The sequence below is a fragment of the Molossus molossus genome, unplaced genomic scaffold (assembly GCF_014108415.1).
Source record: "Molossus molossus isolate mMolMol1 unplaced genomic scaffold, mMolMol1.p scaffold_m16_p_35, whole genome shotgun sequence".
Lineage (NCBI taxonomy): Eukaryota > Metazoa > Chordata > Mammalia > Chiroptera > Molossidae > Molossus > Molossus molossus.
Genome location: NW_023425372.1, coordinates 179,754 through 246,147, shown reverse-complemented (window position 1 = coordinate 246,147; position 66,394 = coordinate 179,754). Strand labels below are relative to the sequence as shown.

Here is a 66,394-nt window from a genome sequence, read left to right as displayed (position 1 = left end):
GGGACGCCCCGAGTGCGCCCCGAGTGCGCCCCGCGCCCGCCCCGCCGGTGGGCGCCCGGTCCTGGCCCGCGGCCACGCCGGCAGCCCGGGGGAGGCGGGTTGCGCAGAGCACTTTCCCGCGCGCACCCCTCCGTTCCGCCCTCACGAGTTCCTCCCACGACAGGGCTGATGCCCGGGCAGGTGCCGGTCCCGAGAGGCGGGCCCACGGCGGCGGCCGGCCCTCCCGACCGCGCCTCGTTCGGGTCACTTCAGAGGGACCTGTGGGTGCGGCGGTGAGAGCGGGGCTGCGCGCCCAGGGTCTGGTGCGGTTCCGCCAAGGTCACGTCCTGATTCGAAGGTTCGATCCCCGCGGGGAGGCCGCCCATCCGTGTCTCTCTCCTTGTTTTCACTCTGAAAGCCGATGGGAAAACCTCCTGGGGTGAGGTTTTCAAGGAGGAGGACCTGTGGGCAGCATGTGCCCTGCATGTCCACTGACCGGAAGTGTAAACATGTTTATTGATTTTTAGAGACAGAGGACAGAAGACAGAGAAACATCAATTTGTTGTTCCACTTTTTAAAAAATTTTTTAAAAATTGAATTTAGAGAGAGGAAGAGAGAGAAACACCGATGAGAGAGAACATCAGTTGGCCACCTCCTGCAGGCCCCCCACTGGGGATCAGGCCCACAACCTGGGCATGTGCCCTGACTGGGAATCCAACCAGCGACCTCCTGGTGCGGGTGGCCTCAGCCACGGAGCCGCACCGGCCAGGCTGTTGCTCCACTTTTTGATGCATTTGTGGTTGGTTCTCGGATGTGCTGTAACCGGGGATCAAACCCAAAACCTTGGTGTATCAGGATGATGCTCTAACCAGCTGATCTACCCCTGGGCCCGGGCCCTGAAACTTCCCTTCCGTCCAGTCAGGCTGCTGTTTTCTCAGCACGGGGATGGGCTTTTAGATCGAGAAGTATGTGTTCGTTTTCTTTGCGAATGACCAGAGGGCCCTCCGTGCGGTGCCCAGCAGTGGGAGACAAAGGAAGGTCAGCTCTCCTGAAAGCCTGCAGGACCACCCACCCCACACCCCCTCCAGCCGCAGCGGCCCGACTCCTGCGGGTGGCCGGGCAAGCCTTCCTGTTGGGGAGCCTGTGTGCATGGTTGTTCCGCCAGCACCTAACCCTGGCCAACTGACCACGACATTCCACCCACCTACCTGTATGCGTGACTGTTGAGAATCACTATGACCTGAAGACGTTTCTTTATTGAAACCAGTTATTTTGTTTTATTTTTTAAATTTTCACTGAAGGCCCTGGCCGGTTTGGCTCAGCGGTTAGAGCGTCGGCCTGCGGTCCAGAGAGACCCGGGTTCGGTTCCCGCTAAGGGCACGTACTTCGGTTGTACTTTGTCCCCGGCCCTGGTTGGTCGTGCGGGTGGCAGCCAGTCGATGTGTCCCTTTATGTCGATGTTTCTCTCTCTCTCTCCCTTCCTCTCTCTCCCTCCCACTCTATCTGTACAAAAAATGGAAAAATATCCTCGGGTGAGGATAAAAAAAAAAAAAATTTTCACTGAAGGATTTTTTCCCCATTTATCTTCAGATAGAATGGCAAGGAGAGAGAGAGAGACATCGATTGGTTGCCTTCCACACGACCCCGACCCGGGCCAGACACCAAACCACAACCCTCAACTCTTTGGTCCTCCAGCCGACACTCGAACTGCTAAGCCAAACCGGCCAGGGCTGAAACCAGTGTTTCTAAGGAAAAATAAGGTTTTGAAATAACACATAGTTCCATTTAAATTTTCACCCAGTTTCTCATTACATTGCGGAATTGTTTTTCCCAGTTATTTAGCTCTTTGGCTCCAGTGAGGTTTCAGAATGGAAAAAGAATTGCACTGACTCAGTTGGTTTGAGGTGTAATTCTCGTAGTGACACGCACAGTCCAGTTTGACCAGCTTTGACATGCAGCCAGCTGTGTGACCTGCAACCTGTTGTGCTAGAAGACATTCCTGTCATCCCTGAGGGTCCCCTTGTGTTGTGGGCTGAATGTTGTTTGTGCCCTGGCCCTGTGTGGGGTGGAGGTGGGGCCTCTGGGAGGTGGGCCCTGATCTGAGGGGGGAGGCCCCTGTCCTGGCTCACACCCTGGAGAGGTCACACGACACGCAGTGTGGGGATGCCATCTGGAAGGGGCCTCACAGACTCGAACCTCCAGGCCCTAGTCTTCGACCTCTGCCCCCCGCCCCCAACTGTGAGAAACAGGTGTGGTCTGTGCTGACTTATGGCCACCAGAGCTGACAGACACCTCAGAAGCCTTTCCAGACCCGCCCCCAGGGGCAAGCTCTCCGGTGCCGCTCCTTGAGCTGCCTGCCTGAAGCCTCCTAACTGAGCCGCACGTCTGATGTCTGCGACTGATGTCTGCCCTTCGTGTGCCGCCCGGGCTGGCAGCGCCGGGGTTTTCTCGGGCTTGGCCCGTGACTCAGGCTCTGTGAGGGTTCTCGTTTCTTCTGCAGTCACCTGGGGTTGGGCTGCCCCGGGGGCCTCTGGGGGGCAGAGTGGATTTCATTTGCATTTCCTTGAGTTCACTGAGCCTCGTGAGCACTTCATTGCTTCTTGCCTGTTCTGTATCTCTTTTCTGAGGGATCTGGTCAGGCCTTCTCCCTTTTCTGAATTACTGAGCTGTGAGTCCTGTCTCTGGACATGGGGCTCTCCAGGTACACATGTCGCCCCCCATTCTTGGACGTGCCTGGAATGTCTCACTGATGGTCTGCAGCATTGTTCAATTAACTTGAAAAAGCTGCAGACAGCCCGGTGTTCCTGAAGGGGAACACCTTCCTTAACCCTGGCACACAGGTCAAAACGCCGACGCAGCTGGGACCGACTGCTGCCTGAGCCCCAGATGGCGCTGCCCGCGGCCCGTTCCCGTACCCCCCTCTGCCTGGCCACCCTGCCATAGCCTCTCCCTTGTCCCTTCCGGGCTGTGACAGCGTCCCAGCCTCTCCTGTGTTTTCGTGACTGTTTTGAGGAGACTGCTCCGGTGTTTTGTAGAGCACCCTTCATGTTAGGTTTGTCTCGTGTGTACTTGTGCTGAGACTGGGGTTGTGGATTTTTTTGGGGAACACCTCAGAGGTGTTCATATTGGGGTCACCTGACATCCACACAACTTTGCAGGGGATGTTGTCCTGGTTCCCCTGGGTCAGGTGGGTCGCCGCTGTCTCCTCTATCCTGTCCTGTCCCTCCTGCTCCTCCCGTCACTGAGGCAGCCCCTCGGGGGTGGGGGGCCCACCACCCCGTGTGTTCTGCACGGAGGCCTCTCTCCCCCTGACGCTGTCCTTGTGGACTCGGGGTGTCCCAGTGGCTGCTCGCTGTGCCCCGGCCTCGGCTCCTGTGTCCCTGGGACATGCCACCGTCCCAGGTTTCTAAGTGCTGAACTGAAATGGTGTTTTGTGACTTGGTTGAGTTGGGGGTGCCTCTTACCAGAGAGTGAGCAGAGGACCCCGAATTCTGGACCTTTCCATGAGACAGGGAAAGGTTGTCTCTAGATTGATGGGCTTGGGCGTGAATCACACACCCTGTGGGAGAGTCAGTGCGTGAGTGACATCAGTCTGCTGTGTAAAGAAAGGGATTTCACCACAGAGAGGAGGAGGGCCCTCAGGGAGAGGCAAGAACGAGGGTGGGAGGGGTGCTTAACACGCCTGCAAGGAGGCTGCTCTGCCTCTGCTCTCGTCAGCCCTGGACTGAGCTGGTGCCAGCAGATGACAGGCAGACCCCCAGCGACCCTGAGGTCGCTTGCTCAGGACTGTCACTCTGCTCATCACCCTGCCCCGCCCCGGGATGCTCTTCCTCACGACCCTGGCCTGAGCCCTTCGTCCCTCGCCCCCTGCCCAGATATGCTGTCCGCAGCCCCACCCGGGAGGGAGGCGAGGGCAGTTCCCGGGGGTTGCTGCTGTGGTGCTGTCTCCAGGGACCTGCAGCTCCCTGCACGTCTGCCTGGCAGCTGGTCCTGCCAACGCAGGTGTTTCCAGAAGTGACTTTTATATGAGAAAATGCATCTCACTGTGTTTCGGACATACTGTGGTTATGGTCACCACCCTGCAAGTTAGCAGAAATTTGCTAAAGTTGGTCTAACCACCAGGTCAGGAGGTGCAGGTCTGGCTATGCCAGGGACAAGGAGTCGCCCGAACCCCAGGGACGTGCAGCTCTGGGCTTCAGTGCTGGGTCTTCAGGTGCCCAGTGCAGCCCCAGGCTCTGTGCTCAGGGTCTCAGTGCTGGGTCTTCAGGTGCCCAGTGCAGCCCCAGGCTCTGTGCTCAGGGTCTCAGTGCTGGGGCGTCAGGTGCCCAGTGCAGCCGCAGGCTCTGTGCTCAGGGTCTCAGTGCTGGGTCTTCAGGTGCCCAGTGCAGCCCCAGGCTCTGTGCTCAGGGTCTCAGTGCTGGGTCTTCACGTGCCCAGTGCAGCCTCAGGCTCTGTGCTCAGGGTCTCAGTGCTGGGGCTTCAGGTGCCCAGTGCAGCCCCAGGCTCTGTGCTCAGGGTCTCAGTGCTGGGGCGTCAGGTGCCCAGTGCAGCCTCAGGCTCTGTGCTCAGGGTCTCAGTGCTGGGTCTTCAGGTGCCCAGTGCAGCCCCAGGCTCTGTGCTCAGGGTCTCAGTGCTGGGTCTTCACGTGCCCAGTGCAGCCTCAGGCTCTGTGCTCAGGGTCTCAGTGCTGGGTCTTCAGGTGCCCAGTGCAGCCCCAGGCTCTGTGCTCAGGGTCTCAGTGCTGGGGCGTCAGGTGCCCAGTGCAGCCTCAGGCTCTGTGCTCAGGGTCTCAGTGCTGGGTCTTCAGGTGCCCAGTGCAGCCCCAGGCTCTGTGCTCAGGGTCTCAGTGCTGGGTCTTCAGGTGCCCAGTGCAGCCCCAGGCTCTGTGCTCAGGGTCTCAGTGCTGGGTCTTCAGGTGCCCAGTGCAGCCCCAGGCTCCTGTGCTCAGGGTCTCAGTGCTGGGTCTTCAGGTGCCCAGTGCAGCCCCAGGCTCTGTGCTCAGGGTCTCAGTGCTGGGTCTTCAGGTGCCCAGTGCAGCCCAGGCTCTGTGCTCAGGGTCTCAGTGCTGGGTCTTCATGTGCCCAGTGCAGCCCCAGGCTCTGTGCTCAGGGTCTCAGTGCTGGGTCTCAGGTGCCAGTGCAGCCCCAGGCTCTGTGCTCAGGGTCTCAGTGCTGGGTCTTCAGGTGCCAGTGCAGCCCCAGGCTCTGTGCTCAGGGTCTCAGTGCTGGGGCTACAGGTGCCCAGTGCAGCCCCAGGCTCTGTGCTCAGGGTCTCAGTGCTGGGTCTTCAGGTGCCCAGTGCAGCCCCAGGCCTCTGTGCTCAGGTCTCAGTGCTGGGTCTTCACGTGCCCAGTGCAGCCCCAGGCTCTGTGCTCAGGGTCTCAGTGCTGGGTCTTCATGTGCCCAGTGCAGCCCCAGGCTCTGTGCTCAGGGTCTCAGTGCTGGGTCTTCAGGTGCCCAGTGCAGCCCCAGGCTCTGTGCTCAGGGTCTCAGTGCTGGGTCTTCAGGTGCCCAGTGCAGCCCCAGGCTCTGTGCTCAGGGTCTCAGTGCTGGGGTCTTCATGTGCCCAGTGCAGCCCCAGGCTCTGTGCTCAGGGTCTCTGTGCTGGGTCTTCAGGTGCCCAGTGCAGCCCCAGGCTCTGTGCTCAGGGTCTCAGTGCTGGGTCTTCATGTGCCCAGTGCAGCCTCAGGCTCTGTGCTCAGGGTCTCAGTGCTGGGGCTACAGGTGCCCAGTGCAGCCCCAGGCTCTGTGCTCAGGGTCTCAGTGCTGGGTCTTCAGGTGCCCAGTGCAGCCTCAGGCTCTGTGCTCAGGGTCTCAGTGCTGGGTCTTCAGGTGCCCAGTGCAGCCTCAGGCTCTGTGCTCAGGGTCTCAGTGCTGGGTTTTCAGGTGCCCAGTGCAGCCCCAGGCTCTGTGCTCAGGGTCTCAGTGCTGGGTCTTCAGGTGCCCAGTGCAGCCTCAGGCTCTGTGCTCTGGCTAATCCTGCTCATGGCTTTAGAGGCTGCCTTTGCACCCCAGCGATGGCCTCACTCTTCTGAAGAAAGTGTGGTGATCAGCAAGACCTGTGAGACCAAGGGTCCCTGACGCCTGTGTCCGCCCCAGAGGTCCATGTGGGTGGAGATGCTCGGGTGGGTCAGGGTTCTACTAGGACAGAATGCAGTGAGGGATGGCTGAGCCCCATCTGAGCTCACGTTCAAGGAGAGCTCATCTTGACCTTCTGCTCCCTCCCTCTGGGAAGCTCTTGTGGGGAGGGAGTCATCCAGAGCCCAGATCAGACGGGCTGACCACAGTCCCTCTGGTCCCTCTGCTGGGGTGCTCCCGACGGGAGGTCCAGTGGGACCCAGAGCACCAGCGGCCTCAGCCCTTGCCTGGTTTGGCTGTGCGGTGACTGGCAGTCGGCCTCACCTAGCACCTTGGTTTGCAGGCCTTGGACCAGCGGGATTGGGCCATGAGACTCCTGACAGGCAGCCGTCCTGACCGCTGAGCTGCAGACGGTGAGGAGCTGGATGTCTGCAGCTCACGTCCTGCAGGACCAGAGCGGGTCCTCGGCCCCCCGCCGCCTGTGGCCGCACAGCGCCCCTCTCTGTTGCAGACCCTGCCCTCTGGACATGGCGCTCCAGCGTGCCATCCTCCTGGCCGGCCTCCTGGTGGAAGTTGCTGGCAAATCCTCAGAAAGTGCAGTAGGTGCAGCCTGGGTGCCAGGAAGCAAAGTCAGAGCCTCCTGTTCCAGCCCCTCCCCCACGGGGTCCCATGTCAACCTCCAGGGTCCTGCCTGAGCCAGCTGGGGGCCTGGAAGCTGACTGCTGTTTCCCCCTAGGACCAGCAGTCCGCGTGCTGTGTGGACGTCGTGGGCGTCAACACCACCTGCCCAGGCACCAGCCTGTGTGGCCCAGGTAAGCACCTTGGCCTGAGCTGACCGCAGCCAGCCTTGGGGCGGCACCCTCAAGCTCGCCATACCCTGCGAGGGCTGGAGGCACCCTCCTGGCCTGGCCACCTCCTCCTGAGTGGGGGCAGGACCCTGTGAGGAGACTGGTCCTGAGCAGTGGGAGGCAGGACACTGACTGCGCCCAGGGGTCCCCGGGGCCTGAGAACTCCCTGACATGCAAACTTACCAGGAGAAGCACGCGGACACGTGTCCACGTGTGATGGACATGCAGCCGTGAGGAGAGGGAGGGCCACAGCTTTTTTTTTGCACCTGAGCTGAGACTCACTTTTACGTCGAAGAGGCTTGTTTTGGAGTGGCATTCCAATCTCCTTCCATCCCCCCTTTGACAATGGGAAGCCGCATTGGTCGCCGTAGAGGCACGCGCAGAAAGGAGCCGACCTGTGCCTGTCCACACGCACGGAGCCTCCTGGGTGCCTCGTGTCGGGGGCAGTCGGCGAGGGTGAGAGGCTCTGCCAGGGAGACAGGCAGACAGGCTGGTGGTCGGAGCAGGTGCAAATCCAGTTCTGTGTCCAGAGAGCAGTCAGCTGAGACCATGTCTAGGTGTTGGGCTCACAGCACCTTTAGGTGGTGCGAGGACAGCAGCGCAGTGTCTGATGAAGGTCCTGGGGGTCCTTGTGACCTTTCCGAGCGGCTCGCACAGCGGCAGGCGTAAAGATCGTCCACGCACGGCTGGTCGAGGGTTTCAGGGTGTCAGCCTGTGTTGGCCTCAGGCAGGAGCAGTTCTAGTTCTTGGTGGTCCCTCTTGGAGGTGGGAGGGAATTGGGAGCATCAGCTTGGAGGGTCGTGGGCAGACCTTGGGGTGGACCCGAAGAATTCGGTCTAGTCTGGCTCACAGGCAGGCAGGCCTGAGCCAGCGCAGGGCCAGGACCCATATCGCCAGGTGCCTCACGGCTTCCTCCTGAGTGGAACTTCTCTGTGGTCCCCCTGCTCCCAAAGGCCATCGCCGTGATAAGGCTGGTTTGCTCCTACAGCGAGTCTAGCCTCTCCCGGGCTGACCACGTCCGTAAGCGGGACTGGAGTTGCGATGACGCGTAGGTCCCTTTACGTCGTTTGGCTGGATCTTCTCACACAGAATCTCAGATTGGACTCTAGAAGCCAGGAGAAGGACCCACCATCAGACTTCGCTGGCAAAATCTGTAGATCGGGGTGAATCCTCTGTCCTCAATCTGTAGATTGGGGTGACTCCTCTGTCCTCAAGGTCCCCAAATACCTGGAGGTTCCTGACCTTGCTAGGAAGTGACCGCGCTCACCCAGTGAGGCAGGCGCGGGTGGTTCTCAGAGGGTCCTCTTGGCTCCCGAGACAACCTCAGCTCCCTAAGTGTGTCTGGGCTCAGGTCCTGCTCTCCCTCTGCTGCGTGGCGTCCCTGCGCACAGTGTGGCCGGGGCTTCTCGGGAGTCACTGCTGGCGCTGGGCCCGTGCCCAGGCCCCCGGAGCGACTGGGAGTAGATGCGTGTGCTCCCCGCAGCCGCCCCCTGGGAGGGCCAGGCGAAGGAACAGAACGTAGGCTCTCGAAGAGAAACCCTGTTTTCACGAGCACCTGCCCAGCACGCATCACTCCAGGCTCTGCCATCACTCAGAACCACGGCAGAAAGGCCTTCCTCTTACACTGACCCGTCCGTGCAGATCACACGTCTGTGCAGGTCCCCGGACACGGCCCACAGCCGGGCATGTCTGCTCCGCCTCTGCGCTCAGGGTTGAGATGTTAAGAACTAACCATGGCGTCAGCCACTGGCCGGGAGGGCTGGGGTGAATGTGGGTAGGGTGCTGGGACCCTGAGGAAGGGTCAGGGCAACAGAGCGAAGGTCATGCCTGGCCGAGTGCAGCTGTCCAGGCCCTGGAGGAGGTGGTGTGAGCCCGAGCGGTCGAGGCCGTGGTGGGGGGAGGCCCTGTCCCGAGTGTGAGTCCACACAGCGCCTGTCTGCTTCGGATTTCCATCCCGGCCGCCCTGGTGCCACCCTGACTCCCAGACCAGTCAATTAGCGTTCCGGAACGAACACCGACTGACACACTGACGTGCAGACAGACGGCCAGCTGAGGCCTCTCTCGCTGCACAGGCTGCGTCAGGCGCCGGAACGAGGACGGGAGCGCCAGCTGCGTGCAGTGCAGGAACGGGACCGCCCACAGCTCCGAGTGCAGAGGCCGTAGGTCGCCTGCCTCCCCTGCCCCCCACGCCCACCTGGCCTGCCTCACATCTTACAGCTCCTGGTGCTGGAGGGGCGGGTGGGAGTTGCCTTTCTTGTCCTGGGGGGCGTGGGGGCACCTGGAGCCCTTCCTCCCGAGTCTGTGTCAGGAAGCAGTGGGCTGAGAGCGGCTCTGACTGCACGGCCATGGCCACCACTCCCCGTGGGCTGTCCTGGCCCATGGGTCCTCGGGGTTCCCTGCGTGTGGTCCCACGGGTCCTCGGGGTCCCCTGCATGTAGCCCGCACTGACAGGCATGCTCTCCACAGTCGCTGGCCAGGGCGCACAGTCCCCCGTGAACAGGAGCACAGGGGCGCCTGGGCGGCCGAATCTCGGTGAGTGTCCTGGCGCACAGACCAGAGCAGGGCCTCTGCGCCGGCCGTGGGGCAGGGGCGTCGTCAGCGCCATCCCCGGTGCAGACCCGCCCGTGGTGCTGCCGTAGCAGGGCTGCTGAGCATCCGGAGCCCCTGGGCTGGTCAGTGGGTGGGGCCTCCCGCGTGCCCTGACAGTCCCAGCAGGTGGGAGCCTCGAGTGATCCCTGTGCTTCACTCCCAGCCCACCGGGCCCTCAGTCCATGGTGCCCGGGACGTGTGGTTCTCAGAGGTCAGGACCCCCTAGGCCCCTGCCCTGTCCCCAAAGGCTCTTCTAGGAGGTGGGCTCGGAGGCCTGCAGACACGCACACCGGACAAAGGCCCCTCACCTCCTGGGCCCCCAGGACGGACTCAGGACCCACCTCCCGGACACTCTGTCCCCAGCCTGCTCTTGTCTGAGATGCCCCCTGACGCCGCTGCGGTTGGCCGTGACAGTCCTGGGAGACGAGGGTCCTGTCCTCTGACCCTGCTTCTTGAGGCACCTGGACTGAAGGCTCAGGCTTCCCACGTCTCAGGACCAGAAGGAGGTGCCCTGCACTGGCCTGGCCATGGAGGCCGGCGGCACCAAGCAGCCGTGTGGGGCAGGGGCCACCCCCATCGAGCCGGGCTGGGCAGCGCGGGGTTGGCGGAGGCACCTGCCCACTTAGCTGGGCGTCCACCGTCCTCTCCACTCCCATGTGGCCTCCGCTTGTCCTCAGGAAGTGCCCCCAGCAGGCAGGTCCCTGCCCAGCCAGTGCCAGCCCCGGGCCCGGGGTGTGCAGCAGACTGAAGCCTGCCCTGTCCTGCAGGGGGCCCGCGCGTGGCAGCCTCCCTCTTCCTGGGGACCTTCTTCGCCAGCTCCGGCCTCATCCTCACGGTGGCTGGTTTCTTCTACCTCAAGCGCACCAGCAAACTGCCCCGGCTCTGCTGCGGTAGAAACAAAGGTATTTCCTCGTGTGCCACGGCGAGACCCCCCGGCCAGAGCTCTGCCGGCAGCCCCTGCCGAGGCCACGGTGCTGCCTGGGCCCAGAGCAGAGGCTGCATCGGCGTCCGGCTGTGGAGACGCCTGGACAGCAGCCAGAGGCCGGGAGTGGAGGGGCTGTGGGTTCCTGGGGTGCTCCTGGCAGACCTGGTGGGGCCTTGCAGGGAGGGCACTGGCGTGACCGCCCCTGGGCCGTCGTGGCGGGTCCCGGTCTTGGCTGCCTGCCCACAGCTGCCCTCTGACCACGTCCTCTCCTGGCCAGGCTGGTGGGAGCCCACCCAGCTCGCGTCCCCCGAGGACACAGGTGTTGCTCCTGCTGTGCCCTCAGGTGTCTGGCTGGTGGGCGGCCGCAGGCCTGACTCCTCAGCGGACAGTGCCAGTGGGCGAGTGGCCGGAGCCCCGCCTGCCAGAGGCCTTGGCTGGGGACCCCTCGGCTGGCCTCATGACACCCGCCTACTACCCTGAGCTGGCGCTGGACGCCTCGGGGTGTTAGAGCTGCCTGGTCCCAAGTCTGCTGGCCCTCTGCCTGGCGGAAGGCGCTGGGTCAGCTATGAGGCCCGGCCTGTGCAGTGCGGGGGCCACGTGCTGGCTTTGCTCAGCCAGGCGGCCAGGGTCCAGAGGGAGGCCAAGGCGGCTGGGAGTGTGGTGACCTCCCGGGGGAGGGGCGGAGGCCGGGCAGGTGGGGCTCCGCGGTGCAGCCTGGAGGCCTAGAGAGACGTACTGGACACTGCTCTGTGCCGTGTTCAGGGTGGGGAGGTGGGGCCTGGGCAGGGCAGCTCGCCTGGGGCTTGGGGGCTACCACCCCGAGTGTGAGTGCGGGTGGGAAATGTGGCCGGGCTTCACCCCAGGTGAGGCCCTGGGGCAGGGGTGTGGGAGGAACCTCTGCAGCGCCTGCAGGGGACCCCTTGCTCTCCCCGCAGCCCCGGCCCTGCAGCCTGGCGAAGCCGTAAGTAGCCTGGGGGGCTGAGCACCCTCGTCCCGCGCCCGTGTCTGTGCCTCGTCCGCGGTCTCACTGTCCTCTCCTTTCAAGGCCGCGATGGTCCCCCCGCCACCGTCCTCAGGTACGTCGCCTCTTGCGGTCCCTTGCCCGCCCTAGTCCCTCGTCTCTGGGCGAAAATTTCAAAACGCCAGACTTGTCTGCAGGAGCAGCTTCCCTCTGGGGGTCAGCAGGGACAGCGGGGGTCTTGGGCTGGTGGCATCTGCCCCACACTCTCCATCCCTGGCAGCTTGGGGCACCAGCCCCCCTTCATCAGCCATGTCTTTCCTGCCTTGTCCTTTCATTTCTGAGATGCGTCTGTCTTGAGGGGAGCAGGACTCCCAGCCTGGGGTCTGGGTCACCCTTGCTGGGCCCTCCGCCAAGTCCCAGCTCTGTCTGAGCAGCGGGAGCCAGGAGCAGGTCAGCTGGGCATAGAGCCTTCCAGGGCCTTCTGAGGGCTGGTGCTTTGATTTCACCGGGTCAGGGGGCCCTGCCTCAGCTGCTGCAGCTGGTGCCATGGCACAGAGGCCGCAGGGCGCTCACCTGGCCCCTCCCCAGCCCACTCCCACTACTGTGCGGGGGACTGGAGCAGGGACAGGAGAGGACGTCTCTCTTCTCTCGGGACGGATGTTGCTTGGTCAAGGCTAGACCTGCATGTTCCCTGAAACACTTGCTGTGGTCTCTCTGAAGCAGCCTGTCCCCTGCACCTTGCATTTCCCAAGTCCCCTGTGTGTTCTAGGGCCACGGCCTGGGCGGGGTGGACTACGGAAGTGCGTCCTCCCACAGATCAGAGGCCAGAGTCAGAAACGGAGGCGGGGTGGGGAGCTCCCTCCACAGGCTCTAGGGAAGGGTCCTTCCTGCCTCTCCCGGCCTCGGGGGCACCTGGAGTCCCTGGGCTTGTGGCCACATCCCTCCAGCCTCTGCCCCTCTGCACACGCTTCTCCCCTGTGTCTTCTCAACTGTCGGCTTCCCTCTTGGGAGAATGGTAGGGTACCCCAGAGAACCCAGGAGGACCTCACCCCATGATCCTTAACTTAATCTGCAAAGACCCTTTGCCCAAGTCAGGTCACATCTGCAGGTTCCGGGGCTGAGAAGGTGTGCACTGGGGCCACCCTCCAGCCCTCTGCTGCGCCTGTGGCCCTGAGGGCCCTGCCCAGGCCGAGGTGCTCGGGACACGGGTCAGCTTACGGTCATCGCAGAAGCTCCTCGGCGGGGCTGAGTGAGGGCTGCTCCCCGTGGCTGCTCCACACCCCACTCGCATCTCAGACCCGACTGACCCCACCTGTGTCCAACCCTGTTTCAGTGCGGAAACCTCGCTACGTCCGGCGAGAAAGACCCTCGGACAGGGACAGGGGCCCCACTGCCGTCCCCTCGGTGGAGGCCCGGGTCAGCAACGTCTGACCTGGAAGCGCACCTGCAACTCTGCACGTCACCTGGAGGCCTGCACGGGGCAGGCGCCGCCCACAAGGCCTCCAGACAGGCCCGGGCTCAGCTCCGGTCTCCCAGCAACAGGCAGAGCGGACACGGCAGCTTCCTGAAGGCGCCGCGTCCTTCCCACAGCTGCTCGGCGTCACTGACCGGGAGCAGCGTCCCTGACGTGGCGGGAGCGAGGCTTCGAGGGTCTGGGCCCCCGGAGAGACCGTGAGGGACGGCAGAGCTGACCGCCCTCGGGCGCCCGGTGGGCACACATCCTGAGGGTGGTGAGGCCTTGCAAGGCCTTTGGGTGTTCCAGCCCGAGTCCAGACGGGTGGGGCAGGGGCTTGGAGCCGCCCTCGGGGCCGCGGGACCGCAGGGCTGTCCTGCTGTGGCCAGGACCCCAGCCCGTGGCCACGGGTTCCTGGTTTCCTGTTGACTTCTGTCTGCTTCTAAGTAGAAAAGCATTTTGTGGAAAAGTCAGAGACGCTGCTGCCCTCGCCTGCGCCCCACGAGCTGTGGGGCTTCGTCCCCCAGGATGGACACTGCCTGCGGTGGCTGGACGGCCAGACCCAGTTTCCCTGTCCTCCCCGACCTGTGGGCTCCTGTGGAGAAAGGGGTGTGCATGGCCCCCTCCCTGCACTAGGCCGGGCCTGGCTGTCCTCCCCAGACCCTCAGCTGCCACCCACGCTTTCCCTCTGTGTCGGGTGCACTCCGAGGGGCCGGAGGGGCTTGCGTGGTCCGCCCCGCCCTCTGCGTGGCGATGCCCAGCTCAGCACCTCCAGGCAGAGTCAGGCCTGTCCCGGTCCAGCTCTGAGAGCAGGGAGCCGGCTTCGAGTCAGTGTCCAATAAACGAGGGCTCTCTTCTCGCCCAGGCTCCATCTGTTCCGGGGGGGCGGGGCCCGAGTCCAGAGCCACTTCCCCTTGCGAGGACGGAGTCTGTGGGGGGCCTCAGCAAGGACCAGGACTGCTGCCCCAAAGCCCGAGCCTCAGCCGGGTGGGTTTCTGCACGCAGCCCCCACCACACGGGGCGTTATTCCTGGGAGAAGCGGGTTTGTTCCAAGCTGCCTCGTGCTAGCAGTGACCCAGTGGCCCCCAGCCCGTCAGGACCTGAGAGAAAGGCGTGGCTACTTCTCAGGGCTTTTCTGTGAAACGAGCCGGCCTGGTGGGAGCGTGGGGATTGTGGGTGAGCACAGGCCCCCGCAGAGACGGGGCACCCCTGGGGCCCAGGAGGAAGTGACAGATGGGCACAGTGTCAGGGGCTGGAGAGCGTGGGGACAGCTGTGCACTTGCAGGGGGTGGGCTGGCAGGACCCAGCTGGCTGTTGTCCGCTGTCACCTGGAGGGTGTGTCCTCAGACCCCTGCTCACCTGTCCCTGAGAACGTCTGGTCTGAGGTTTTACTGCCATCGGGCACTTGGGGGAACGTCTGCTGGGCCTGGGAGGGTGAGCAGGTGTGCCTGCACAGCCCAGAGGCCGCAGGAGGCTCCCCAAGGCTCTGCCACTGTTCTGGGGACTGGCCTGGGAACACGCTGCCCCCCTCTGGCCAGCAGCCTCCCCAAGAAGAGAGCCCGCCCACCTGCCCCTGAGCCCAGGTCGGCAGCCGCAAGGACTCCTGGCCAGACTGAGTCAGTTCCGGCGGGCCTGTGGGTCCAGTGGAGATAGGAAGGAAGGGGCGCTGGCGGGGGATCCTGGGGTGCTGTGGAGAAGAGCCCACCCGTGCCCCACAGCGTCCCTGACGTGGGGCGGGCCTGTGGGCACGGCTGTTCATGCGTGGTCCCTTCTGCATGAGGAGAAAGGGCCTCGACAGAGGCAGGGAGACCAGGGCGGGACTTCCAGCAGCTTCAGGGACCACAGCCCGTGTGCACATGGCCCCTGGGGTCAGGGGAGCCGCCAGCCCCAGAGGCTGGGAGACAGACCAGGGCCGGAACTCACCTCTGTCCCTGTGTTGGCACCAAGCCAGGCTTCTGATTTGGGGATAAAACAGGAAACAACCATGTTCGACCAGGACAGCAGGTCTGGCCAGTCAGGCCCTGGAGGTGCAGGCCAGGCAGTGGGGGGCCCCTCCCCAGTGCCTCCACCCCCTCCATCTCCCACCCAGAAACTCGGGGTCACTTCGGCCAGCTCCACGTCCCTCCCCCAGCCCACTCAAGGCCCTGCCAACTTGCTCTTTGAATTTGTCTCTCCTTCCCACCAGCCTCCTGCCCCACACTCGGACACCCGTCCACTGGCCTTTGAGTGCTCCAGCCGATGTCCAGACGGGTGGGCGCAGGGACGTGGAACCAGCCCGAGGCTGCAGTATCGCGGGGCTGTCCTGCTGTGGCCAGGACCTTTGAGGCCCGTGTGGCCTGGCCACTTGGGCACTGAGCCTCACCAGCCCTGTGACCATGGGGCAGGGAAGCGGGGCGGGGGGGCTGCACAGCCCCCTCCCCAGTTCCTCTCCATCCTGAGCCCCTCACCCAGCCCTTACCTGGACTCGCCCTAAGAGGCCAAAATTAGGCCAGTCTGTGGGGCATCAGCTCAGGCCAAATCAGGCAGGTAGGGAGCATGGGGGCCCGAGGGGCTGCGTCCCCGTGCACACCCCAGGATGTGAGCACGGTTCGGGGCGCAGACTGGAGGCACAGCTGCAGCTCATTCACTCCTCCATCCACCCAGAGGTCAGAGGTCAGCAGGAGGGAAACCCACAGCAGCGCTGGGAGGTGGACGCACAGGGCACGACTGCGGGGCTGTGAGGGCGGAGGTCCCGCCAGGGGCCTGGGCGTGGGCCCCAGAAGGAGCAGCCACAGCCAGAGGGGCAGGGCGGCCCAGCCAGCGGGGGGGACGGGGCTCTCCCTGCTGGGCAGGCCGTCTTGCCAGGAGCCCAGCGCCCAGGGAGCGGGCGGAGGCTGGGCCCCACCTCCTGCCTGGCGCAGGGGTGCAGGGGTGCAGGGCCTCTCCCCGCTGGTCCCGGGGGAGGACTGCAGTCCCGGCTGTGTCCCCAGCTGACAAGTGGGGTCAGCCCTGGACTCCCAGGCACCAGGTGGGCCTTGCCTCCCCACGCGGCCATTTCCAGTGCGGGCAGCACTAGGAGTTGTGGCCTGTTCCATCCAGGTCCCGGGGCTTGGGACCGAGGGGGGGCGTGAGGCACAGTCCTCTGCTCACCGGGCTCCGGGCACCTTGAGGGCTCAGGGCCCCACATCAGAGTCACGGCGGACAGAAGTGTCCTCCCCCTATCCGATGCGCCCCAGGGGAACCACGCCCCGTCACGCCTGCACACGCAGGGACGTGCTTGTGCCGTCACACTCGGCCAGGTTGACATGCTGCTGGGCACATTCCTCAGGCCTTTCTCTCCCTTGGCCTCCGGCCACTGACAGTCCCCTGAGGAGCTCGAGTGACCTCAGAGCTGGGATATTCCCAGGAGTCCTCCGGAAGGTGGACGGTGTCCTCGGAGCAGAGGGCTCAAGGATGCTTCCTGGAGGCAGCATGTGACCCCGAGTCAATCCCATGGGAACCCAAGCCCCCTCCTGCCCAGGCCGGCCAGGCCTCCCGGAGGCTCCTCCATGGAGCCCCTACCCTCTGACTTCCCCCCACCTCTCCGGGACCCCACCCTTCTCCAAGCCCCCATCCCTCTCTCTGAGTGCCCACCCACCTCCTCAGGGCACACAGAGGAGCGTGGTCCCTTCCTGAGTCCAGGTCCCCCTTCTCCCCCTCAGTCCCCCACACCCCAGCCTCGCATAAGAGCCTCAGCCACCGTCGTCCCCTCTCCCTGTGGCCGGCTCCTCCTGGAGCTCGGGGCCCAAGCAGCCTGCTCTGTGCACCCACCTCCTAATGCTGGTCTTCTTGCTGACCTCTGACCTCTGACCCCTGTTGGCTCTCAGGGCTTCTCCTAGTGCTTTTGGGGCTGGGCCATCTCGGGGGGTCCCAGCTGAAGTGGTCAGTGGTCACCTGCCAGGTGGGTGGGTGCAGCCTGCAAGTGTAAGGTCATCCCTGCACCAGGGTGAACACCCCTCCCCCACCAGTCCAAGGGTGGGGTCACAGGTCAGCAGCAGGGCCACTGTCCCGAGTCCAGCCCAGATGTGCGCTGAGGTGTGCTACTCGCGGCTGTGGGTGCAGGGGCAGGGAGGGCCGGGAGGGCCGGGAGGGCCGGGCGTCTGATGTAGGGACACCCCGGACACTGGTGGATGTGAGGGGCACAGTCCATGCCACTGGGCAAGCCGGGCCCCTGGAGCACAGCCCCCAGCAGGCCTGTGCACAGGTCTTGTGCTCCACCAGGACCCCCTGCTGAGTGGCTGGACTGCTCCCCACCCCCAGGAAGATTGGACCCCCTTGCTGGGTTGGGGGCGTCCTTGGGCTCCAGGGTCCCACATGTGCAACCCAGGGTGCCCCCAGCAGACATCCCCAACAAATCCCTGTGGCCCTCCTCATCCCTGACACGTCCTCACCTCTGACCCCACCCCTGGGGGTGCTCCCAGGCCTGACCTTTCGCCCTACTCCCTGGACCCAGAGCAGGGAGTTCCCGGGAACTGGGGCAGCAAAACCACAGGTTTGGGAGGCCATGCGTGTGGACACACGCTGGCCAGTGGGTTGTGTACAGGAGGGTGTATGAGGGAGATCACAGGTGCGAGAAGCTGACATCGGGAGCCCAGGGCTCGAAGGCCCCGGGGCCCTGAACGGGCTGCTCCAGCGTCCCAGGGACCCACCCCAGACTTGCTCCACTGAGCCACCCCAGCTCCACCCTCGGCTCTACCTCTCACCCCGGCCTCCCCGCCCTCTGCTGCCCAGCTCGCCAGCGAGAGGGCAGGCCAGCCAATCCCGAGGCCAAGGCCACACCCCTGGCCAGCCGCCCTGAGCGTATAAATACACCTGCCAGGCGCAGCCAGAAGTCACACCTGCCTCAGCTCTCTACCTGGAAGATCTCACGCAACGTCCTGCGCCCCGCCTGCCAGGAGCACAGCAGGGAGCACACCTGCCAGACCAGGGCCACCGAGACCGCTGCCGGAGCCCAGCCCGAGGAGGGACCTGCCAGGCGGTGCGCAGGCTGGGACCAGCCTGGGGAGAGGGACTGTCGCTGGAGCAGAGCTCGGAGCCTTGGAGCCTGGCCGTGGCCGGCCAAGAGGAACATGCCCCGGCCCCGCTGACCCCCGGCCGCCAGGTAAGTCCCGTTCACCTCTCACCTGTACAGGCTGAGGGTGGGGCAGCTTTTCGGGGGTGGGGCCCAGGAACCGGTTTTGTGGGGCACACCAGCCTGGGGGGGGGCAGCCCAGAGTCCCCCAGGCCGTCCAAGCTGCCGCCTCACCTGTGTCCACCACTGTCACCAGGATGTGGTGACACCTCCTTTTGCGATGCGGGGAGCACTCGTGACATCACGGTGATGTCACCGTGACTCATGGCAGTCAGTCGTGGTGCAGTGCCCTGGAGCCTTCCTGGCATGCAGGGCGAAGTCGTCCCACCGGCCCACCTGGACTCGCCAGGAAGTCAGGGTCGGGGTCACCTCTGGGGCCTCCTGAGCTCCACGGAGTCATGTGGCCGGGTCTGTCCAGGCGGCTGCCTGGGGTGGAGACCCAGGCCTAGTGGAGGGACAGGTCACCTGAACCTGGCTGGGGAGACAGACAGGGTCTCCTGTGGAAGTGGGAGGGGACTGCAGGGCGCAGCTGTGCCTCGGTCGAGAGGACAGACGGGCCCTCGGCACGAGCTGGCCCTTCAGCTCAGGGCACAGCTGGGAGACAAACCCTCAGTCCACTGGCCCCCACCCCGCTCAGGCCTCTCCGTCTCTGACAGACTGACCGTTGGCCCAGCCCCCAACCCCTGTCCTGACCTTCCCCAGCCCAGCGGGGTCCTCACACAGCTGCTTGAAAATTGGGTGCCCCCCAGCCAACCAGGTGCCTACACTTCACCTGACCCAGTGCTATGCCCTCCTGAGAGTCCGGCCTGCTGGCCGGGTGACCGGGCTGCCAGCACCCTCCTCAGTTGCTTCTCTGTGCCTTGCGTGGGTCACATGGCCTGGCCCAGGCTGGCAGAGCCTGGACGTGAAGCGTGACTACTGTGGGTAGTTGTCATCGTAACTTCATCTCTGCCGAGGGCGCCGTGGGCAGGGCAGGGCCAGCAGGAGGTGTCCACCGGCCAGTCAGCCGGCACCCTGGTGCACACGGTGCCCGTTCCCAGACCCGCCTGGGCTGCTCGGGCCCCAGCACGCAGGGTGCCACCCCTGCCTCGGCCTGTGGGGGGCGGGAGGGGTGGGGCAGGGCACAGGTGGGACTGTCTAGAGGTGCCCACCGGTGGGCAGTGTCCTTCCTGGGATCTTCGGGTCTGGTGCAAAAGAGAGGACAGGCTGACCTTGCAGGAAAGGGGCAGCCTGTGGCCACTCACAACCTTCTATTTGTTCCCCAGCTCAGAGCCATGTCATCAGACCAGCAGGTGTGGCACACAGCCATGCCGCCCCCCCGTCGGAGCAGCCCCTCAGCCAGAGGCCCCAGGCCCCCCGGCTCGGCCAGCGGCACCAGGTCCCCTCAATCGGCCAGCGACCCCAGGTCCCCCGTCTCGGCCAGCGGCCCCAGGTCCCCTCGATCGGCCAGTGACCCCAGGTCCCCCGTCTCGGCCAGTGGCCCCAGGTCCCCCAGCTCGGCCAGTGACCCCAGGTCCCCCGTCTCAGCCAGCGACCCCAGGTCCCCTCGATCGGCTAGTGGCCCCAGGTCCTCCGTCTCGGCCAGCGACCCCAGGTCCCCTCGATCGGCCAGCGGCCCCAGGTCCCCCAGCTCGGCCAGCGACCCCAGGTCCCCCCGATCGGCCAGCAGCCCCAGGTCCCCCAGCACCCCTGGCTCGGAGAAGGTGGCCTCCCCACTGGAATGCTCCATCTGCTTCTCGGGCTATGACAACATGTTCAAGACGCCCAAGGAGCTGTCCTGCACTCACGTCTTCTGCTTGGAGTGCCTGGCACGGCTGGCGGCCGCACAGCCAGCAGACAGACCTGGCAGCGAGGCTGTGCCCTGCCCATTCTGCCGGCAGCCCACGGCTGTGCCCGCTGCCGGGGCACCTGCGCTGAGCACCAGCCGCCAGCTGCAGGCCAGGATGCCGGCGCACCTGCGGCGGGAGGAGCCCGTGTGGCTGGAGGGCACCAAGCTGTGCTGCTGTCCCCCACCCTCTGCACCCGGCCTCCCGGCGCCCGGCTTCGTGTGCGTGGACGTGGGCCTGAGCAAGCCCGCCGAGCCCGCTGTGCCCCCACCGCCCCCAGCCCCCACGGGCCCCCGGGCCCGCCTGGCCCGCTGCTGGGCCCGCTTCGGAGACTGGAAGCGCATGGCGCTCATCACAGCCCTGCTGCTGGTCTTCCTCTGCGTGGTGCTCTGGCCCGTGCAGTGTGCGCTCAAGACCGGGAGCCTGCACTGCCTGTCCCGGCCGCCTGCCCACGCCACCCCGGCCACCGCCACCTTCGCGGCCACCTTCTCTCCTGGGCCCTTGGCTGACAGCTAAGGTTGTCCCACACTGTGCGCTTGGGTCCTCAGCAGCTGGAGCCAGTCCCCAGGACCCCAGAGGAACCCTGACATCTCTGAAGACCCCATTTGGCTCACCTGTCCCCCCCACTCTAGGGGGCCAGGTCCTGATGGGGTAGACAAAAGGCTCCCCAAGCCTCCAAGAACAACGGGCTCCTATGAGCCCCAGAGACTCCCCCCAACTCCCATCATGCAGTTGGGGGAACAGACCCAGGAGAGACTCCTGGCCAGGCCCCCCCCTGACATGCTATGAACTGCCCACAGGGGCAGCCCCTTGCGGAGAAGGGGGCTCGCCACCCTTATCTTCACATTTCACCCACGGCTCCCTCCCCAAGACCTTGCCCAGGCAGGGCTGGCCCCTCTGTGGGGTGGGGGTGTGACCCGGCTTTCCGAACAGGGACAGAGGGCAGCGGCAGAGAGCCCAGCCCCCAGTGCCCATCCAACCCTTCTGAATTGTACATTTTTAAATAAATTATTTTGTATCCACGTGTGTTAAGGTGTCCTCACCTGTGTGCCCTCCCTGCACCAGCGAGTCCCCCCTGCAGAAAAGCCCCCGGCCCACCCCCGCCCCAGAGAGCCTCATTCCCGGGGACACCCCCACTGGCTCCAACTCCCAGCAGCCCCTAGGGCAGATGGACCCAGGTTCTAGGGGGTCCAACTCCGGTCCCCTCGGGACTGTGGATGGGCTGGAGCAGTTCTCCACTTGGCTGCTCCCAGGCCCGTGAGGCAGCCCCAGGGAGGTGGGGAGGGCACAGAGCACCTGGGACGGGGGAGGCCTTGGCCTGATCCCGCGCCCTCCCCCACCCTCAACCATGGTCACACTGGGCTGCACCCCCAAGAAGTCACAGCCTTAGTCATGCTGGGAGCCTGATTGGGGGGGCGCAGAAACCCACGGCCCCCCAGGAGCCGAGGACTAAGCGTGCACAGATCCACAGACCGTGGGTCCCTCCAGCAGACCCTCCTGGGTGAAGCCCCCCAGCCCCTACCCACCCCACCCGGCTTTGCCATCAGCCCCAGGTACCCCGCACCACCAGGCTGGCATGGCCAAGAAAGGCCGGGCCGGTTCTGGCTCTCAGCCTCCTCACCCTTCACCCCAAAGCCCCAGACTTCCTGCTCCACCCAGCTGGGCCTCTGCAGGGGTGGGGAGACCCTGGAGAAGGGGGGCTCTTGTGGGGACCCAAACGCACACTTTTTCCAGGCCCCAACAATGACACAGAACTGAGAACAGGGCATTTTACTGAGAACACCACAAAGCCACAGGACCACTGGGGGTGGGACGGTGGTGCGACCACAGACCACATGACAGTGACCACAGCCGTCACACACCAGTCAGCCATGCACACATGGAGCCTCGCCCCGGTCACGGCAGGTCCAGGCATGTGAGTTGCACTTGTGGTCATGTGAGCATCTCACTCATTTATCCACGTGTGACAGGAATGTGATGGCCTGGGGCAGGCCTGGACACGGCAAGGACTGAGCCACTGCTCGGCCGCATCCAGACACACTCTGTGGGCAGGATGGAGGGTGGCTCTGGAGGTCAGGGGTTGTGTGCAGGACGCAGGGGGGCCAGGTACAGCATGGACTGTCCCCCTGCTCACTGCTCACCCGTGTCTCACACAGGATGACACGCAAACGTGCTCCACGGGGTCACACGGGGTCAATGTGTTGTGCAGGTGGTCACTGGCCTCCCACACTGAGAGACAAACCTCAGCCCTGAACCGGCCTCGTCCACCCTCTCCTGGGAGCCCCAGAGGGATCTCCCAACTGCCCCTCCCCATTTCGAGGTGTCCGGGCCTGTGGGGAGGCTTCTGGGGGGCAGGCTCCAATCTCCTGCAGCCTTTTTTTGTTTTTTTTTAAGAGAGAGAGAGAACCGACAATAGGCTGCCTCCTGCACGACCCTTACCAGGGATGGAGCCCACGACCCAGGCATGTGTCCTGAACTGGTGACCTTTCGTGCTCGGGATTCCGACCAACCAACCCCCTGAGCCACACCGGCCAAGATAAACAGTCCTGTTGAAGAAAGCGAGGCCCGGCTTCCTGGGCTTGGGACTCCTGGGGGCGAGGGAGCTGCAGCTGCACCCGGCGGGGGCCCTCCGGGCCCCTCACCTCCCTGGAGGCTCAGCAGGTCCTGCGGGGTCCTGCGGGCAGAGACCCGGTTTTGCTGGCTTCCGCACCCACGCCCTAGTCGCGCCCCCCGCGACCTCCCGGCGGGGACACCGTCCTGCCCCTGCGGGACCCAGACTGGTCCCGCTCCCGACGCCCCAACTCACACGGCGGGCGCTGGGGACGGCGCAGTCCGGGGCCGCGGCTGCGCGGCGCCCGCGTTCTGGTAGCCGCGCTCCTCCGAGGGCCGCGCTGGGAGTGGGGGCGCCGGTCAGCAGGTTGATGCCGCGCAGGCCCCGCGCCGGCCGGCCCGCGCCCGCCTGCTGGCGCAGGTGCAGCTGCCCGCCCGGATGCACCGCGCCCGGGACCCGACGGGACTGCGCTGCGCCGCCCCGGCCGGGCCGTCTGGAGGCGTTGATGGCGCGGCCCGGCCCGGGGCAGCGCGCGCTCCAGGGGCGGCCGGCCGGCGGGTGGGCGGGGCGGGCTGTGTCCGAGCGGCGCCCACCCGCCCGCGGAGGACGGCCACCAGGATGTCGATGGCGCCGGTGTCCGAGGCCGGCGCTGTGGCGACCCGCCAGAAGGCCCCGGTGAATTCGCGGGACGAAGCCGCGGCCCTGTCCCGGGTCCACCTGCAGTGCCCGCGTGGCCCTGCCCCGCCTCCGTCCGCACCTGCACCTCGTGGCCCCGCCCCCCCGCCCCCGCCCCCGCCCCTCCTGGGTCGCACCTGCGCGCGCCACCCCTTGGCCGGCGGCGGGCACGCCTCTCTGGGCCCCGTTCACCTCTGCCTGGAAGCCCGGAGCCGGCAGGCCCGGGGGGGGGGGGGGGGGGGGGGCGGGGGGGGCGGGGGGGGGCGCACACGCGAGATCGGGACAGCTGAGGTCCTGCTGCTGCTTCACTGTGGTGGAGGCTCCTGGGGAGCACAGGCTGCGGAGCGCCATCCGGCCACTGTGGGCCGTTCTCAGGTGGGGCCCGCCTCAGAGCAGGTGCAGAAGGGGTTAATAGCAGGGCCAACCCTGGGGTTGGGAGACGAAAAGAGGGGATTCAGGGTTTGGGGGGCCCACAGATGGTCCCAGGGGGCCCAGGTGCCAGGTGAAGGGAAGAGGGAGCAGATTTGGGGTGCAGTGATTTGGGAAGGGCCAAATGTGGGGGTCTGCAGGACTCCCCTCACCCCCAGAGGAGGGGTCTGCAGGGAAAAAGAGGCACTGCTGACATACAAAGGGGACTGGAGCTGCTGACATGCCCAGGAGGGGCCGGCGGCGGCTGCGTCTGAGGCCTGTGACCACTGCCCAGCAGAGCCCCAGCAGCATTGTGCCCGCTGGGCTGAGGGCACTGAAGCCAGCAAGGCCGGTGGGGTTGGGTGGAGCCAGGTGGGACCCTCCTCACCCCCAGCACAGACCTGGGGACTCCCTGACCACTCTGACTCCAGCCCCACACTCCTGTTGCCCTCCAGGCTCACTTGTCTGGCCACCACACCTGCAGCTCCCGCACAGGAGTCCCGGGCTTGTCCCTCAGCCACCTGACGTGCGCACACAGCCATGCTCTCGGCTGCCACGCGGCTCTGGCCAGTGTCGGACACACTCCTTCTGAAGACAGAAACAAGGCCAGACACCAGCTCAAGTCCAGGTCGTGACGATGACACGTGTTCTGGTGCACCAGGGTCCGGGGGGCAGACACAGGGTCTGTGCACAGCCCGGGTGGCAATGTACTCCTTGCCCAGTCTGTGGCCTGGCTTCTCTGGGTCACTCTGGAAGGGGATGGGTCAGCTGCCTGCTGTTTCCAGGAACAGGGGACAAATGCAGTCTATGCAAATCGCATGCAAAGTAGCCCCAGGTGGTCCACGCAGTTCCTGCCGCAATGGGCTGGGAAGGAGCTTAGGACCCCTGTCAGGCCAGCCCCTCTGAGGGCCCCTTGGGGCGGCCGAGGTCTACAGTCTGGGGCCCTGGCTCTTCCTGGGAGGTGCAGCTGGCCAGGCACACCTACGCTGACGCTGAGGTAGTCCGCTCCAGGCGCACTGTCATCCACCCCGTGCGGGTGACACAGGTGGCATCAGCTGGAAAGGGAAGATGCCATCAGGTCTCCAGGTGAGTAAGGAGCCCGAGTGTGCGAGAGGGAGCCTCACACGGGGGGGGGGGGGGGGGGCCCCCTCCCCCAGGCCCCTCATAGGGAAGGATGTTCTTGTATCAATTCTTTGGCTTGTTCTCCTTCCTCAGATACAGGAGCCTCCCTGCTGCTGCCGCACCTGGCTGGACCAGGGGGCTTCAGCCACAGCTGACCCTTCCCCAGAGCCTGTGACACCCCCCACCACACCCTCCCCCTCCCCCAGCCTTCAACACCGGATAACACCCCTGACCACCCCTCCCCCAGCCTCAACACTCGACAACACCCCTCGCCGCCTCTCCCCCAGCCCACAACACCCCTCATTGCCCTTCCCTGCACCCCGCACCTCGACGTCTTCCCAGAAGCGCTGCTTGGCCATCTCGCTGGTGTCCGTGGCCTGGCTGAGCTCCCACACGGGGCTTGAGGGGCTGACAGGGAGAGACCCGTGTCCAAGCTTAGAAGGGTCCCACAGTGCACTCCCCGCGACAGCTGTCCAGGCCTACACCCGCCCCCTGCCACCTGCCCCTCTGCCACCCAGCCCCCTGCCCCCCCCCTCTGTTACCCACCCCCCGCCCCCCTGCCACTCCCCTCTGCCACCCACCCCCTGCCATCCCCCCTACCACATTGTCCTTTGGCTGCCTGCGCCCCCTTCCTGGGCGGGGCTGTGCTCGCATTCCTTGGACCCCGCAGGGGAGTAGTCCACTCTGGATCCCAAGGTTCATGTGTGGGCTGGGGGACACCACGGCCCCGACTTCACCATGGGGTTCTTCTTGCAGCCAGTTCCCCGAGGGAGTCGATCCCCCACCTCCCCATCTCCAACATCACATTTCCCATCTGGCTGTGGGGGCAGCAGTGAGGGGCCTGGCTGGCCGCCTCTACCTCCCAGGAGTCACACCCCTACCCTGACCACTGTCTCCTCCCTGGAAGCCAATCGTAATGTGGGTGACAGGTTGCTAGCCGTCCACCTGACTGGCTGCTGAGTGAGCCCAGGCAGCACCCAGCCCCAGGCTTACTCTGACCCTCCTGCACCAGGCGATGCCCAGACAGCCCTCCCTCAGCGGCCTGCCTTACAGTGCCCGTGGTACCACTGGACCCGGCGCGGGGGTGGGAGCACAGGTGAGACTGGGATCACAGCCTGGCCAGGTGAGGGGCACAGACCCACCTGCAGCCAGAGGCTCCCAGGCAGACAGACCGGCCCACCCACTCCAGCCGCCATCTGCCTTGCCCACCGCTCTGATCGCCCCCTTCCCAGGAGCCTGCAGGAGGCAGGGCAGCGCTGCAGGGCCTGTGTGGCCACCAGGTGGCAGCCTGGGCCCCAGCGAGGAGAGGAAAGGCAGCCTTCCGGACCAGCCCACCCCCTTCTGCCCGGCAGACGCACCCTCAGGCCTCACAGTGCAGGTGGGGAAACCGGCTGCTTTGTTTTTCTGCATGACACTCGTCACCTCCTCGACATCCATATTTGTTATCCATCTCCCACTCGAGAATTTAACCTCCACAGTGTCAGCCATTGGTCTGTGCATGCTGTGCCCCAGGCCCGAGAGCAAAGGAAGCTGTGAATGAGCAAGCCCATGGGTGGTGGGCGGTGCACAGGCAGGTGGTGTATACACAGGTGGGTGGTGGGTGGTGCACAGGCAGGTGGTGTACCCACAGGTGGGTGGTGGGTGGTGGGTGGTGCACAGGCCGGTGGTGTACCCACAGGTGGGTGGTGGGTGGTGGGTGGTGCACAGGCCGGTGGTGTACCCACAGGTGGGTGGTGGGTGGTGGGTGGTGCACAGGCCGGTGGTGTACCCACAAGTGGGTGGTGGGTGGTGGGTGGTGCACAGGCCGGTGGTGTATCCATAGGTGGGTGATCAGGCCTCATCCTCAGCAGCCTCTGACCCACACTTCCTGACTCTCCTGGATGAGGTCCTCTGCTGGGCCCCCACTGTGCCCTACACGAGTCTGCATGTCCACATGTTGTCTCTACCTCCAGCCCCCACCTTGGGCTCTGAGCTTCAAATGCATAGACGCAGATCTTCTCAGTGTCTGTTTGGATCTCAGCATCTTCACCTTGACCTCTGCAGAATTCAGCCTCCTGAGAGCCCGAGTCCCATGTCCCGGCTGGTCTCACTCGGTGAAGGGGCCCCTGCTCCCCTGGCAGCCGTGACCCCTTCTAGCGGTCCCCTCTTGTCCTACACCCTACACGTGCCCAGGCCTTCTCCATTACCTGGGCCCAGCACAGTATTAATTCCAGGTCTCCAGGCCTCATCCCTGGAACTGTAGCCAAAGACTAGGATTCTCAGAGCGGCTAATGCTGGCCGGTGGCCCTCTGTGCTGTCACAGGAGACGCAGCCTGTCCAGCAGCCCCACGCCGAGTGGGCAAACTCTGGAAGTCCCCCGTTCTCATCCCTGTCCACACGCCTTCCCTGTGTGCCAAGAGCAGACAGACAGACACATGCTTGTCCTCCTGTGTCCTCACCACTGAGTGAACACCCACCGGTCAGGCTCTGTTCTGACCTCAGCGGCTCCCCAGGGTCCACGTATCAGTGTAGAGAGGCCAAAAGCTTGGAGGACCAGTCCAGGACCACCGGGCACGAGCAGGACTCCTGCAGGTTTTCCAGGGAGCGTGCTTCTGACCAAGGGGTTCACACAGGAGTACGGGCTCAGAGGGGGGAGGCGAGGGGCAGCCCAGGGCCTGAGTGGCCACCAGCCCTGGGTGCCTCCACAGTATCCTAATGGATGGGTTGGCCAGGCCCTGCTCTCCTGGGCGCAGGTGGGAGGGTCCCGTGTGATACCCAAACCTTCGCCCTAACCCTCCCACGGCGAACGCCCCCTGCCTGCCCCTCTGACCTCAAGGCCCCTGCCCCGCTGCTCACTCGGGCACTTTGCTCACAGGCACTCATGCCCCCCACCCCACCCCACCTCCCCAGCGAAGCCCCCGTCCTGAATCTGCCACCCTCCCTCACCTGGGCCCTCAGCCCTGAGATCCCCGTTGGGCGTCAGGAACTCCAAGGCCTCTCCTGCCCAGAACCACCCCCACCACCTTTTCAGGAGTGGTGCCTTGGGGTGCTGCTTCCAACCCGACCCCGACCCCACCCCCTGAAGGTCCTGCCTGAGCCCACCCTCCGGGAGGCCCGGTGCCCTCTCCTGACCTCGTGCGGAGGCTCCGCCCTCCCTCCGCGCGGCAGGAAGCCCCGCCCCCACGCACAGCCCCCCCCGCCCCCCCCCCCCCCGCCAGCCTCCTGGAGCCCAGCCCTCCAGACACACCAGGGGCGTCCAGCCCAGCACAGGCCCATCCATCCCACCCCAAACCCCTCCTTCTCTCCATTTGCACCTGGGCCCCGGCACTGGGTCCCCCTGGGTCCCCCGCAGTAGGCACCTTCTTCAAACGGAGCCCCAAGGTCAGGACCGCCTGCTCCCACCCCCCTGACCAGTGGGCTGTCCGTCCTGCACCCCTCGCAGCTGCACCCTCCTGCCCGCCTGGGCCTCCACAGCTCGCTCCGCACCTCCTCACCCTTCAGGTCTGCGTGGGAGGCGCAGCTCTTCCTGGAGCCCCCCCCCACAGCAGCCACACCCACACGTGTCCCCAAACAAGCAAGGTAAGGAGCAAGGGACAGAATGTAAACGTCCACTGGCGGATGGGTCCCCTGGGTGCTGGGCTTATAGGTGTTTTTGTTTCCGTTTTTTTTTATTGTATTGACACAAAGTAAAATAAAAAACCAGTTATCTTGAACACATCAGGAGTTCCAGGGAGGGTGCCCCACAACCCTCCCTTCTTTCCTAATCCTGGTCTGAGGCTCACAGTGCTCCACGGGCCCAGCCCCTCGGGGCGCCCTGCTGAGGGTGTCCCAACAGGGCTGGCGGTGGGCCAACCTGGGCCAGTGAGCTCAGTGGTTGAGCGTTGACCCTGCACCAAGAGGTCGCTGGTTCGATTCCCGGTCAGGGCACATGCCCAGGCTGTGGGCTGATCCCCAGTGGGGGGCGTGCAGGAGGCGGCCAATCGATGTTCTCTCTCATCGATGTTTCTATCTTTCTCTCCCTCTCCCTTCCTCTCTCTCAAATCAATAAAGAAAAAGTTTTTTTTAAAAGGTCCCTGCCACCCCCCAGGTCCCTTCTCCCCAAACCGACCTGGCTCCCCCAAGCCCTACCTAGTGCAAGCCCACTCTCCCTGTGCTCAGACAGCCCTGGGCTGACCCTGCGCAGACACCCATGCACACACCATGCACACAAGGGGCGGTGTGTGGGGGTGCTGCCTGCATGCCACCCCAACGAGGCCACCCGGAGTGCCGTCCCACAGCCCCGCCCGCCCAGCTCCTTCACAAGTGGGCATGCTCACGGCAGGGGTCTCCCCAACAAAAGCAGCTCCACCCAGGGCAGGGCCCTCCGGAAGCTAAAAAGCCACAGGAGAGCAGCCAGCCAGGAGGGGCTGGAGGGCCGACACACAAACACCTTTGAACGTGTTCAGACTTTATTTCAAGGTGATTGACACAGACACAAACTGGAGTCAGTAATGGGACACAGGGGGCGCCCTTCAGCCCATAGGCCTGACAGCCCAGCCCCAGCGGTGGCCGTTGGGACTGTCACCCCCACCGGAATGTAGGTGCGGTGGGGGGATAGGATGGGTCAGCATGAGACACAATGTTGCAGTTTAAGGCATTTCCGGCCTGCAGCCGTCTCTGCCGTCCCTGCACCCACTCCCAGGCCTTGGTCCAACACCCAGCCGGCCCCGGTCATTCCTGAAGAGGACAGCCACCCCTTGGCCTGAACTGGGTGCGAGCTTGCCGTACGGTGTCCTCAGCTGCTCTCGGCCAAGGTGACAGCCCACTGCCCAGGTGTCAAGTAAAACCGATGCGCTGAGAGCTATGGTGGGTGGTCAGGCCTGGACATCTGTCCTCGAGAGGGGCCGCTAGCTGCCCCGGCACGCGGGCAGCGGGCGCCAACCACACCACACAGTGGTCCACGCCCTCTCTGGGCTCCTCACGGGCTCTGGGGTGTCAGGGAAGGAACACGGTGGTGTCCAAGGTGGCTGGGCGGGCGGGGCCAGCTGAGGGTCAGGGTCCCCGGAACAGGCCTGGGCCTGGGGACACAGCTGGAGCCGGGACGCCATGTGGCCCCGACAGTAACGTCATTTCTAGTCACAGTATTGGCACAGGAGGTCCAGGAGGGGCCGCCAGCACCCGCTCAGTGGGAGCCTCAGATGGTCCCTCCACTCCAGCAGCAGCTTCCTGGTCTGGGGAACAAGACTGGCCGGAGGAGCTCAGGGGGTGGGGTCTGCGGCCAGGCAGGGAGGCGCAGCGGGCGGGCTGGGAGTGGCCTGCAGGGCAGGGGTGTGTCCCCAGGCTGGGTCCCAGCCACGCCCTCCAGGAGTCCCTCCGCATGAGTGTCTCTGCAGCTCGCCTGCCTGGACAGGAGGGAGGCCGGGCCAGGAGTCCCTCCAGCCAAAACACAGGCAAGAAAATCATATCAAAAAGCAACGAGTTTACAAAAATATAAAATAATTACAGCAGAGCGGGCAGTGGGGGCGGTGGCCGGCTCACGGGGACGCACAGGGCCGAAGCGGCGGCTTGGTGACCGCGTCCTCCAGCAGGTGCAGCGGCCGCCGGCCCACCACCACGTCCCGCAGGCAGCCCACGAAGCCGGTGCCGTAAGCCTTGGGCAGCGCCGGGCCCAGGGGCAGTTTCTCCAGGCCTCCTGCAGGACAGACACAGGAAGGCCACCAGCTGTGACTCACAGGCAGAGGGACCAGGGGCACCTGGTGACACGGTGAGTCCCCTGGTGCCCTGGGGGGGACCAGGTGACCAGCAGACACATTCTAGCCTCCTAGACCCACACTGGACTGGCAGAGACTGAGACAGGAGGGAACAGAACCTGACACGACCCAGCCCGTCAGCGGCTGAGCGGGGCGGATTCAGGGGCCCCCTTAGTGCTGGCCCGCAGGGATGGGATCTGTCCTCGGAGGTTCTGTGACCCTTCCCCGGCCTCCCTGCACACACTCACCTAGCCACAGGGCTCCGTCTGTGTCCAGCTGCGTGGCGCCCAGCGGGGAGGAGCCGGTCACGGGGGCCTCATTGCCCACCTGAAGGGAACCTTCCCTCTGCTCCCTGGGGGTGGGGGGAAGCCATCAGGTGACTCCAGAGGGCCCACCCTACCGCCTCCAGGTCCAGAGCCCCATCAAGTGTACCCCTGGGGGCCAGCACAAGGTGGCACTGACCCCGAGGAGAGTGGCCGGTGGTCAGGTGGGGGCTGCCCTGGAAGGGACCCAGGCTCAGAGCAGAGGGACATGTCCCCAGCCAGCAGGGACCCCTTTCCGATCACAGGTCCCGAGCACAACTGTGATGTCCTCCTGCCCCTCCCAGCTGTGGCCTCAGGTCAGGCAGCTGGCCCCACCTCCCACCAGCCACCAGTGACCCAGCGGCCCCCGTGAGCAGGTGCAGGCACCTCGGCCAACACCCTTGTGTGCGCTGGGCTCCCTGACCTGTGCACCCTGACCCGCAGCCAGCGGTTGGTGTTGACGGGCACGGTGGAGCGCAGGACCACGGGCTGGGAGCCCAGGTCGTAGGCCAGCTGCAGGCGCCCGTCCACGATGGCCAGCGCGAGGTAGTCGGCCCGCTCCGTGGCCTTGCCGCTCCACAGCACCAGCCCCTGCGTGGCCTCGGTGCGCAAGCTGAGCTCCAAGTGGTCGCTCTGCAGCACCTTCTCACTGCGGGGCGGAGGGCTGGTCAGGCCTCCCAGGGGCGGGGGAGGGTGGGCAAGGCAGGAGGGCAGGCACCAGAGTGGACGGATGGCCGAGAGATGGACGGAGGGAGGGAGGGCCAGGCCGGCAGACGCGAGAGGGGGGCAGAGGGACCGCTCAGCAGACAGTCGAGTGATGGGGAGACAATGGGTAGAGAGCAGGGGCCGGGTGCCACGTGCTTACCTAGGAAGGGCCCCGGAATCTGGAGCTTTGGGGCTTAGAAGCAGGAAGAGAGGGAGGCAGGTGAGCAGGGAACACAGCTGTGGTGCAGGGTGGGGACCCGCAGCAGCCCCCCCCCCACGTCCAACTGTGGGAGGCGGGAGGAGCAAGCATCCTCGGAAGACAAGGACCCCGCCATCCGCTCCACCCACCACGGCGCCAGCGACAGCACCCGGGCCACACACGTGCAGACACAGCAGGCCGGCAGGGCCCGGGGGGGCAGAGTCCAGGAGGCAACAAGGGGTGGCAGGGTGGAGACCAGGGCTCCCTGCCCCAGAAGACCCCACACACGTGGGGGAACACACAGCCCGTGGACGCCCATGTGGCGAGGGCACTGGGGGCAGTGAGTGACCCCCTTCATCCGGGGAACGGCAGCTCCCCACTTTCAAGCTGGGGAGCAGCCTCGTGCGGCACTAACAGCCACCCCAGTCCTCCACGGGGAGGGAAGTCCCACCTCTGCCTCGGCTGTGAGCAGAGAGCAGGTGAGTGAGTGAAGGTGGAGGAGCCCAGGTGATACTTACGCTGGGATCTCATTGGTCAGTTCGCTTGGAAACAAAGAGACAGAGAGGTGAGAGGCAGGAGGGAGGGGAGCGGGCCGGTGGAGCGGCTGCCCTTGCTGGGCACGGAGCCAGGTCTCGCTCAGCACGGCGCAGGGACAGCCGGGGCACGGGGCACGTTACCTCTCCGTCACAGCGTTGAGGTACTCGATGTAGGTGTGTCCGTCGAAGGCCAGGGCGTCCAGGTCCCCCGCAGACTTCTCCAGCAGCCCTGAGAGACAGGGGGTGAGGGCGGGTCCGCCTTGCGGGCCCCTCGCGGCCTCGGCCCAGGAGCTCACCATTCTCGCAGTGCAGCCCCGAGAAGCCCTCAGGGCACAGGCACTCGTAGGAGGCCTCGCGGGGGACACAGGAGGCCCCGTGGAGGCAGGGGTGGCCTGAGGCGTGGGTGCAAGGGTGGTCTGTGAAGGAGGACACGTCCACGGCCCGCACCACGTGCTCCTGGGTCAGCAACTGTTGGCCTTTCAGGGAGACCTGGGGGACAGGGGGATGAGCCATGGCCCCACCCACTGCCCTCCCCGCCAGGACAGCCCCCCGGGACGCCCCTCACCGCGTACCAGCTGGATGGCCCCATCGAGGCCAGAGGACACGGCGGCAGCCCGGGCCAGCTTGCTGAAGTCGGGGGCACCCCCCAGGTAGAGTGGCTCCTTCAGGTTGAGGACGGTGTGCGGCACCTGAGGGAGGTGCGGGGTGAGGGTGTGAGCCACCCGGGCAGGGACGGACCTGCACCCGCCCAGGCCCCCCGCCCTCCGGCCTATCTAGGAGGCAGTTAATCACAGACGTGGCCAGTGTGGGGCTTAGTGGCGGAGGTGGGGCTACTCTAGGAAGGAGGAACGGAGGCGAGAAGATGGCAGCAGGACCAGTGGGAGACGGTACCTTTCGGGATTTCTGAGATCCGGAGAGCGGGGTGGGGGTTGCAGAGCAAGGCCAGAGAGCAGAGAGCAGACAGACAGAGGCACAGGACAGACGGGAGAGAAAACAGTTCAGTGAGAGCTGCGTGGTGTGGCTGCCGCACTGCCCAGGAGGAGGAGGGGGCCCGGCCGGGGGACTCACCGGGGACTCCCCCAACACGCGGGGCCCGTCGCCAACACGCATGGCGCCCTTGCGGCCGTTGCGCTCCAGGGAGACTCGGGTCCAGGTGCCCAGGACCACCGGTTCCTTGCTCCTGGTGAGGAGGGGCACCGTGAGCCCCGCGTCTCCCTGGCAGGGGCCTGAGTGCCCCCACCACGGCCCTCCCACGCACACACCTGATGACGGCCGCCCCCTTGCCCAGGTCGTAGCGGAACTCCAGGTGGCCGCCGTGCAGGGCCAGCGACACGAAGTCCCCCCTGCCGTCCGTCTTCTGCCCGTTGTAAAGGAGCAGTCCGCTGGGGCCCCGGGCCAGGAACACCACCTCCAGCACCATCTTCTCCCTGGGGGCACGGCGACGTTCACGGGGGACAGGCGCTGGGGTGCTGCCCCTCATCCCCCCGTCTGTCCCACTCACCCCAGGTCCCGCTCAAAGGTTTGCAGGCCTTTCAGCTCCAGGTAGGAGAAGCCGTTGAAGTCCGCCAGGAAGGGCCGGGGATCGTTCCGTTCCGAGACTTCGGAGGGTGAGAGAGGGGTCACCTGGGGCACTGGGCCCTGCACCCCCACTGCTCTGAGCCCTGGCCTGAACCTGAACAGAACCCAAACCCAAATGCTGGACCTAACCCTCTTGCCTGCCCTGAGGCCCGGTGCCCACCTGTTTGGCAGAGAGCGCCCCCTCGTCCCAGGGGGCAGTCACACGCAGCCTCACCCCCCGGCAGCACGCGGCAGGGGGCAGCCCCATGGCAGGGGTTCGGCTCACAGGGGTTCTCCTCAGCACAGGTGGGGCCTGGATGGAGACAGGAAGGGTCCCCAGGAGGCTCGAGCCCTGCCCAGACACACGGCACCCCCAGTCCCGGCCCTGGCCCCAGACACACGGCACCCCCAGCCCGGGCCCTGGCCCCGGACACACGGCACCCCCAGTCCCGGCCCCAGACACACAGCATCCCCAGCCCCAGCCCTGGCCCCGGACACACGGCACCCCCAGCCCCGGCCCCGGACACACGGCACCCCCAGCCCCGGCCCTGGCCCCAGACACACGGCACCCCCAGCCCCGGCCCTGGCCCCAGACACACGGCACCCCCAGCCCCGGCCCCGGCCACACGGCACCCCCAGCCCCGGCCCCGGCCACACGGCACCCTCAGCCCCGGCCCCGGCCACACGGCACCCTCAGCCCCGGCCCCGGACACACGGCACCCTCAGCCCCGGCCCCGGACACACAGCACCCCCAGCCCCGGGCCCAGGCCCTGCTCTCACCGAAGCGGCCAGGGGGACACTGACAACGAAACATGCCGGCCTCCAGGGCCTGGCAGGGGGCACCCCCATGGCAGGGGCTGGGCTGGCAGGGGTGGGCCCCGCACACGCCCACGCCGGAGCTCCTGGTGGCCCCTTGCCAGTTGCTGAGCTCCAAGCGCTGGTTGTTGACATCCAGCTCGCGGATGCAGCCCCTCAGGCCGACGCTGACAGAGGTCCGCTCGAGCACCCTGCCCGGGAGGAGGGTGAGGGTGAGGGTGAGGGCTGCTCCCTGGGCCCCCTTTGGGTGCTCACAGGCGGCCAGTCCCCAAAGGGTCAAGGGTTGGAACTGAGTGTCAGCTCAGCCCCTCCCTGGTGGTCCCACTGGTCCCCAGGGATGTCACCCACAGATGGGGCAGATCAGGACCAGGGTCAAGGGCTAGGGGTGAGGTCAGGGCCACGGCCACGGGCCACACCCGTGCCTCCACCCCCTTCGCTCTTCCGATACACTGAGCGTCCTGGATGCAGCCGAGTCAGCGATCAGGACCGAGGTCAGAGGTTGGGTTTGGGGTCAGGGCCCCCCAACCCTCCCTGATGCTCACACAGAGGCCTGGTCCTCTGGGACGCCGCCCACAAAGAGGTCTGTGTCCAGGTTGAGGCCATCAGTGCCACTGGGGCTCTGGCCCGAGACGGGGGGCTCGCCGTCCACGGACAGCGCCCCCTGGCGCCAGTGCCGAGACAGCTCCAGGCGGTGCCACCGGCCGGGCTCCACGGGGACGGAGCTGGTCAGCACTGCGGGCCCCGAACCTGTGTCGAATCTGGGGGTGCGGAGCAGGCATCAGCGCTGCAGACCGCCACGGGGCAGGACCATGGCTCGAGACCCCATCCTGCCCCGCTCCACCCACCTGAGCTGCACACGGCCCCCCAGCAGCGCCAGCGCCAGGAAGTCCTTGCCCTGCGCGTTGCCGTTGTACAGCAGCAGCCCCTGCGGCTCCAGCGTGCGGAACTCCAGCGCCAGGCGCAGCGTGTGGTAGGCACGGAGGGTGGGGAAGGCCAGGAAGGACTGGCCCCCAAAGGACGGCACCAAGGGGTGCAGGGCTGCGGAGCAGGCAGCGGCTGGATGGGGCAGCGGACAGGGCCCCGCAGCCCTGCCCTCCAGCCTGGCGCCCTGTCCCGCCCTGTCCCCGGCTCAGGGGTGGGGAGGCCCACCTGCCCCTCAACCCCACCACGATCCCTCAGCCTCACCTCCCACTCCCCAAGGTGGCCTGACCCACCCCCAAACCTGTCCCCCTTGCCTCCCTGCCCCTCTCCGGCAAGGGTGACCTCACCCTTCTCACAGACGGTGCCCCCCCTGCCAGCCGGGCAGCTGCAGGTGAAGGTTCCACCCGATTCCTGGTCCCGGCAGGTGCCCCCATGGAGGCAGGGCTGGGAGTCGCAGGGACGAGGGGGCTGCTGGGTGCCTGGGGGCAGGAGCCGGCGTCCAGACATATGGCTGGAGGCAGTGGGGGGGGGCCGGCGTGTGGTGAGGGGGGCTGTGGTCCTGCTGACGGGGCGGCTTGTGTGGCTGGGGTGAGGGGCCCGGGAGGTCACGGCGGAAGCAGTCACGGTGGTGGCCCTGGCCGTCGCTGCAGCGGGGGTGGCCCCAGTGAAGAATTCCGGAAGCCAGTCTGGGGGAGGGGACCGTCAGGGTGCCTGCAGCAGGGCACAGGGCGAGCCCTGGTGCTGGGGCAGCGGGGGGCACGGACCAGCGCTCACCCAAGTCCACGAAGCGGACGTGCTCCTGCAGCGGTCTCCGCACCCCCAGGGCCCGGCGCCGGGACGCCTGGATCTGCCGCAGGAGGGCCCGGCCCACGTCCGATGCCCTGAAGCTCGTGCCTGGGGGGAGGAGGAACACTGAGCTGTGTGCAGCTCCCACCACCTCCTGAGAACGACTGGTGGGGGGGCGCTTGCTCACTGGGGTCAAAGTGCACGTCCACAATGGCCCGGACTGAGCTGCCAGGCCCCAAGTCCCGCAGGCGGACACTCCAGAAGTCCTTCTTAACGTCCGAGTTCCGGAAGAGCTCGTCCAGCTGTGGGCGAGCAGGGTGAGGCTCCAGGGCTGCCCCACGGGCGGGCCGGCCACCCGCCCCATGCGCCCCGGGTCAGTCCTGGGAGGAAGGCCCTGCACTCACGGCACCCTCGATGCTCCTGGCCGTCTCCCCAAACAGCTCCGACTTGGGGTCGGCCATCTCCGCCGTGTAGAACAGCTCCTGCCCCTCGACCCCCTCGAGCTCCAGCACACCCTGGAACGCCCTGGTGGCTGTGGGGGAGGAGGCAGTGAGGCCCAGGCGGCACCGCCCGGCCCTGGACCGGCCACGGGCGCAGGCGCCGGCGCCGGCAGGAAGCCCCGGGGGGAGGGCAGGTGGCGGTTAGTCAGATGGTCATGAGGTTAGTGGGGAGCAGGGCTGGCACCAGTTACCAGGCAGACTCTCGGAGCAGTGCTCCCTGGCAGCTTGCAATGGAAAGACAGGTTAGCTCAGGGCCCAGGCACCACAGGTGTGCGGGCTGAGACCCGTGTGTGCGCTGAATCCAAGTCCACGCACACACGTGTGCTGAGGTCGCCCCCACAGCTCTGGATGCCCACCTGCTGGGCAGGCCTCCCGGGAGGAGAGGGCGTCCGGGCCGGGTCCAGGCCAGTCCTCACGCGGCACCCAGCCCCGGCCACCCACTCACCAGGACAGCTGGAGCCCTCGGCGTCCACTGAGGGTGTCTTGCCGTCCGAGCAGCAGCCCAAAGGGGAGTTGTAGCAAGAGGCCCTCTCAATGGGCGGCCCAGGGGTCACAGCACTGCGGCCCTCGGGGGGCTCAAGTCCTGGGGAGGTACAGTCTGAGCCCCGCGGCAGGTGCAGCCGTTCTGAGCCCTGCCCCCCTCCCCTGAGCCCATGCTCACCCCCCGAGCCGGCCCCACTGGCCTCCAGGTCCCCGCTCAGCTCCTCGTCGCCGCTCCCATCAGCGCTGCCGGATTCGCTGAAGGCAGAGGTGGCTGCCGTGGGGGGCGCCGTGGGGGGCGCGGTCAGCACTGGCCTCCTGGTGGTCCTGGGGACGCCGGCCGTGGTCCAAGGTTGTGGCGAGGGTCTGGAGGTGGGCCGGCTGTGGGAGGTACTGCTGGGAACCAGGGGCAGGGCGCTGGGTGGGGGTGCCTCATTCAAGGGGTGCGTGGAGGGGGCCGCAGACACAGGTGTCGTGCGGGTGGCGGGAGCCACAGCCTCTGTGAGGAGAAGGGAGAATTGGGTGGCGGCCGAGTCAGGGCAGGATCAGGCCTTCCCGGTCAGTGCTGGGGTGGTGGTCAGGCCTCACCCTGGCAGGGGCCGAGGTGCCGGACGGAGATGTCCAGGCCCTGGCGGCAGGTGATGGTTCTCAGCTGACACTCGTTCCCGTAGGTGACTCCATCTGACCCGCAGACCTGGGCAAGGACAGGATGCTGGGGGCAGCCCTCCCCCCTGGCCCCCCTCCACCACTCCGTCCCTCACCTTGGCAGCGCTGGCCCCCGGGCAGGCGGGTGTTGGGCACACACAGTGGGCAGAGCCAGCCTCCTCCACACAGGACGCCCCGAACTCACAGTGCATCTCGGCACAGGTCTTGGGTGCGGAGGAGTCTGGGGCAGAGGAGACCCGGCTGGCTCGGGGGGCAGGCCTCCACGCCGGCCACACCCCACACGGGGAGCCTGTTGCACAGGCCTGGCCCTCACCTGTGTCACAGCCAGCAGGGCCCAGGGCACGGCCATCTGGACACTGCCCGCACTTGGGTCCAGCCACCCCGGGCTTGCAGGAGCACAGCCCTGTCATCTGCTCACAGTCGTCCCGCACGGCACCCCGCGGGTCACAGCTGCAGGCTGAGGGGCGAGAGTGGGACCTGAGGCCTGTGCTGGCTTCCCCACTGGTCCCGGAGCCCCGCCCTGCAGGTGGGGCCAGGCCAGGGGCCGAGCAGGGGACACAGGCGGAGAGCCCAGCCCTGTCACTCACGGGTGCAGCCGCTCCGGCCATCGGTGACGATGCCACGGAAGTTCCAGAAGCCGGGCTCACAGCGGTCGCACTTGAGGCCCCCCACGCCGGGGCGGCAGGAGCACTGGCCGGTGCCCGGGTCACAGGTGCCGCTGTAGGAGCCGTGTGGGTTACACTGGCACAAGCCTGCAAGGCCAGGGCGGGTCACCACGGCTGCCTGGCTCCGCCGGGCTGTGGGTCAGGGCCCGGCTCCGGTACTCACTGGGGCAGCCAGCCAGGCCCGCACCCCGGGCAGCAGTGACGTTGTCCCGACAGCAGCCAAAGGGCGTCTGGGTGCAGTGCGGGGGGACCGCGGGCGGCATCGGGGCCACAGTGGGGCCTGCGGAAAAGGGGCAGCGGCTCAAACACCACCGGGCCTGGCCACTGCACCTCAGCTCCCCTGGTCATCACCGTCACCCTCCTGATGCCAACTGCCCTTGGGGCCGGAGCCTGGGGCTCAGGCCACAGGAGAGGGTCACCATCACGTACAAGAACACGTCTGTCCGTACAGGACCAGGGACACACAGAACACTGAAGGCCAAGGACACGCAGCCCTGGGCACACTGTGCACCTGTGCACCTGCTCGGGTCAGTGTGTCTGCAACCTGCCACGTGCACACACACGAAGACCTGTGGGCACACGCATCCACACACAGCTGCACAGACAGCACCGGTCACCACAGCCTCCCTCACAGAAGACCGGGTGCCCTCGGGTGGGCCTTGATACTCGGAAGCCAGCCTGACACCTGGCGGGGGCACACTCGTTGGCTTCACAGTGACACACGCGTGCACACGCCTGCCACCGCACACACCTCACGCCTGTGCACACACGGGAACAGCGACCGTGCGAGGAGCTCGCGGCCACGCACCTCGGCAGGCGCCGTGGGCCACGACGTGCAGCTCCTGCTGGGACTCGCACCGGGCCTTCTTCAGCTCGCACTCTGTGGCGTAGGTGACACCATCGGAGCCGCAGACCTGCAGGGGTGCTGTCAGTGTGGGCGGCCGTGGTCTCTCCACCACCTCCTGCCCAGAGCCGGGGGTGGGGCTCACCGGGCTCCTCAGGACACCCTGGCAGCTGAAGCCGCACACACACGGCCCGTCTTCCGAGTCCTCGTCCCAGACGCCGCCGTGCTGCAGGCAGACCTCCCGCTCACACTCGCCGTCCTCGCCGGAGCCGGAGCCCCCTGAGCCGCACTCAGCTGGGGGAAGAGGGCCGGGGTCAGCCCACAGTGCTGGTCAGAGCCCCCGCCCAGCAGCCCACCCGGCGCCCGAGCCTACCCTGCTCACAGGACCCTGCCCGGGCCTCGGTGATCTGTGTCTGCTGCCGACAGGCGGCCTCGCGGAGCTCACAGGCACTGGGGTAGGTGACGCCGTCACTGCCGCACACGGGGCCGGGCGGAGGGTGCTCGCACCGGGGGCACACGCACTGCCCCGCCTGGCACACGGCCCCGAAGGCACACACCGCGTCTCCGCAGGTCTCTGCGGGGCAGGGCCAAGCGGTCAGCAGGCCGCCGGGAGACGCCGGCCGCAGCCTCCCGCCCCCACTCCCACTCACGGCAGGGTCCAGCCGAAGCCACGCGCAGGCTGATCTGGCGTGTGCAGGCGTGGACATGCAGCTCACACTCGCTGGCATACGTGTGCCCGTCAGAGCCGCACACGGGCTGGGCCAGCGCCACGCACTCGGAGGGGCACACGCAGCGCCCGGTCTCGGCCTCGCACAGGGCTCCGAAGCGGCACTGCCCGCAGCGGTCTGGGGGGAGGCTCCGTCAGCACGGCGGCCAGGACGCCCCCCCAGCAAGCCCACCTGCCCACCACTGACCACAGGGTCCTGTGTGAGCCACGCGGATCTCGTGCCCAAGGACACAGGCCGTGGCCTCCAGCTCGCAGGCGCTGCCATAGGTGACGCCGTCGCTGCCGCACACGGGGCTGTAGACCCTCGGACACGCCTGCTGGCACACACACTCGGCCTCCCCGTTCTTCACAGCGCACACCGCCCCCAGCAGGCACTGCACCCCGCGGCACGGGGACTGGGGCTGGTCTGGGGGAACACGGGCACTCAGTGGGCCCCGCCACCCCAGGCCGAAGCACAAGCCCCCAGCGTCACGCAGCAGCCCCTCCTGGGGCGGGCACAGGGAGAGGGTCAGACACACAGGGCGCAGCAGAGAAAGGGACAGACACACGACAGACATGGACAGGGACACAGACCCCGGCTGCCCCAGCCTCCTGCACGAGCATGGGGGGGCTGCCCCCAGCGGGCAGTGCGAGGGCCAGGCTTCCCCAGCGCCCCCCCCCCCCCGGCCCCGGACCCTGACCACCAGCAGCCCTGGGACATGTGAGCTCTCCCTGTGGGTAGGAAAGTCTGCAGCCCGGGGTCAGACCCAGGGCTGCAGGGGGAGGTGTCTGTCCACTTGCTCTGAGGACTACAGGCCAGGCAGCAGCGAGCCCCCCCGCCGCCCTGGGGGCAGACCTCGGGCTGCGGGCTCCTGGTGCAGGCGCGGCACCTCATCCTGCCCATAGGTCAGGCTGGAAGACACAAGAGGCGCAGCCGAGAGGGGAGGAAGGGCAGAGAGGAGAGAGACGCAGAGACCCTCGGACAGAGCTGAGGCGGGCGGAACACAGCCCCGGCCTCTGCCGGCCCCTCGGGGCCCACCTCCACCTGGGGGCCCAGAGCCCACGGCGACAGGAGCCTGCCCAGCCCCCCGACGACCCCCGAGCCCATGAGCCCAGGAGGAACGTGACGGGATGGAGATGGTGTGAGATGGCGGCAGGGACCCGGCGGGCCGCCCCCGCACAGCCTGGGCGCTCACCACACGGGCCCCGGTGCCTGGCAGGGATGGCGCGCTGCTGGCGGCACTCGGCCTGCTGGCGCCGGCACTCGCTGTCGTACGTGCGCCCGTCCTTGGCGCACACGGGTCTGTATGCGCCGTCGCAGACGACGCGGTCACAGGAGCAGCGGGGGCGGCCTCGGCGGGACAGGCACACGGCGTTGAACCTGCAGGTGTCTGGGCACTGGTCTGGGGGTTGGCAATGAGGTCAGAGGCCAGACGCCACACCAGCCCTGACCAGGGGACATGCGGCGGTGTGGGGCCCTCCCCCAGGGGCCACCCACCTCGAGGCTGGCACTGTCCGGAGCGCACTTTCTGCAGAAGGATGCCGCGGGCAGCCCCCGTGCGGCCCATGACACATTCGTTGTCGTAGGTGACCCCGTCGTCCCCACACACGGGCTCGTGCCGGGGAGGGCAGCTCTCTGGCTGAAGGAGCATCTCCGGGCGCCGGGTTCGAGGGTTCACACGGCAGATGCGGCTCAGGTCGCTGAGGGCCCCCTGGCAGGGGTCTGGGGGCAGGAGGGCACAGATTAGGGCCCGCGGGCAGGTGCACAGAGGTCACGCTGAGTGCACCGAGCAGCTCACCGCAAGGGCCGTCGAACTTCTTGGAGATGTTCTCCTGGCGAGCACAGGCGCGGCGCAGGAGCTGGCACTCGCCGGGGTAGTCGGCACCATCACTGCCGCACACGGGGCCCTCAGGAGCCCCCCGGCAGGTGGCAGGGCACAGGCAGGTGGCTGTCTGTCCATCGGCAGAGCGCACACAGGTGCTGCCAAAGCTGCAGGTCACGTTGGAGCAGGGGTCGCGGGGCCCTGAGGGCGGACAGGGGAAGGCAGCCCCCCCAGGTCAGGTTGGAGCAGGGGTGGCGGGGCCCTGAGGGCGCACAGGGGAAGGCAGACCCCCAGGTCAGGTTGGAGCAGGGGTGGCGGGGCCCTGAGGGCCGAGGGGGTAAGGCAGCCCCCCAGGTCAGGTTGGAGCACGGGTGGGGGGCCCTGAGGGCCGAGGGGGTAAGGCAGCCCCCCCAGGTCAGGTTGGAGCAGGGGTGGGGGCCCTGAGGGCCGAGGGGGTAAGGCAGCCCCCCCCCCGTCAGGTTGGAGCAGGGGTGGCGGGGCCCTGAGGGCGCACAGGGGAAGGCAGACCCCCAGGTCAGGTTGGAGCAGGGGTGGCGGAGCCCTGAGGGCCGAGGGGGTAAGGCAGCCCCCCAGGTCAGGTTGGAGCACGGGTGGGGGGCCCTGAGGGCCGAGGGGGTAAGGCAGCCCCCCCAGGTCAGGTTGGAGCAGGGGTGGGGGCCCTGAGGGCCGAGGGGGTAAGGCAGCCCTCGAGGGCGGACAGGGGAGCCCCCGCCCACACGCACCGCAGGGCCCCCGGAAGAGCAGGCGGATGCGCCGCTGCTGGCTGCACTGTGCCCGCTGCAGCTCACACTCGTTGCTGTAGGTGGAGGCGTCGGAGCCGCACACGGGCGCCACCACGCTGGGGCAGGCGCGCTTCCTGCACACGCAGGAGGCCTGGCCCGGACCCTCTGCGCTGGGCTCACAGACGGCGCCGAAGCCACACAGCATCCCCCGGCAGGCTGTGGGTCGGACAGGAGGGTCAGAGCCCACCCCGCCCGCACCCCCACGGTCATCCACGCACCCGGTCCAGCATCCACACTGTTCACTCATCTGAGCCCGCGAACACATTCACATGTGCACATGCATGTCCACACATGATCACGCTCACACAGAAAGACCTGCACCTGTCATGCCTATACACACGCTCGTGGGCACACTCACAGGGCCGGCCCCCCCCTCAAACCCTGCCCCGCCCAGGGCTCCCCCACCTGCCCCAGCCTTTCCTTGGCCTTTCTTCAGGCAGAACCTTCCCTGCAGCATCCTTCAAGCCCCGCCCCCAACTGTGGAGGGGACATCTCCTGACCTGCCTCCCGCCCCCGGGCCCGGCGTGCCCACCAGCACCCCTGACCTGGGCCACCTCCCCATGGAATAGCTCCTGCCTTTCCCGGACACCCGAGGTCACAGCTGGGGGAGGGGTGTGGGGTGATCTGAGATCAGGTCACATGCTTCACCCTCTGGCTCAGGCTCCCCAGCTCCCCGCCCCATCTTCCCACATTGTACACTCCTGCTTCTCTGGAGGCTGCCCCCCTACTTGGACCTATCCCCCCATGGGCCCTGCCTCTGCCCACCCTCACCTTCCATGCCCCAGGCCCACACTCTGTGTGGCTGGCCCTCCTGCCCCCAAAGCTTTCTGAGCCTTGTGGGCATCTCCCCCTGGGGTCCCTCCTGCCCCCACATGCCTCATCCGCTCCCACCTGTCCTCCTGAGCCCCACTTCAGTCATGTCCTCGGCCCTCGCTCATCGACAGCCCAGCACGGCTTCTGCAGACCTCTCCTCTCTCTGCACATCTTAGTTCATGACTTTGTCATTGGCAAGTGTGTGTGTGCCGGGCACAGCCTATCACAGAGCCTCTGCAGCAGCCCAAGGGGCGGCCCTTGGAGGGGCCACGGTCCTGAGGGCAGGACCCCGCCCAGGACTGCACACCCCAGGCGGCGAGGGGGTGCACTGAATGTTTAATTGGGTCCAGTAAATGTTTAATTGGGACCCATTAGCATTAATAAGTGATGGGGAATGGGAGGCTCCAACATCACCTCCCAGAAGATTCAGGAAGTAGGGTGGGAGGAACACCCTCAATTCTATGGAGGGTGGGGAGCACAGGGAGCGGGAGCTAGCTGTTGCCACGACAACGGCCCACCTCAGGCTCCTGCCTGTCTGCTTGGGTGTCCCCACCCCCATCCCACACAGGCTGACTGAACCAAGCTGGGGGCCACGCAGACACTCCAGGCTGATCCCCACAACCCACCTGTGCTCCCCTCACACACACCCTTGTCCACCCCCCAGATCCCTCATCATACGTGGACCCAGGCTCTCCCCCACCCTGCATTCAGCAGCCACGCCTCAGTGCCCCCTTCTGTGACAGGGGCCAGTGGACCAGCCTCCTGGGGTGGTTGTGGGGTTAAACGGGCCAGTGCATGCGAAGGCTTGTGGGGTACCCAGGGCACAGCTACCATGATGACGGCGGTGACAAGAACTGTCACTACCTCGGTCTCCCCTGTGCCCCCTCTTCCCACTTCCCGTCCTCCTGAGCCCCACCCAGCACTTCTCCCCCCCAAGGCCTCTATGATTCAGGCGCAAACCACCGGCACTTGCTGACGTCCAGCTGGCTGTCCTCTTTGGCCTCAACTGGACCTGCTGACCAAGACCTCTCCCAGGGTCCTGACCCTATGCTGAGGGCCTGGTCACCTCACTACACGTTACGCTCCTCGACCAGCTGCTGTGCTGCGCCCTCGGGCTCAGGCCTCTCTCCCTCTGGTCACCTTGGTCCAGCCAGACCCCTGCCAAGATCCCAAACCCTTTGCCAAGGACACCTGCTTCTGGGTGACCAGCACGCTCCTCACCCACCAAGATCTGCACCTTCTTCCACAGCCCAGGGGTCTGCTCTGCCCCTCAAGACCGCCCCAGGGAGGAAGGGGATGAGCAAAGCCAGGCACTGTGGCTGGTGCAGAGGGTGGGCGGGAGGCAGGGCTGGGGGCAGGAGACCAGAGATCTCAGAGACAGGTGCCTTGGGACTAGCTCCTGGACCGCAGGTGGCTGAGGGCAGAGGAGGGGCCCGGGGGGCCTCTGGGGGCCAAGCTGAGGCCCCAGCACTGACTCCCAGGTCCCAGCCTTTCCACCTCTCCCCCAGAAAGACAGTTCCTGGACACAGTCTCCTGACCGTGAAGTGGGGGTAGATCTCGGGCTCCCAGGGCAGGGGTTTGACTCAGGCAAAGCAGAGGTTTGGAGCATCATGGACTCATTCTCTGTCCAGCTCCCACCAGGCCACACTCAGGTTGTTAGCGGGGTGAGGGCGGCTCTGTGCACTCCCTTGATGCCAACTTCACAACTGTCCACTTATGCGCCCACACCGCCACGGAGCAAGGAATCACAACGTCTCGAGACAAGATTCTTGACGGGACATCAAAGGTGCACAAGCACAGACCACGAACACAGACAGGTGCAATCACACACACACATGCACACACATCTCACAGAACAGACACACCTGCTGTGGGTCAGGCACCGCTCATGCACCCCTGTACGAGCTCTTATCATCATGCCAGCCGTCTCCCATAAGTGCAGGGGGAGTACTCACCCACCCACGGGCTGTGCCCCTCAGGTCCCCTCGAGGCCCCGCATGCCAGCCCCAGCCCAGCCTCCTGCGGGAGCCTCTCTGGCCACTCTGCTTCCCTCAGAGTCCACCCCTTGCAGGCTTGAGGCCCCCACAATGGGCGACGCTGGAGGCAGCACTGTCTTTTTATATCCACCCCTTGCACCAGGCCTAGTAAACTCCCTTCCGGGTCTCGGCTGGGTTGGGGATGGAGGGGACACCCCAAGCCGTGCCTGTGGCCACAAATGTGTGGTGTGCGCCTCGAAGGGATGACAACGGCCATGGCGTGTGCAAGAGGACAGAGTGCGGGGGGAGGGGGGGGCTCTGTGCAGCTGTAGGAGGGGCCGGCGTGTGCAAAGGGCAGGAGACACCAGCCCTTCAGGGTTCAGGAGAGGAGGCAAGGGTACTAGAGAGGGGAAGGTGTCCCCCACCGAGCCCAATCTTTGAATCCAGGAGGCCCTAGGCTTCCTGCCCACTGCCTGAGAGACAGTCCTGGGCCCCTGCTCCCAACGCAGGGCAGACCTGCCTCCTCCCACAGCCCACCCTACACATGAATGGGCCCCTGGATGTAACTTCCAAGAACCTGGGCAGGTACTGGCCACGCAGGGAGCCCCCCACCCCTAAATGGACCCCAGGCCACCCCTGCAGCACTCATAGCTCCTTCTCCCTCCATCTCACACCCACAGGCTCCCCCCCAGAGGCTGGGCTCCAGCTTGCTCAGTCCAGAGACAGGATCTCCAGTTCCTCCTCAGACAGCTGTCATTGGTCCTGCCGAGGCTCAGTCCAGCCCAGCCCCCCTCCCTGCACACATCTGACCCATCTCACAACCTGTGGGCTCCAGGACTTACTCCCAGAGAAGTCAGAGCCCTGTCTGTGAGCAGCGGCTGTACCGAGACACTATCAACCTAGGGACCCCAGACCCACGCTCCCCCCACTGCCAGCCTAGGGACTCCGCGAAAGGAACCCAGGTTCCCTTGCCCAACCTCCTCCCTGCTCCAGACACACCCCAAGGATGGCCCCCAACCCAGGCACAGACTCCCAAGGTCAGCCTGCCAACTGATGCCTCCACTCACCGTCCGGAGGTGTTGGGGGCACTGGTGTGAAGTGGGTCCCAGGTTTGTCTGGAAAAGAAAACAAATCTCCAAGTTAGGTCCCTCTGAGCAGGCCCTTCCATAGCCTGTCCCTTCACCCAGCCTGGAGGGGTCACTCCTGCCTGCCCACAACCCTTCCCTGAGCCCTGAGAACTAGCCCAGGCCAGGGGTGGGCAAAGGCAGAGGCCCTTGCTGGTCTTGCCCTCTAGTGCATGGTCATGGCCTGACACATGTCAGGTGGGGCCCCAGCTGCAGGCCTTTGGGCAGCCACCTGCTCTCTAGGTGAGCCCAGTCCAAACCTGGCCACAGCCCCACTCCCTGGGGAGCCATCTGCCCCCTTCCTCCCCAGCTCCCAAAGAAAGTTGATTTTTTTCAGCTCGGGACGATGGTCAGCCCCCCATGAGTGCCAGGAGAGGCTTCCAGGGCCCTAGAAATCCACAGAACGGCCCCTCCTGTCCCCAGAAGATGCATGTGGCCCTCGGAGCCGCATCCCCGCTGGTGGCCGCTCTGTGCCCCTGCCTGTCGCCCAGCCTCGCCGCTAGGCAGCGAGCGGCCGGCAGAGGCAGGGTCACTTGGGCCGGGCCCAGGGCGGCCACGCCCGCAGCACGTACAGTTGTTGAGAAAGAGGAGCACGGCAAAGCCGAGCGTGGCGGTGGCCAGCAGGATCAGGCACACGTTGCAGGGGATCATGAAATACCGCACCAGCAGGGAGACCCCACGCTGCTGCCCGGGGTCCCGCTCCAGCGGCAGCGGCATGGCCCGGGGCTCCTCCGCCTCCACTCTCGGGGCGTGGGGGTCCTCACGGGGTGCCCTTGGGCCTCTTCAGGGCTATGCCCCCCATTCTGAAAGCCCTGGGACCGCCGACAAGAGATCTGTTCTCAAAGTTCAGCTCCAGCCATAGCTTGGGGGCACCGGGCCCCCTCCACAGCCTCCAGGCTCATGATGGGGCGGGTGCAGAAGTCTCCCGCAGTAGAAATCCTAAAGTTGGGCTCAGAGGGAGGCAGAGGAGGAGTCGAGGGCCAGCGGCCACCCCTGCGGTCCACAGGGCACCCCCGCGTCCAAGCCGCCAGCTGCTCCCGCAGGGCTCGGCGGAGCCCGCTTCCTGGAGCCCCAGCCCGGTCCCGTCCTGCCGGCTGGTGCCGAGGCCGTCCGCGGGCTGCGTGGCGGGGAGGCGCGGGGCGCAGCGATGGCAGCGCGGGAGGAGCGTGCGCGTCAGCAGGCAGAGAATAAAGAGCCGCCCCGGCTCCCGCCTCCAGCGCACAGCGCCAGCGCCCCTCGCCCTCCCGGGCCGCGGCTGTGGGCGTGGGGCGCGGGGCGCCGCCGAGGGAGGGCGGGGAGCGGAGACAAAGGAAGAGCCTCTGGGACCCCGGCGGCTCACGACGTGGACGAGGTCCGCGGACGGGGACGCAGGGCGGAGGGCGGCGGCACAAAAGGGGCCGCGGGGGCAGGCGGGGCAGCGGCAGGGCCCGGCGCTGGGGTTGGGGCTGCAGCGGCGCTGGGGAGCGGCAGGAGGTGGCGGCTCGGAGGACGTGGGGAGGACGTGGGGTGCCGGGGCTGGAAGGAGCAGGGCGGGGCAGGGCAGAGGTGGGAGCAGCGCCTGGGAAAGCGCAGGGGCCTGGGCAGGGGCGGGGGGCGTGAGGGGAGCAGGAGGCAGGTGCCGGGTGTGGGGGTGGGTGCCGGGCGAGAGTGGGGCGGGGTCGGGGCTCGGCCGGCAGGGCCGGTGCTGGGCTGTGCGGTGCGGAGCCGAGTCCGCAGGGGCTGGGCCTGCACAGGGACCCTGCGTGGGCTGCTGTCTGCGTGTCCCTGCGCGTGTCTCCGCTCCAGCGGCCCCGCCCTGGCTGTGTGGGCGGGAGGGTCCGCAGGTACAGACACACAGGTGGAAAGTGGGCTGAGTCCAGTGCGGAGGGTCGAGGTGGCAATGATGGGCCCACCTCTCCCTAAGAATGGACACCCACACCTCGCGCCACCCACGCACCCCACATCTCTTCGGGACAGGGAGAGGAACATGCCAACGAGTTACGTGTAAATAAGTGTCATGCAAACAGTCTCGGGACTCCCGGGGGGTCCCGCGGGCCTGGAGCGCCCCGCAGAGGCCGCCCCGGGAACTTCGGGGCCATGACGTCACAGCGGGGCTGGGCGTAGTCAGCAGTCTCCACATCCGCCCCCAAAGGATACCCTTCCCCAGCCCCTTCCCAGACATCCGGTCTTCAGCGCCAGGCCTGCTTAGGGTGCGGGGACGCGTGCCCTGTCCCCACCATGCACACCACTCACACCCCACCTCCGCGGCCAGGATCCCATAGGTGACCATCTCCATGATCGGACGAGGGGCCCCTAAGCGCCCAACGCCACACCCTTCCATCCCGGACCTGGTCACAGGCCCTGCAACGACCCCCACCACCTGCCCCCCTCGAGTCCGCCAGCCCTTTCTGGGGAGGGGGAGGAAGGTGTGGACGAAAGAGGCGGCCACACGCTGAACCTGACAAGCTCTAGGGAGGGCCTCCCAAACTCGGAGATGGAAAGGAACCCCCAGGATGGCCCGACACAAAAGTCCTAACTGAAAGTGCACCATGGCCCTGCCACCTCCTAGACCCGGAAGCTCCGCTTCCGTGACAAAGGTCAGTCTTCATGTGACATTTTGCATCTAAGATAAACACACCTTTGAAATGCGAGAAAAACATCCTTTCCAGACCCCTCAGGGCACACCCAGAGCAAGACCACAGGACCCCTCACTGTTATCTTGTTCCTGGCCCAGCATCTCCAGGTGCTGTAAATGTTGGCTAATTACCCGTACCACCCCCACCCATGCAAGAAGTGCGTCTTTCCGTCTTTCCAGTGTATTCTTTGTCCAATCCCAGAGATTTCCCGGCTCTGCCTTCTCTCACCCCCGTAATCTACCTCGAGTGGACTTCATGTAAGTCCTCCTTATGTCTCTTCCTTTGATTCTAGAGTATAAAATAAGCTGTAAAACTGTCCCCCTCCGGAGCATTTTCTCAATCCGTTGAGATTTTGCTTCCCCGCAATTGTCAGTTTGGCTCAAGTAAACTCATAAAAATTCTCTATAGGTTTGGACGTTTCTTACGTAGACAAAGCAGTCTCAAGCAGAAGGGTCCTCTTTTTCTTGGGGTCAGGTCACACCCCCTCCCAACCCAGTACCCCTCCAGGTCAGTTCCCTCCAATGGTCACTGACCAAGTCCCCACCCCGGCTGGAAAGACATTAACCTCTCTCCGCCCCCCCCCCCCCCCCCCCCGTTCACCCCACACACTGAGTCACAGCCATCCTGTCACTCAGGCTCACAGACCCTGCACTCAGGCCGTGGGAGGGGATCCGTGTCTGCCTGCCGTCCGAAGGTCTCCTCAGCAGAACTGCTGTTGCCATGGCCACCAGTGCCACCCCAGTCACTCCTAGACCTCGTCTCAGTCCACCCTGAGAAAAAGCACTAACCACACCCAGCTCCCTTGGGTCCCTCTCCCCAGGTCTGGGGACTCCTCTGCTCTGCCCCTGGAACGGACCCTCCCTGGCACCCACAGCCATCTCTGTTCCTCCAGCGGGACTCCCCCCCTCCCCCAATCTCATTCCACCCAGCCAGGCATCCAGCTGCCTTACAAACAGGTCCTGGAGTCCCACCCTGGTCACCCCCTCGGGTCAGTGGGCTCCTCCACACACATCCCCACCCATCCTCAGTGAGCAGCTACCTGCCAGCCAGCGCCCAGTCTGTCAGGTCCACCTGTCTGGACTCCTTCCTATCCCTCAGCAGGCACGCTAGGGCTACATCCCACAGGGCAGCCCCCAGTCAGGGTCCTGATCACCCCCAGCAGGGGTCTTCAAACCTGAGGTCCCAGTAAAACCTCGAGGAGAAGCCAATGAACAGAGTGGACCCACACGCGATGGACCCAGAGCGACAAGTCATCAAGCACCTGGGGATCCTGGCTCTTAGCAGCCTCACGCTCCTCAGGGTGCCTCCCAGCCCTGCCCACCTCGCTGGACCTTGGTACTGCCCACAACACACTGATGCTGTCTGTGGCCCCCGGGCACCACCCTGGACTGGGAGCACCCAGGGCAGGGTCTGACTCTTTATCTCAGGGTATGGCTTGGCCTAGAGCCCAGCTGGTCACATACTTTCCCACTGAATTCTCACTGCAGCCCCCCAGGACTGGCCTGCACCCCTTGGCTCAGAGATGCCCCTTGGACAGTGCCAGGGGTCAAAACGCAGGCGCTGCCCAGAGCCCACCGGAAAACGCACATGCCCAGTCTGCTGCTTCCACTGCAACCAGGGACATCATGGGGGGCTGGGGGGACACGGTGGAGGAACCAGGATGTGGGAAGGGTAAGCCTGGGGACCAGTGGGAGCCCAGGTGGGGCTGGCAGGAGAGGCCTCCCCCCCAGAGACCTGGGATCTGCCCACGGATGGGCTGGCCAACCAGCCAACACTGGGGTGGGGCGTAGGGCCTACACGCCCGGCCTGGGGGAAAGGGAACCAGCAGGCTGCCTGGTCCCTCCCAGCCCTGGTCCCAGCCTGAGCCCCCCACAGGGGCTGGCCGCCTTCAGAGACAAAGGGCCATTGAGGCCCCAGACCCAGCTGGGGGAGGGGAATGCAGGCTACCGAAGCTATTTTGGGATCTTCAGACTCAAAATCACTCAGCCCTGACCAGTCCAGGCGGGCTCATGCCCCAAGAAGGAACGGAGGACACTGAGCCAGAAATTAGCCCCCTGGACTCTGGGCTCACACACAGCAACACGCAACTGGGTGTCACACGCATACTCACACACAAATGCGCATGCACACCGCTGTCACTCACCTGTGTACACACACTGGCATCTCACGCATACGTTACCCTTCGTGCAACACGAAGCTTGCTCCTCACCCACACAACCCACGTACACGCACGTGCACCCGCAGGTTCCAATTGGGCACCTCAGGTACTTCTCTGGCCCTGAGAAGGATGGTGGGGGATGGGGTCTGGAGAGGGCGGAGTCCAGCCCACGGACAACCTGCGGCCCCTTTTTCATGCAGATGACCCTGGTTCAATCCAGGAGAGGATGGATGGGGTGGGGGCAGGGTGGAGCCTCCCTCCGGGCTGCACACACATCTCACCAAGCTCACCCACCGCTAAAGGAGCACCAGTCACAGGTGTCCGGGCTGCCTCGGTGGGGGAGGGGAACAGGGCCCAGCAGAGCAGCCCCCTCCCTAACCACCTCCTCCGGCCTCCTGGTGTCCGGTCTCAGTTGGCGGCAGCTCCCTCCCCCCAGCCTTAGCAGACAATTGGCGCTTCACAACAGGACATCGCTGCTGGACCCAGGCCAGCCTCTGGGAGGAGGTGGTGTCCAGCCTGGGCCCCAGATCACAGCCTCAGGTGAGGCCAGGAGGTGCCCACGCTTGACTCCAGAGGCTGTGTGCTCCCACCCACCGGGCCACCTGGAGGCTACACAGTGACAGCGGCACACTACACTGGAGGGTCTGGGGGCTGATACCTGCAGAGACCTGAATGATGGGGAGCCGGGTTTGCACAGATCCGGAGGGAGAGCCCTCAGACAGGCAACTCCCAAGGCCCAGGTAAGAACAGGCTCAGGAGGCCAGGAGGAGCCAGTGGGCAGATCCTCAGGCCTGAGGGAGCCCGGACACCTGCCAGGACATGGCCCACAGCCACTAGGGGGCAACAGCAGAACAGGAGGGGGAGGGCAGGTAGGGATGAGGTGGTGCTGATTCATGCCTCTGTCCCTCTCCTCCAGAACAGCCCAAGCCCACCTGGTCATGCACATATTCAAAAGGAAAGAGAAAGCTGGGGGAGCGAGGGAGGTGCCCAGGTGTGGTCAGTGAGTCAGTGGTGAGCCAGGGATCCCACGTTCCCGCTGAGCACCCAGCAGTGCAGAGCGAGGCATCGCAAGAGGCAATGGGGGAGGCACAGCCAGTGCCAAGGTCTGAGTGTGTGGGGGGGGTCACTCGCTGCATCGAGGTGGCCCTGGCTAGGGGTCAGGATGAGAGGTGTAGTGGACAGACGCAGGGACCAAGGAGACCCAGACAGGAGAGCTGGAGGGATGAAGACAGATGCAGGACGGAGATTCCGGGGCCACCGGGGTGCAGAGGGGGGTGTTAATGGGACCAGGGTAAGGGGCCCGGTGCCCATGTCAGGTGGAAGGCTGCCGTCAGGGTGGGTGGGCTCGGTTCCCACCCAGAGGCTGGCAGTGGATTGTTTCCAGCCCTATCCCCCGGCCCACGTCCACAGCAGCTTTCTCTGCCCACTGCCCTTCATCCAAGCTGCAGGGACCACCTAGCTGCTCACCTCATCCCACTGCCTTTCTGCCCAGAGAGCACACACCTGGCCTCCTTGGGAGGCACACCCAGATGGGCAGGCCCTCTGAGGGTCTGCTGCGGGTGGTGGGTGGGTGTGTGAATGAGAAAGGAACCAATTAATGAATTAATGAACAGACATGCTGGGCCTCACCCCTCCCCATCCAGGAAGGGACGAGGGCTCACATCCCCTCCCACAGGCATGCGGGTAGGGCCAGAGTCCCAGGTGTGCACTGGGGCCTCACATCTGCCCGCCGGTGCCACCCTAACCCAACCAGGTGGCCTGCTTCTTCCAAGGGCTGGTGTCAGGTGCCTGAAGGGGGCTGCTGAGGGGAGGAGCGGGGAGGCTCAGGCCCATGTCGTCCAGTGACAGGACCCCCCTCCCCCAGCCCTGTGCCAGACGCGGGGTCTGTTAGACACAGGAGGGGTCTGTGAAACCAAGAGCCCCCAGGGACTCTCACGCCCTCACCACAGCCCTTTGGTCTCCAGCACTGGGAGGTGCAGGAGCAGTGCCCAGCCCTTTGCTAGGAGGGCGGACAGGATGGGAGGGACAAAGCAAGAGACAGGGCGGCAGGCAGGACACTGGACGAGCTGCAGCAAGCAGAGGTGGGGACCCACAGAAGACAGGCCAGAGCCCTGTCCCCAAGGCCCTGACCCCTGACCTGACTGTTGTCTGAGCCCCTGGAACCAGAGGCCACCTGCTGGGGCTCTGACCAGAATCTCACATGCGCAGATCACTCACTGAGGCTGAGGGTAGTGCACAGCCATCTGAACAGAGAGCCTCCCTCTCCACGGGGGCAGGGGCGTGGCTAGGAGGGGCCTCTTCCCCTTCCCAAGTCCAGCACCCCCGCAGGGGTCCTTCCTCAGAGCAAGTTCTCAGGATCTGCTGGGTGGGTGGAGGCCGCTTGCAGGGGAGCCTCCCACCCCAGGCCTAGAGCACACGTTTCCAGATCTCAGCCACAGCCTGGGCCCCACCATGACCCCTTTGGGGCCCCAGCATAGACCCACAGTGGGGCACAGCGCCCTCTTCAGATGAGCTGTGTCACTGTCATCAGGTAGATGTTAAGGGGGTGCTGTCTCATTTCTGAGTGAAGCAGGTGCTTGCTGGGACTCTGGGGTGTCAAGTGCAGCTACTTACAGGTCAGCCCCGTCCCAGTGGCCTGTGTGGGGAGACATCGTTCCTCTCCCCCGACGGTGAGGGGGTGCGAGGGCCAGGAGGGCGAGAGCAGAGAGGAAGTCCATCCTCCCTCCACCCAGGCCTCTGGGCAAGGGTTGAACTTGGGAGGGGGCGGTTGGCCTGGGTTCCACAGGTGGAGGCAAAGGACTGGGGAGGGCCACGCCAGTGTGTGTGCCCCCCCCCCCCCCCGCGGAGGGTCTAACCCTCCGGAAGGAAACAGACCAGCAGGAGGGGGCTTGGGAGGGCTGCACAGGGGATGGTGGGATGGCTCTGGCTGACCCATGGCCCCAGGTCCGCCCGGTTCCCCTCCCCCCACCCAGAACCTTCCCGGGCAGGCCCTGCACTTCCTGCCCCAGCATGCAGTCCTGGACCTAGGCCAGCTAGCCCTGGCCAGGTGACCTGCGGCCTCCTCACCTGTGCACCTCAGGTCCCAGCACCCACAGAGGCTGCGAGGGCACAGGCTGGCCCCACCAGCACCCCCGTGTGACGGGGGAGGGAGAAGGGGGGGCAGTTTCAAAACAATGTGTTCCCATTTCCAGTCTGTGCGGGAGAACCGAGGCTGGGTGCTCTCTGGGTGGGGAGGGAGGGGGCATGGAAAAAGCCGAAAGCTGTTTCCACCAACTCAGCCCAAAGGGAAGCGACGCCATCACAAGCCCCTGCTGTCCCCCTGAACACGGGCCACCCCCGCACAGGAACCCAGGTGGAGTCCAGTCCGCACAAGTCCAGTCCTGCGCGCGGAGCGGAGAGCGCCCATCGCGGGCTTCCCCCCAGGGACCCCAGTGGGAGAACTGGCCCCACCTGGGCAGACGCCGCCCCCGCCGCCCGAGGGAACCCAGGGACTCCCGCCTGGACCTGCCTCCTCCAGGCCCGGCCTGGGGGAGGGGCCAGGAAGGGCGCTGGGCGGGGCCTGGAGGGGGCGGGGCGAGAGCCTACGGTCCCGACGGGGTAGGAGAGGGAACCGTGAGCAGGAAGAGCACCTCCGTCAGCAGGGAGGAATGTGGAGGGGCGGGCCGGGCCCAGGAGCCGTGAGGGTGCAGAGGCTAAGTGCCGGCGGCCGTGGGAGCTAGCCCAGCCCGCAGGGAGGCAGAAACCTCCCTGCACGTCCACCTGGCCCAGCTCAACGGAGACCCTTAGGGCCCACGCCACTGCCCGCCAGGGAGTGCGGCTGCCAGGACCCTGCTTTCAGGGCCGGGCAGGGCCAGGCTGGGCCGGCGCCAGACTCACTTCGACCCTGTCTCTGTGCCAGGCCCCTATCCCTGTGCCAGGCCCGGCGGGGCAGACAACACTTCCTTTCTCTGCTCCTGGCTCCTCCTGGGGAGGGGAGGGCCTCAGGCTGCCCTGCAGGCCTTCAGCCAGCCCGGGTCCTCCTGGGGGCTGCAGGGGAGGCCAGGACTGGTCTTCATGCAGTGGGAGTAGGGAGTATGGGGGGCGTAAGTGGCGGTGCCCAGACCAGGACAAGGTGGCGAGGGCTGGAGGAGATGCCCACTCGGCGGCTAGCCTGAGCAGGCTCACAGTGTGTGGGCGGCTGTCACCGGAAGAAGCCAGGCCGTGTCCCTGACAAAGTGGCAAGGGGTGGGGGGAGTCTCTGGAAGAGGCTGTTCTGGAGCAGCAGACCTCCCTCACCCAAAGGTGGTGCAGAGGGAGGGACACATACCTGTTTCAGCTATGCCAGGAATGTGGTTCCCCAGGTCAGGACTGGAGGAGGTGCCTTCCTAGGGGCTAGAGGCTGGGGAAGGGGCCTGACCAGCAGAGCCAGGAAGCCGCTGGAGGTCCTGGGGAGAAGCTGAGCAGGGCAGGTGTGCTGATAGCAGCAGGTGCCCGCCCCGTCAGTGCCCAGGCAGGGATCAGGAGCGGTGAGCAAAGGTCAGTCCCCCAGGAGATGGGCCTGGGAGCATGTGGCCCCCACCTTGGCTGCTCCGGGCCTAGCTGGGTGTGAGGTGTGTAAGCACAAGTGAGACCTGGTGGTCCTGGGATGACCCTCCACAGATTAGTGGCTGCCCAGACCTCACCCTGGGCCCCAGGGGGCCCCTGGGAGCGGATGGGGTCAGAGTCAGATGGGAAAGGGTCAGTGCATCTCAGGCCCTGTCCCCCTCACCTGGGCTTCTGGAGCCTGGGGCAGAGTCTGAGATCCTCCTCCCACCCACTCAGCCTGGCCCTCACTCCAGGGGGCCTCGTCCCTTGGGCTTTGGGGCACTCAGCGGGACAACCCCATCTCACCCTAGGCCCTGTCCAAGAGCCCAGCCCAGCCGCCTCAGAGCCCTGGTCCGCTCCCAAAGCAGAGGTCCATGAGGCCTAGCTCAAAACGCCTCCCAGTGGAGACCTCCTTATTCTGGGCCCCTCCTCTTCCAGGGGCCTCCCCCCCCAAGGTTCCAAGCCATTTTGTCTCCCTTCCTCTCCATGAACTCCTTTCCACAAGACCCTCTGGTGGCTCCGGCCCCTGTGGGTGCTCACCCTGTGGCTGCGCTGGTCTGTGGGTCCCAGCACCCACCCAGCTGGAGCCTGGGTCCTTGACTGGCCCCTGAGCATGGGTCACCAGGGCAGGCGGCACAGAGTAGGTCAAGTCTCACCCAGTCCTGGCTGGGGGGCTCTCCCATGGACCCTCCTGTGCAGTTGTCTCTGCCCAGCTGGGTTGCTGTGGGTGGACCTTTGGCAGAATGGCCAATCTTGTAGTGCCCATGTGGCCTTCGGGCCACATGCCTTCTGACCTGACAGACGGTCTCGGTTACTAAGTCACAGACCCCTGGGCTGGACCCACCCAACAGTACCCGTAATGGTTCATCCTCTCGATTCCCTGTCAAGGGACAGGGGACCTTCTGTCCTGACCCCTCTCCAGCCCCTCCTAGCCCCCGTTCGCCCCCAAAGCCGGGCATCACCATCACACAGCTGGCCCGTCTCCACGTCTCTCTTCCATCTTCCCCTAGACCACAAGCTTCCAGACGGGCCAGTTCTCACGTCCTTGCCTGGTGAGGTGGCCAGGCTGAGACTGGTCAGCTGGGCCGGTGCTAGCAAGGGCCACACAGCCCTGCTGGCTTCTCTCTGACCCCCGAAGGACCCGATCACAGTCCGCGCAAGACATCGTGGGGTTCCCACCCCACTAAGGTCTGCCCCCCTGCACAGTCCTCCCCAGGCCAGATGAGTCCACCATCCAGGACCCCACAAAAGTCAAGCCAGCATCACAACACTGAGATAGAAGGTGGGACTTCCCTTCTGGTCAACAGAGCAAGTCAGGGGACAGGGTCACCTTCTCAGGACAGGAAATCACAGCCCCCTCCCATTCCCCTGGGAGAAAGGATTCTCTCACATGCCCCCACCCCCCATACATCCCTTCCCAGGCAGCCATGAGGGGACAGACAGGATGTGGGGAAGAAAGCAGTTCCTACATTCTCCCTGCTACATTCCTCAGCCAAGGATCTCAGCCCCTAACTGGGACTATACTGGGGAGAAAGGGGGTGGGGGAGAGAGAGAACCCTGGTCATGTGACTCATGTTCTCCCAGAGGCTGTGGTGGGGGAGGGGCACTCTCAGGCCATTCAAAATAGACATGTGGGAACAGCAGATAGGAAAAAGTTCTTCACTTCAATAACAGAATCCCACACCCCTTTGAACCCACTGAAGCCCCCACCCCATAGAACTGCCCCTTCCCGGAAATGACAGGTCTTGGAACACACAAGGGGGCAGTCCCCCCATCCATACGCCCCACCCACAGCGGTTTGCTCAACATCTGGGCCTTGTCTAGACAGATGTTTGGGCCTCTGCAGGAACATGAACAGCTGGTGTTCATTCACCTGGTCCCAGCCTCTCAAGAACGGAACCCTCCAGGAGGTACAGAGCCAAGGACGGGGAGGGGAGGCTAAGAGGAGGAGGCCTGTACCTTTGCAGAGCTGGGACTTGCTCGGTTCTAAGACAAAAGATGGTAGTGGCCTTGTGGGGGTTTGGGGGGAGCACTGCTAATGCCAGAGAGACCTTGAGATGCAGGGACATACTCCATGCGCCAGGGAGCGGGGAAGGAGTCAGGCCACCAGGCGCACTGTGCCTAGCCCACAACACTCTCCCCTGCCCTGCCTGCCACCCCTCCCCCACGCACCTTCCACACAGTGCTCCACCTCCTCCAGGTTCCGCAGGGTGATGCGCATGAGGCTGGAGTTGAGCATCAGCTCATTCTTGTGGGCTGGCCACAGGTATGGGGGCGCAGGGTTCACAAAGAAGATCCTCGTGTCCCCAGTGGACACCTGGTTGTCACAGATGAGAGGGTCTCCAAAGCCACCGATCACCACCTTGTTGCCACCGTCCAGCAGGCTTTCCTGAGTCACCACGTCTTTGCCCTTCAAGTACCGCCAGACCCGAACCTGGGGTAGAAGTGGAGGGGGGCAGGTATCAGTGATCCTCTTCCCACTGGGGCGAGGAGGCCACAGAGACGAGGGGCAAACACCAGACTGGGCGCCTGGGCCTTTTCCTCCCTTCCCACCTCTACTGCTCAGGCTAGATATCCAGAGTAGACCTGGGCAGAGATGTAAGGAGACCCTGGGTCAGCCCCCCAGGAGGAGGGTGTAGGGAGAAACACACAGGATGAATGCTGCTGCCCACGTGTGTCACACACAAGGACACGGGGTCTGTGAACATACCCCTACCCCAGCAAACAGCTCCCCACCCCCGGGTCTAATTGACCCCAGCCACCCCCATTCCAATAATGTCCATGCCAGCTCAGGCTGGGTATGGGAAGGGGACCCACCTGGCCCAGACTGCCTGCCTCCCATGCCCCTCTCTCCCTATCTGCCCACACCCTCCTCCGGCCTGCCCTGGGCACAGCCAGGAGCAGCTAACATGGATGGTAGTTTCAGGCGACCAGCTCTGAGCTCAGGGCTCTGAGCCAGCTGGGTTCCTTGCAGCCCTGTGGGTGGGCCAAGACGTCCCCTCCCCGGAGGTAAAAGACCCCTCCTCCTGTGGGGCTCCCATGGTGACTGCTGTAAAGGCAGCCTAGAACCACAGAATCAAGTTTGGGCAGCACAGGGCAGCCCCACCCTCCACACTCGTACTCTTGGGGCCCTGAGGGCACCTGCTCTGACAAACTGTGCCCTGGGATGCCCACAGCCTGTGGGGGTGGGGGAGGCAGGAGGGTCGCGGGAGCTGCAGGCAGAACCGCAGGCCGCCCTCAAAGGCACAGGTCCATGAGCCCAGCTCTCCCTGAGAAGTGGCCTCTTTCTTCAGAAGGTCTGGGGGGGTCGGGGCTTCTGGAATGGGGGATGAAAGACAATGGTGGCCAGGCCACCTGCCTACCTCCCCCTTGCTGGGAGCCTGGGGTCTGCAACATCTGCAGGGACCCCCTCCACCCTCCAGTGGCCTGGGTGGAGCCTTGTCCAGTCCTCTCTCTCGACCTCCAGACACACAGTAGGCTCAGAAGGAGGGTAACCGGCAGGGGGAGGGCTGGGCAGTTTTCAGCGCCTCCCCCCACCCCAGCCACACCCAGGAGCAGCAGGGAGGAAGTCGGGAAAATCCTGCAGGGACTTGGCAAAGTGCCCCGAGGTGGAGGGGAGGGGGCCCAGCGGGGGATCCCAGCTGTAGCCCTCACAGGCCAATCTGAAAGAAGCTGCCGCCCCTCCCCATCTCCGAGGAAGGGGGATCGTCCGATTTCTGGTCGGGGAGGTAGTTTTAGGGGCCAGAAGGGGGGAGGATGCGTCTGGGTCCCCTGAGCCGGCCCTAGGAAAGGATTGTGGTTTAAAACCCACCATACCTCCCCCTGAGGCTGCTGGGTCCCACTGAAGGAGACCCCGCAAGTCCCCCCTCCCCCGCCCGCAATGGCCAGGCGAAATGCAGTTTTCCCAGGAGCGGATGGGGCACCTGCCCCTGTCCCTGCCACCCCAAGAACACTTGAGCTCTGCAACGGCCCCGCCCACTTCTCAGCTCTGGCCCCCACACCCAGGCACCGCAGCAACCCCGCCAGGATCCCTGGGATTGGGAGATTAGATGCGAAGTCCCCCTCTCCTGACCACCCCTCTCACCCAGATAAAGGCCTCTGGGGAGGGGGCGACAGCACTGACTGCAGGTGAAACCCCCACCTCCACCCCAGACAGAAAACATCACCTCCCTCGTCCCTTATTCTTTTCTTCGGCCGGTGGGGAGGAGGTGCGGTAGCGACACTCTCCCTGGGGGGCGGCACAGCTGTTTCCAAGGAGGGCTCGGGCTCGGGGTGGAGGGGCAGAGCGAACCGGGTCCCCGGGCCTGGGCACCGCTCGGTGGGACCGCAGGAACTTTCCCTCTGGCGCTCGCGAGTTTCCCGGGACCCGGCGCACCAGCCGAGGGCTCGGCGGTCGCCAAGGAAGCGGGAGCAGGAGCTGCGGAGCGTCTGGGGCTCGTTCCCACGGCCTGGGGCAGGGGGGTCTCTGCGGGGCGGCCGGCATCACAAGGGGAGGGCCTCCGGGCTAGGGGGCCGGGATCGCGGGGGAAGAGGCCCCCAGAGAGGGGTCCAGGAGGGTTCGAAGGTGGCCGCAGGGCCCGGGGGTCCCGGCGGGGGCCCACCTTGCACGAGTACGTGTGCTGCACCGGGTCCACGTTGAGGATCTCCTCCACGGTGCCCGTGAGCACCACGTTCGCCTCCTCCTCCCGCCGCTCCAGTGCGCGCTCCGGGCACGTCCCGTCGGCGCCGGGCAGGGCGCGCGCGGCCACCAGCAGGAGCAGCAGCAGCGGCCGCAGCAAGGTTGGGCCGGGCGGCTGTAGGCTGGCCATGGCGCGGATCGAGGACGGCGGCAGGCGGCCGGAGAAAGTGCAAGGGCCGGGCCGCACCGTGGACCGGACTGGACAGGACAGGACGCAGCTCCCTGGAGGCGGTGGGAGCGCGGGCGGCGCGGAGGCGGGGCGGGGGCGGGACCCGCGGCAGCACCGCCCCTCTGCAGCCACCTCCCCCCGCTGTCTGCACCGCCCCCGGCCCGCCCGGCGCCCGGCGACCCACGCCGGCCCCGCAAACAAAGCGCTGGGACTGGCCAAGGCGGAGAGCCGCCCGGGCTGGGGGGCGGGGCGGGCCCCCACGGACGGACGCCCCGCCCCGCCCCCGCCAGCGCGGACGTCGCCCGCCCCCAGGAACTGCGGCTGAAATCGGGTTAATGCATAATCTGGAGGCGACGTGACGGGACTTCCAAGGGGCTGCAGGCTACGCGGGGCCGGAGCGGCGGTGGCTCCCCGGTGCGAGAAGGGTTTGCCAGACCCCGGGGCCCCCCGTCCTTCGAGCGCTAGAGAACAGCACCCCTCCCCTTGCGGGAGGAACCGGACTGGGGACCCCAGCCCCTAGCTAGACCTGGGGACGGAAGCTCGGCGGGGCCGGGACCCCAGCCTGTCGGGGAGAGGAGCCCCAGCAGGCCGCGCCCCCGGCTGGCTAGGGCCAATGCGGGCCGGGAGCTGCGGCGATTGGTCCGAGCAGAGCGCAGACCCGCCCCCCTCCGTTCCCGGCTCAGCTCGGGCCTCACTGCAGGGCGGAGGGCTCCCCCTGCCGTCCAGCGGCGGCAATGTCGGGTCGGCGGTCGCGGGTGTGGGGTGGGCGGCTAGCCATGTCCCTCCCGGCTCCCGGAATTGCGCTTCTCCAGCCTGGCTAAGCACAGGGGTAACCTGCGGTCCAGAGCGTCCGAATTAGAGCCTGGACTAGCTGAAGATCGAGGGGGAAGGGGAAGAGACGCCTTCTGTTCCTCCAGGACTGGATCCGAGGTGCACCCCTCACCCCAAGCCTCCCACAGAGCTTGTAGCCAGAAGCTCTGAGAGGGGAGCTAGGCAGAGCCCCTCTGCAACGCCCCCATCTTCACTGCCCCCAGACCCTGGTGGGGGGTTCAGGAAAAGAGGGTGGTACCAAGGGTGTGTGCTTACATTTGCTGAGTTGCAGTAGGACAAAAAGGTGAGGGTGGGCCCAGGAAATGAGGCTGGAACCAGGATAGCCCCCCCCAACACACACACCTGCATGTCTACACGTATTCGTCATAAGCAAGGCAGACCTGGGAACCCCCAGCCTAGTACAGACTCCCACAGACCAGAAAGGAGACTTTTGTGTCTCCAGCCAAATAAATCCCCCTGAAGAGTCTGAAAGCTGAGGTCTGAGTGTCCCCAGAATCTCAAACTTTGACCCAGAGAGGTGTCTGTTCTGTCACCCCCATGTCCCCTGCGTCGAGGCTGACAGCCTGGCTCCCGTGGGCTCATTTGGAAACTGGAATAGGAGGAGGCATCTCGTGTGGAAGCAACTGTAGCCTGTGCCAAACTGTGCTCCCCAAAAGCTCTTCCACATGACTGCGGGGAACCCCCATTCCAGGTGCCCCTCCTGCTGTCCATGGCCTCTCCATGAAGTGAAACCCTGAAGGCAGCTGTATTTGTTTCTAACAGTTTCCACTCAGCAGCTCACCGGTGAGGATGTGTGTGGACAGGGCAGGCTCGTGGGTCCTGGACCGGAGAGGTCCTGGAGCTCCCCACCCAACTCATCCAGGCAGGCCCTAGGACTCACTCCCTCACCACTTCCAGGGGTACTGGTCCCAGCAGGGACCTCGCCTTGTGGCCTTTGGGACCTGACCTGGCCTTTCTCCGCACTGTGCTATCAATTAACCCAGATGTTGGGTGGAGGGACTCGTGCGGGGGGCTGACCGTGCTCAACCTGGAGGCAGGGATGGGCTTCAGTGACGCCTCTTTTTCTTTCTCTAGAAATTAATTTGCCAAAGGTGTGGGAACACATCTTCAGCTTCTCCATGGGGGTGTGTTACTATTTTGATCTCACTAGGTTGTCCCCTAACCTAGCAACCCCATCCTAGAGACCCTGGGTCCCGTAGCCCTACTCCCCTCTGCCTCTCCCCCAGGCTGCTGAGGGTGCTGGGGCAGGGGTGAGGGAAGAAGCAGAGGCAGCCAAGTGGCTTTGCACGAACTTTTATTATGGGCCCTTGGTCAGGGACTCGCCACCAGCAACCTCAGTGGGGCCCTCGTGGCCCCTCCCCGCCCCCCCGCAGGTGCAGATTCATCTGCACGATGCAGTTGGGCTGAAGGTTGTACTCCCCCAGCTGCTGATGGTCATCCATGGCCCTCCCCTGGAAACTCAGCCAGAACTGGTTGGTCGGCGCCCCCTCCTGCTTGCTCACTTGCTGCTTGAGCTCAGCCACCTTCTGCGTCAGCAGGACCTCGTAGGGTCTGGTGCGGGCCCTGTCGTTCCTCACCAGGATGCTCAGGGGCTTGTCGCATCTCTGCACCACCAGGATGACTGTGCTGCCAGGGGACAGGCCCTGTCTGTGCAGGGAAACCCCGTCGAGCAGCTCGGTGCTGCTGGACTCGATGACCAGGCGCTGCTGGAAGGCAGGCACTTGGGTCTTCTGGGTGATCTGCTGCTTCAGGTCTGATAACATCATGGAGGCACTCAGGGGCACCTGGAACTCCTTGCTCAGCATCTTCACCTTCACGTACCCGTTCTGTGGGCATTACAAGAGGTCAGAGAACCCGCACCAGTCCTGGGGCCACTGCAGGCACAGCACTGGTCGAAGGGTGAGCTCCTAGGGTCCTGGACACTGCTCCCTCCTCTCCATCATCTCTCCATCCACCTCAAGTGTGGGAGATGAGCAAGGGGGCATTTCTAGAGGAAACGGCCGGCCTCCCGTAACCATCACTTGGCCTCCCTTCACCAGCTAAGAGGTCTCCCAAGGGATCTCAGAATCCACCACTGGGCAGAACCCGCCTCCCGAGAGACCGAGACCCTGACCTCGGAGCCTGGCCCCTCTGCTCACTCAGGAACCGGGGAGCTCTGAGCAGCTCTGCCTGCCTGACCCATGGGGGAGAGGGAGGGAAAGGGACTGGCGCCCAGCCCGCCCACCCCACCTGTCACCCCGGCTCACCATGGCTGCGAGCTCTGAGCTCTGAAGCGAGGTCCTCCGCAGGCAGTGTTGAGTCGGCTGCCTCCGGAGTCTGGAGGCTCAGCCCTTTTTGTGGCCGAGCTGCCCACGTCAGGGGGCGTGTCTGGGAGCCCGCGCGCGGCGGGGATTTGAGTTTCAGTTTCCTTTTCCCCAAGGCTGGAGTCAGAGCAGCGGCAGAAACAGAATGACCCTGGGAACTCCGGGGCGCTCCAGCCGCCCAGCAGGCCAGGCGCGGACACCACCCCTCAGGAGGGTGTGCTCCAACCCCCCTGAGCAGTCCTCACGTCAGACTGTTGCAGCACAGAGATCATAACAAGAAGAAGCTGGGACGATGCTGTTTCACTTTCCTTTTACCGACTTGCAAAACTAGTGAACTTGGGAAGTCTTGTCGCTGTCAAATCAGAAATAATATAAAATAGCGACAATCCAAACTACCCAGAGATGATCACTATTGATCTAGTACAGTATTTGTTCAGATTGGGTTTTTGTTGTTGTTAATTCTCACCCGAGAATATGTTCCCATTGATTTTTAGATACAGTGCAAAGGAGGGAGGGAGAGAGAAAGAGACAAACGTGGACATGAGAGAGGTATCACTGGTTGCCTCCCACACGACCTCCTATAAAACTGGGGCCGGGGATTGAACCCGCAACCCAGGTAAGTGCCCTTGACCAGAACTGAACTCGAGATACTTCAGTCCCAAGGCCTGGCAACTGCTGAGCCAAAGCAGCTGGGGCAGATTGTTACTGTGGTTTGTTTTTAAATGAAAGGGATGTATCTTTTATTTTCTACAAAAGTGAATTCATGGACATTATTGAGAAAGTGAGAAGGCTACCCACAAAAATGGGAGAAAATATTTGCAAACCATATGTTAGATAAGGGTCTAGTATCCATAATATATAAAGAAGTCTTACAACTCAACAAAAATATAACTCCATTAAAAATTGGTCAAAGACTTGAACAGACAATTCTCTGTGGAAAATATATACATGGCCAACAACCTCATGAAAAGGTGTCCAACATCTTTGGGCATTAGGGAACTGCAAATTAAAACCACTCACATGACAATAATAATAATAATAATTAAACAAATGTTCTTCGGAACCCTCATTCATGGTGTGGAAAACAGTCTAGACAGGCCTCAAAAAGTTAAACAGCCCTGGCTGGCGTGGCTCCGTGGGTTAGAGTGTCATCCTGTGCACTGAAGGGTCATGGGTTCGATTTCCAGTCAGGGCACATACAGGAGGTAACTGATTGATGTCTCTCTCTCTCTTTCCCTCTCCGTTTCTGTCTCTCTCGAACCAATGAAAAAATACATCCTGGAGTGAGGATTAAAAAAGAGTTGAACAATTTCATATGATCCAGCAGATCCACTTTTAGTTATATACCCAAAAGAATTGAAAACAGGTGTTCCAGCAAATACCTGTACACCAATGTTCACAGAAGCACTGCGTACAACAGGTAAATGGTAGAAACGGTGGGAACAACCAAATCCGTCATCAGTGGGTGGTAAACACAATCTGGCCCACCCTTGCAGCAGAATATTAGTCAGGAAAAGGAACTAGGCCCTGATTCACACTACAGTGTGAATGACCCATGGAAACTGCAAAAGAAGCCAGAGACAAAAGTCCACATATTGTAATGATTCTATTTATATGAAATACCCACACTAGGCAAATCCATAGAGCCTGAAAATAGATTAATGGTTGCCAGGGACGGGGGGTCTGGGTGCGGGTCGTGACCGCTGTAGAACATGAGACCTCCCTGGGAGCAATGAAATGTTTGGAACTTGATAGAGTGGATGGTTGCATAGCCTTGTAAGTATGCTAAGTGCCACCGAGTTACATACTTTAAACCAATCTATGTTATATAAATTTCACCTCAATAAAAACATTAAAACACACTCCTTCCACCGTTTTGTTATTTGTCACAGTGTCTCATGACCATCTTTCCTTAGGAATAGACCCTTTGCAATCATCTGAGACGTAAGGACATTGTTCTGTGACTGGCTGGGTGTGTCCCTTCTAGACCTGGCCCTGTGGTGCTGTATGGAGTCTCATTGAGTTAATGTTGGAAATTTACATCCCATAATGTTGGAAATTTACATCCCAATTTTTTTCTATTACAAACAGCATGTGACAGGCATAAGTGGCTAAAAATAAAAATTAATAACTGTTAGCCCTGGCCAGTTTAGCTCAGCGATTAGAGCATTGGTCCGTGGACCAATGAGTCGCAGTTCGATTCCAGTCAAGGACACATACCTGGGTTTTGGTTCGGTCCCCGGCCCTGGTTGGGTCCTGCGGGAGACAGCCAGTCGATGTGTCTCTGTCACATCGATGTTTCTCTCTCTCTCTTGCTCTCTCTCTCTCCCCCTCCCTCTCCCACTCTATCTAAAGATAAAAATGGAAAAATATCCCCAAGTGAAGTTTTTTTTTTATCCTTACCCGAGGACATTTTTCCATTTTTTGTTCAGATACAGTGGGAGGGAGAGAGAGAGAGAGAAACATCAACGTGAAAGGAACACACTGAGTGATTGCCACCCGCACGACCCAACCAGGGCTGGGAACAAACTGCAACCGAGGTACGTGCCCTTAGCGGGAACCGAACCCCGGTCTCTGTGGACCTCAGGCCGACGACGCTCTAACCACTGAGGCAAACCGGCCAGGGCTCGACGACCATTCTTAA

General features: G+C 64.9%; 4 protein-coding genes across 6 annotated transcripts; 2 read left to right on the top strand and 2 right to left on the bottom strand.

Annotated features, from left to right (window-relative positions):
- The first annotated feature begins 5,737 nt into the window (after nt 1–5,737).
- On the top strand, nt 5,738–13,659 carry CUNH1orf159 (chromosome unknown C1orf159 homolog). 2 transcript variants are annotated; one of them, XM_036281505.1, is made up of 10 exons: nt 5,738–6,469; nt 6,568–6,655; nt 6,793–6,868; nt 8,977–9,063; nt 9,371–9,436; nt 9,817–9,999; nt 10,261–10,395; nt 11,354–11,379; nt 11,464–11,494; nt 12,713–13,659. In XM_036281505.1, exons 2-10 carry the CDS (start codon nt 6,584–6,586, stop codon nt 12,808–12,810), a joined length of 774 nt encoding a protein of 257 aa, XP_036137398.1. In that variant the 5' UTR covers nt 5,738–6,469; nt 6,568–6,583; the 3' UTR covers nt 12,811–13,659. The 2 variants fall into 2 exon arrangements, with proteins under 2 accessions (XP_036137398.1, XP_036137399.1); XM_036281506.1 differs by lacking the exon at nt 9,817–9,999 and having other exon boundaries at nt 5,738–6,655.
- A 4,259-nt stretch (nt 13,660–17,918) lies between these two features.
- RNF223 (ring finger protein 223) lies at nt 17,919–20,508 on the top strand. The gene is made up of 3 exons (XM_036281503.1): nt 17,919–17,951; nt 19,187–19,272; nt 19,570–20,508. The coding sequence occupies exons 2-3, from the start codon at nt 19,196–19,198 to the stop codon at nt 20,261–20,263; spliced, it is 771 nt and encodes a 256-aa protein (XP_036137396.1). The 5' UTR covers nt 17,919–17,951; nt 19,187–19,195; the 3' UTR covers nt 20,264–20,508.
- An 8,434-nt stretch (nt 20,509–28,942) lies between these two features.
- Nucleotides 28,943–60,577, bottom strand: AGRN (agrin). 2 transcript variants are annotated; one of them, XM_036281493.1, is made up of 39 exons: nt 60,371–60,577; nt 57,942–58,203; nt 46,377–46,424; nt 42,461–42,676; nt 41,694–41,918; nt 41,393–41,617; nt 41,091–41,297; nt 40,103–40,321; nt 39,839–40,033; nt 39,562–39,762; nt 39,334–39,482; nt 39,153–39,258; nt 38,508–38,624; nt 38,267–38,431; nt 37,993–38,136; nt 37,775–37,899; nt 37,602–37,707; nt 37,195–37,512; nt 36,979–37,116; nt 36,438–36,565; nt 36,221–36,335; nt 36,022–36,141; nt 35,595–35,933; nt 35,172–35,364; nt 34,869–35,084; nt 34,291–34,517; nt 33,692–33,823; nt 33,455–33,551; nt 33,216–33,380; nt 33,022–33,133; nt 32,845–32,856; nt 32,526–32,642; nt 32,250–32,442; nt 32,095–32,182; nt 31,936–31,959; nt 31,379–31,411; nt 30,938–31,162; nt 30,460–30,563; nt 28,943–30,153 (listed from the first exon to the last, which is right to left on the bottom strand). In XM_036281493.1, the coding sequence occupies exons 1-39, from the start codon at nt 60,575–60,577 to the stop codon at nt 29,996–29,998; spliced, it is 6,171 nt and encodes a 2,056-aa protein (XP_036137386.1). In that variant the 3' UTR covers nt 28,943–29,995. The 2 variants fall into 2 exon arrangements, with proteins under 2 accessions (XP_036137386.1, XP_036137387.1); XM_036281494.1 differs by lacking the exons at nt 31,379–31,411; nt 31,936–31,959 and having other exon boundaries at nt 60,371–60,508.
- A 2,131-nt stretch (nt 60,578–62,708) lies between these two features.
- ISG15 (ISG15 ubiquitin like modifier) lies at nt 62,709–63,896 on the bottom strand. Its single transcript, XM_036281471.1, has 2 exons — nt 63,694–63,896; nt 62,709–63,273 (listed from the first exon to the last, which is right to left on the bottom strand). Exons 1-2 carry the CDS (start codon nt 63,694–63,696, stop codon nt 62,782–62,784), a joined length of 495 nt encoding a protein of 164 aa, XP_036137364.1. The 5' UTR covers nt 63,697–63,896; the 3' UTR covers nt 62,709–62,781.
- Nucleotides 63,897–66,394: the final 2,498 nt, after the last annotated feature.

Excerpts from the sequence above, each read along its gene's own strand:
- CUNH1orf159 (XM_036281505.1), top strand. The coding sequence starts at position 6,584 with ATGGCGCTCCAGCGTGCCATCCTCCTGGCCGGCCTCCTGGTGGAAGTT. Across the intron at positions 6,869-8,976 it reads CACCAGCCTGTGTGGCCCAG|GCTGCGTCAGGCGCCGGAAC; the intron begins GTAAGCACCTTG and ends CTCGCTGCACAG. Across the intron at positions 10,396-11,353 it reads CTGCTGCGGTAGAAACAAAG|CCCCGGCCCTGCAGCCTGGC; the intron begins GTATTTCCTCGT and ends CTCTCCCCGCAG.
- RNF223 (XM_036281503.1), top strand. The coding sequence starts at position 19,196 with ATGTCATCAGACCAGCAGGTGTGGCACACAGCCATGCCGCCCCCCCGT. Across the intron at positions 19,273-19,569 it reads CCCTCAGCCAGAGGCCCCAG|GTCCCCCCGATCGGCCAGCA; the intron begins GCCCCCCGGCTC and ends CAGCGACCCCAG.
- AGRN (XM_036281493.1), bottom strand. The coding sequence starts at position 60,577 with ATGGCCAGCCTACAGCCGCCCGGCCCAACCTTGCTGCGGCCGCTGCTG. Across the intron at positions 46,425-57,941 it reads GGTGGAGCACTGTGTGGAAG|ACAAACCTGGGACCCACTTC; the intron begins GTGCGTGGGGGA and ends TTTCTTTTCCAG. Across the intron at positions 37,900-37,992 it reads CCCTGCTGGCTGTGACACAG|ACTCCTCCGCACCCAAGACC; the intron begins GTGAGGGCCAGG and ends CCTCTGCCCCAG.